Genomic DNA, 68,705 nt, shown 5'->3' on the forward strand with positions numbered 1-68,705 from the left:
TGGCCTGATCTGCCCTCAGTCTCGGCCTCTGCATGTGCTGGAGATGCTGAAGCCTAACCCTGCCGGGTCTACCCCCAGCTCCAGCTCTTACAAGTGTCAGGTGCGTTGTGTGGTCCAGCCTGGTTCAGCCACTCACACCCCCCCAGCTCTGCACCCAAACCGGCAGGGGCTACAGTTCCGTGTCACAGAGGCAAGCCCAAAAGTCTCCTATAGAATCTGCTCCCCGAGCCAGTAAGAGGAAGGATAGGTGACATCATGAATATGTCATAATGAATGTATCATGACTAGGTCAGACCAGACCTCCTCTAGACATATGGCTAATTGATTTATTGTTACCCTAAGAAAAATGCCAATATGGGCCCGGCACAGTGGCCTAGCAGCTAAAATCCTTGCCTTGAATGCGCCGGGGATCCCATATGGGCGCCGGTTCTAATCCCAGCAGCTCCACTTCCCATCCAGCTCCCTGCTTGTGGCCTGGGAAAGCAGTCGAGGACGACCCAAAGCTTTGGGACCCTGCACCCGCGTGGGAGACCTAGAGGAAGTTCCTGGCTCCTGGCTTCAGCTTGGCTCAACTCCGGCCGTTGCGCTCACTTGGGGAGTGAATCATGGGATGGAAGATCTTCCTCTCTGTCTCTCCTCTCTGTATATCAGACTTTCCAATAAAGATAAATAATTTGGGCCAAGCATGACAGAGTAGCAATTGAAGTCCTCGCCTTGAACGCACCAGGATCCCATATGGGCACCGGTTCTAATTCTGGCAGTTCTACTTCTCATCCAACTTTCCTGCTTGTGGCCTGGGAAAGCAGTCGAGGTCCCAAAGCCATGGGACCCTGTGCCCATGTGGGAGACCAGGAAGAGCTCCTGGCTTCGGATTGGTTCAGCTCTGGCCGTTGTGGTCACTTGGGGAGTGAATCCTCGGATGAAATATCTTCTCTGTTTCTTCTCTCTGTATATCTGCCTTTCCAATAAAAATAAATAAATCTTTAAAAATAATAATAAATAAATCTTGGGAAAAAAGAAAAATGCCAATATTTTGATGGGAATAATCTACTGAAAACATGCAAAAAAGCAGACTACACTATGCATAGCACATATTTTAGCTGTTTTTTTTTTTAAAGATTTATTTTTATTTTTATTTATTTATTTTTTTTATTGGAAAGGCAGATATACAGAGAGGAGAGACAGGGAGGAAGATCTTCCGTCCGATGATTCACTCCCTAAGTGAGCGCAACAGGCCGATGCTATGCTAGTCCGAAGCCAGGAGCCTCTTCCGGGTCTCCCACACAGGTGCAGGGTCCCAAAGCTTTGGGCCATCCTCGACTGCTTTCCCGGGCCACAGGCAGGGAGCTGGAAGGGAAGCGGGGCTGCTGGGATTAGAACCAGCGCCCATATGGGATCCCGGGCGTGCAAGGTGAGGACCTTAACCACTTGCGCCACCGCGCCGGGCCCTAGCTGTTTTTTTTTTTTAATTTAATTATTTTTTTTTATTGGAAAGTCAGATATACAGAGAGGAGAGACAGAGGGCCATCCTCGACTGCTTTCCCAGGTCACAAGCAGGGAGCTGGATGGGAAGTGGAGCTGCTGGGATTAGAACCGGCATCCATATGGGATCCTGGCACATTTAAGGTGAGGACTTTAGCCACTAGGCCACCGCGCCGGGCTCTGTTTTTTCTTTTCTTAAGGATTTACTTATTTATTTGAAAAAGTTACAGAGACAGAGAGAGACCTTCCATCTGTGGTTTGATTCCCCAAATGGCTGCAACTGCCAGGACTGGGCGAGGCTCAAGCCAGGAGCCAGGCACGTCTTACAGGTCTCCCACGTGGGTTGCAGGGGCCCATGTACTTGTACCACCTTCAGTAGCCTTTCCCACACCATTAGCAGGGAGCCGGCCTGGAAGCGGAGCCTGCGGCACATGCAGTGGCACCTGTTGGGATGCTGGTGTCACTGGCACAGCCGCCACGGCGCTGACCCCTAGTCCTTCATCACTTTGGTTGGAGCATTTGAAAGCAGCTTCTTGGGAAAGAGCACCTTAGTTCTGGCTTCAAGTTTGGGGATTCACAGTGCGAGATCAGACGGCCCCACTGGGCTGACAAACAGGAGCACGGGTGAAGGGCCAAGCGCTCTGGCCATCTGCTGCTGCTTCCGCACGTGCAGTAGCAGGGAGCTACCAAGCAAGTGGAGGAGCTGGGACTGGCACTTGCAGGCAGTGGCTTAATTACTGGGCTACAATGCTGGAACCTGCAATGTCCTTAAGGCTCCTCTCAGCCCACATGTTAACATGCATTTGCACAAAGCACCATTCAACATTGCAGCTATTTTCTTTTTTAAGATTTATTTATTTTTATTACAAGGTCAGATATACAGAGGAGGAGAGACAGAGAGGAAGATCTTCCATCCCATGATTCACTCCCCAAGTGAGCGCAATGGCCGGTGCTGCGCCGATCTGAAGCCAGGAGCCAAGAACTTCCTCTAGGTCTCCCACACGGGTGCAGTATCCCAAGGCACTGGGCCATCCTCAACTGCTTTCCCAGTCCACAAGCAGGGAGCTGGATGGGAAGCGGAGCTGCTGGGATTAGAACCGGCGCCCATATGGGATCCCCGGCGCATTCAAGGTGAGAGCTTTAGCCGCTAGGCCACGCAGCCGGGCACTCAACATTGCAGTTTAATCCTTTGCTAACCAAACTCTTGCTAGACATTAACTTAAAAATGCTGTTTCCCAGCGTCTAAATTCTTGCCTTGCATGGGCCCGGATCCAATATGGGCACCGGTTCTAATCCCGGCAGCCCCAATTCCCATCCAGCTCCCTGCTTGTGGCCTGGGAAAGCAATAGTAGATGGCCCAAGCCTTGGGAGCCTGCACCTGTGTGGGAGACAGGAAGAGGCTCCTGGCTTTTGATGGGCTCTGTCGACTGGGGCCACTTGGTGAGTAAACCAGCAGATGGAAAATCTTTCTCTGTCTCCTCTTCTCTCTGCAGTCTGGACTCTCCAATTAAAAATAAATAAACCTTTTTTTAAAATTTGATTTTTTTTTAAAAAAAGATGCTGCTTCTCCTTATTTAAAAGGCAATTGAACAGGCCATTGGCATGCTGTAGCAGGCAATTGTTGCCAACTGAAATGCCAGGATCTCATATGGGCGCTGGTTTGTGTCCCCAGCGCACCACTTGTAAGCAAGCTCCAGCTGTTGGCTTGGGAGCAGGTGAACTCTGGGCCTCGCAGCCGTCTGCAGAATGAACCAAGAGATGCATACTCGCAAACTCTCCTTTCCTCACTTCTCCCTCTCTTTCTTTTTTTAAAGATTTATTTTTATTATTTCTCTCATTGGAAAGGCGGATATACAGAGAGGAGAGACAGAGAGGAAGATCTTCCGTCCGATGATTCACTCCCCAAGTGAGCGCAACGGCCGATGCTATGCCGATCCGAAGCCAGGAGCCTCTTCCGGGTCTCCCACGCGGGTGCAGGGTCCCAAAGCTTTGGGCCGTCCTGGACTGCTTTCCCAGGCCACAGGCAGGGAGCTGGAAGGGAAGCGGGGCTGCCAGGATTAGAACCGGCGCCCATATGGGATCCCGGGCGTGCAAGGCGAGGACCTTAAACCACTTGCGCCACCGCGCCGGGCCCCTCCCTCTCTTTCTTAACCCTAAGTATGAATGAATATTTTTTGTAAAGGTATATGAACATAACAGAGAGCTTTGAAAGCTTCAAAGATTTTGACCTCTTTCTCTCCCGGGCTCTGTGCTGCACGCCGAAGCCGGTTTATCTCCAAAGCCGTGTGAAGCAGACGACGGCAAGGTGGAGATGAGGGCACGCCATCACCACCGCCATCCAAATCAGAGGTCAGTTGTAGCGTGGAGCCCAAGCCAGCTGCCTGAGGCCCATGGCAATGCTTACCCTAAGAGCTGAGCCAAATCCCGGGCACAGAGCCTACAACATCTACTACCTTCAAGTATTCACCCACAGAAAACATCTGCGGAGCTTTGCCCTAAAGCAGCAGACTTGGTGGAAAAGGCCTCGCAGGGGTGAGGATGCTTCTTGGGGTGCCCGCACCTCACCTTGGAGTGCTTGGATGGGGTCCCGGCTCCACTTGGCAGCAGAGAATGCAAGGGCTTGCGGTTCCTGCCACCCAGATGGGAGACCCCCGACTGGCGTCAGCCCGCTCCAGCCCAGCTGTTGCAGACATCTGGGGAATGAGCCAGCAAATGCAAGATCATTCTGCCTCTGCCTCTTTTAGATAAGTTTAAGTGAAAGTCAGAGTTTCATAGAAAGGGGGAGGTCTTCCACCTGCCGGCTCACGCCCCAGATGGCTACAAAGGCCAGAACTGGGCCAGGGTGAAGCTAGGAGCCAGAAGCTTCTTCCAGATCTCCCACACGGGTAACAGGGGCCCACGCACTTGGGCCATCTTCTGCTGCTTTCCCAGGAGCATTAAGCAGGGCGCTGGATTGGAAGCGGAGCACAACTCTGGATGCCGGTGTCATAGGTGGCAGCTTAACCCAATATGCCACAATACCGGCCTTCATTGAAATGAAAATAAATACATATATTTTAAGTTGAATCAAATGGACTCCGGTGCGCATGAACTTTCCCTAAAAAGTTGCAAGCACCCTCATGCCAGCTGCCTTCCCCTAAGCCTCCACCTGGGCCTACACTTCTCTTGCTCCCACTGGAGACGTGTAGCAGGCCTGAGGCAGGGCCAGGCAGAGCCTGGTTCATACTCCATGGCGGACACGGGGCCAGGGAGCTCCGATCATGGCTCCCGGCCAGCCCTCATCCCTTGCCTCCAGCTAGGGCACTGGACACAGGCAGGGGTAAGGAATTGCAAGGGCAGGCAGGGCCTGGGCTCTCTCTCCCTGATCTGCTGGCCCTTGGGGCAAATCTTTGCCCCTCCAAACCTTATCACACTGCTCTGTGATAGCAAGGTCAGCAGATGGGCCCTAAAGACGCTCTTGGTTCTCACGTTCAGGGCAGAGCCAAGGGCCCAGCTGCACTGGACAGCACAGGGGATGCTCAGGGCTTGGTGGATCTGTCCTCAGGTCACAGATCCAGGACCAAGGACTGTTGAGAATTTGTTGGGGATGCTGTATACAACAGCATCTGAGCACCACTGAGAGAGCAACGACAATCACAAAACAGAACATACAGTGATATGAGTTACATAAAATTTATAAATTGCTCATTTCTGGAATTTTCCATATCATATTTTGGCCCATGGCAGACTGAGGTAAACTGAAATTCCAGTGTGAAACCCTGGATAAGAGGCTACACAGAAGACCCGGCATAGTGGCTCAATGATCGAATCCTCACCTAGCATACCCAGGATCCCACATGGGCACCGGTTCTAATCCCGGCAGCTCCACTTCCCATCCCGCTCCCTGCCTGTGGCCTGGGAAAGCAGTCGAGGACGGCCCAAAGCCTTGGGACCCTGCACCCGTGTGGGAGACCCGGAAGAAGTTCCTCACTCCTGGCTTCGGATTGGCATAGCATCGGCCATTGCGCTCACTTGGGGAATGAATCATCGGATGGAAGATCTTCCTCTCTGTCTCTCCTCTCTGTATATCTGACTTTCCAAGAAATGAATAAATCTTTAAAAAATAATAATAATAATCGTAAAGAGGCTAGACACGAGCAGAACCGCGGAAGCCACAGCCGGCTGCCAGGAACTGTTGGTAATTCCACACTACTCCACAGGGTGGGGTACGCTAGCAGAGGCAGCACTCTGTGGACACAGCCAGCACGGGAGCTCGGCAGCACAGCTGCCACTTGCTCTCTGGGCCCCACAGCCCCCTCTGGAATTTGATTCCAAGGTGAGGGCACCTCGGAAGGCGGAGTCCTGCCCACAGTGACTCCCAGGTCTTCAAACTGCCTTTCCTCCCCAATTCCATACTCACCCACACTTCCTCAACAGGCATTCTGTCTGCCTGCTGCCAGCTAAGCAGGCATTAGGGTGATCAACTACAAGTCCACTGGAGACCTGTGGCTCTGCCAGTCTGTCCTGCTCTCAATTCAGCAGGTGCATCTGGCAACCCAGAACTTAGCGTTCCACTGTTGCTGAAAGTGGTACCAGTTGGGGCCCGGTGCGATAGCGTAGTGATTAAAGTCCTCACCTTGCACTTTCAGGATCCCATATGGGCGCTGGTTCTAATCCCGGTGGCTCCGCTTGCCATCCCCCTCCCTGCTTGTTGCCTGGGAAAGCAGTCGAGGACGGCCCAAAGCCTTGGGACCCTGCACCTGCGTAGGAGACCTGGAGGAAGTTCCTGGCTCCTGGCTTCAGAATGGCGCAGCACCGGCCATTGCGCTCACTTGGGGAGTGAATCATTGGACGGAAGATCTTCCTCTCTATCTCTCCTCCTCTCTGTATATCTGACTTTGCAATAAAAATAAATAAATCTTTAAAAAAAAATAAGAAAATGGTCCCGGTGCACTAGCTCTTACGAATGTGGTGGTCAGAAGTCCAGCACACAGCCTCGCTCCCTGCTGCCAGACCTTTCTAGGCCCAAGCCCGGGTCGGGTCCTACTGTCTGGTGCTTCCTGCGTGTTCCTGCCTGATAGGAGCGGATTTGGTTCCCTGGGGGTCACGCTCAGCTCTGGAGCTGCTCTGCGGCCCGTGGGCCTGGGCCCCTCCACCATCACAGCCGGCAGAGACACCGGATCCTCAGATGCTCTGAGAAAGGTCCCTGGGGAAGTGGCCGGCTGCGTCCACCTGCTTCCAGGTCAGTGTCGCTCCACACCCCAGGCTCTCGGAAATGCTTCCCGCCCCACCTTAACCCACATCCCAAACTCCTGTCACGTCCCCTCTATCATTCACCCTGGGAGCAGCTACTGTGGACAGGGGCCACTTCCATAGCTCTCCTGCGTCTCATTGCCCTTGTCACTGTCCCTTTGCCCAGACACATCACATACCCTTGTCCCCCCAGATGCGCTTCTAACACACCAGCCAGGTATGTTGGCTCGTGGCCTCTGGAGGCAAACACATCTCCACTAGTTGCATTTCTTCAAATGTTCTCTGAGCTCTGGCCAGGATCCCATGGGGCTTTGTTACACTCCAGGAGCCTTCAGTGCTGTGGGACAGCTGTGCTTGGCACCCCGTGGCGATCAGCCCCTCTGCCACCTGCCACCTTCCTCTAACGCATCTCCGCGGGAGCCGCGTTCCCAGGCTCCATGTCCATGAACTTGCAGCGCTGACCCCTGCACTCTCTGAGTGGAGCCCCAGTAGGGAGCATGCCAGGGGTCATGGGCCACAGCCCCGAGACAATTCATTGATGACGAGCATGGAAATTTCCTACGCACGGTTCTGGAAGCTGAGAAGCGGGAGAACACAGCGCCAGCTTCCAGCGGACCTCTGTGCAGCGCCATCTCACGGCGGAACGAAAGTGAGAGGAAACAGAACCGAACTCCTTTCTCTCTCTCTCTCTCTCTCCTTTAAGATTTCTTTATTTTTCACTGGAAAGTCAGATTGACAGAGAGAAGGAGTTGCAGAGAGAAAGATCTTCCATCTACTGGTTCACTTCCCAAGTGTTCACAGCAGTCAGATCTGAACCGAGCCGAAGCCAGGAGCTTCCTCTGGGTCTCTCCCGCAGGTGCAGGGTCCCAAGGCTTTGGGCCGTCCTCCACTGCTTTCCCAGACCACAAGCAGGGAGCTGGATGGGAAGCAGAGCAGCTGGAGCATGAAATGGCACCCATATCACACCCCGGCGCATGCAAGGCAAGGACTTCAGCCACCAGCCTACCGCGCCAGGCTCAGAACTTCCTTTTCCAACAACCCATACCTACGTTAACCAGCCCCTTGCCATATTAACCTGCCCACTCCCACACTAACTAGCACACTCCCACATTAGCCAACCCACTTCTACGTTAACCCATTCCTGCCCGCCACCCCACACCGTCCGGCTAGGGATGAGGCCACCAAGCACGTGAACTTCAGGGACACAGTCAAACCCCAGCAGGCAGCCAAGGGGGACTCGGGGAAATTTCTTAGAATGAAAGGAAGGCCCAACACAGCACAGCGCAGGCCCAAACCTCAGCTGTCCCTCTGCACCAATCCTGAAGCACCAGCTCCAGCCGCCCAGCCTCCTCCTGGCCAAGGCTGCCATGCCAACTCCTATCCCGCCCCCACAAGCCCTGCAAACCACACATCCAGGGGCCCAGGATGCTGCTACTGCTGGGGACTGGCTGTGGAAGCAACAGAGCAAGTTCTGGAAGGGCCTGTGACTGGAAGGAACCCCACTGTTGATTCCGGAAGCTGGGAAAACCAGCACATCTTTGCTGGTCCCAAGAACAGAAAACGCGGCTAAGGAGAGCTGGCTCAGGAATGCTTGCAGGCAGCGTAGCGCAATGGAGAGGGCAGTTCCAGCCCCACACACCAGGGACCCCCGACCTTTACCAAAACAACAAGGAAAGTGGGAGGAGGCGTCACCGACAGAGAAAAGCAGCTCTGAGTTTAGAGACCATGAGCAAGCCAGGGAAGCCAACGGAAGAGGGTAACAGAAAATGGGGTGGAGAGAGCTGCATGGGAGGACCCCAGAACCAGAAGGCGCGCAGGAGGGTCAGGCCTTTGCCACTGTTCAGATGCTACTCTGGGGGCGGGAACCAGCACGGTGGCACACATCTGCCGCCTGCGATGACAGTAGCATCCCGTGTGAGCACTGGTGGGAGTGCCGGCTGCCTCACTTCCCACCCAGCTCCCTGCTCACACACCTGGGAAAGCAGCAGCAGATGGCCCAAGCCCTCGGGCTTCTGCACCCATGTGAGGCCCTGGGTTACTGCAAGCCCCTCCAGAGGCCCTGAGTTAGAGTCCCAGCTCTGCTTTCCAATCGCACATTCCTCCTGGGGCACCTGGGCGGCAGCAGGTGACGTGTCAAAGGGCTCGGGTCCCACATGGGAGACCCCAAGGAGTTCCTGGCTCCTGCGTCAGCCTCGCTCAGCCCTGGGTGCTCTGAGAAGCAAACCAGCAAGTGAACATCTCTCTTTCAAATAATTTTTTTTAAAGCGTTAGGAGTTTGACACTGTATTGTAGCAGGTAAAGCTGCTGCCTGAAGCAGTGACATCCCTTATGGCCCAGCTGTTTCACTTCTGCCCCACTGCCTGCTAATGCGCCTGGGAAAGCAGCTGGAGGATGGCCTGAGTATGGGGATCCCTGCACCCACACGGGAGGCCCAGAAGACGCTCCCAGCTGTTGGTTCACCTACTTATTTATTTGAAAGGCAGAGCTACAGAGATAGACAAGCGACAGATCTCCCATCTGCTGTTTCACTTCTGAAATGGTCACAGCTCAGGGGTAGGCCAGGCTTAAGACCAGGAGCCAAGAGTCTCCTCTGGGTCTCCCATGTGGGTGCAGAGGCCCATGCGCTTGGGCCATCCTCCACTGCTTTCCCAGGTGCCTTGGCAGGTAGCTGGCTCAGAAACAGAGCAGCCAGGACTCAAATTGCCATTAATATGGAATGCCAGTGTCCCAAGTAGCTTAACTGACTACACTTGGAAGTCCAGAGGGCTCTTTCTGCTTTTTAAAAATTAATGTATTTTGGGCCTAGCATGGTAGCCTAGTGGCTAAAGTCCTTGCCTTGCATGTGCCAGGATCCCATATGGGTGCCAGTTTGTATTGCAGCTGCTCCATTTCCCATTCAGCTCCCTGTTTATGGCCTGGGAAAGCAGGCTAGGACGGCCCAAAGCCTTGGGACCCTGCGCCTGTGTGGGAGAGCCAGAAGAAGCTCCTGGCTCCTGGCTTCAGATTGGCTCAGCTCCAGCCATTGCAGCCACTTGGGGAGTGAACCAGCAGATGGAAGATCTCTCTGTCTCTCCCTTTCGCTACAATTCTGACTTTCCAATTTAAAAAATCACTTATTTTAACTTTATTCCTTCTAGATATCTGAGCCCAGGGTCACTGGCTAAGAGGGTCAGGTCCTGAAGTATCAGATTAGACATTGCCTAGCGACACAGCTGCTCTGGGCCCGCCCCCAGCCCTATCATTCCTCCTCCCAGGTCCATGGGTTGACTGCAAACACTTGTTGGAGTACCAACTGCTGATACGTGTGAATATGATCTCATTATAAAGTGGAGTCCTTGCAGATACAATCCGGTTAAGACGGGGTCACCAGGGTGGGCCCTAAGCCAACATACCTGGTCTCCTTAAAAGAGGAGGAAGTGCCAGGGGGATACAGAGGTGCTAGAGAAAACTGCACATGGCTGTGGTGGCAGTTGGTGCTCTGTCCATAACACAAGGTGCAGCCAGAAGTGCTGGCAAAGGCAGAGGCCAGGAAGGGCCTGTGCCTTCAGAGACAGCAGGCCGGGGCCTTGCTAATGCCTTTGGCCTTCTAACTGCGGCAAAACAAATCTCTGTCTTGATTTTTTGTTTAAGATTTCTTTATTTTGGGACCTGTGCCCCAGCAGAGGATGCTAAGACTTTTCCTGAAAACACTCGCATCCTGAATGAGGAACAGTTCGAGTTCCGGCTGCTCCATTGCCAAGCCAGCTCTCCGCTTGTGGCCTGGGGAAGTGGCAGAGGACAGCCCAAGTCTGAGACGCTGGGCCAGGCTGCTCATCACCGTCCCGGGGCCAAAGACAGAAATGAGATCGCACATCCCTGTTCCCAGAGAAGCCACAGCGACTCACAGCCCTCTGCCAGAGCCTGGCAGACCACAGCGCACAGGTCCCAGGCCAGCTCTCCTCTGGAAGCCCCTCCCAGACACACCAGCAAATGGCGTTGTGCCCAGGCCACAGGTATTCCTTACTGCAGCATCTGATCCCTGAACAACCATCACGGAATGGGGTCCTATAGGGTGCGGGCTGCTTTCTTCTCTTTTCTTCCTCGGTAATATTTTATTTCGGTAATCTTTACATAGTTGACTAGGGCACAAAGGGTCAAGGGCTAGAGGAAAGTGGGTAAGACCATTGTTTCCACATTATTATTATTATTATCATTATTATTATTTTATGTATCTGGGGTAAGGGAGAGATAAAGCGAGAAGCCCCACTCAGCCTCCCACCATCCCAGGTGCTCCGAGAGTCCTGCTCAAGTGGTTTCATTAGTTTAACTGTCCTGATTTGCTGCCGATCTCACAATTCCAAGCAGTTCAGTCGGAGGAATCCCCAAAGAAACTTCGTCTGAGGTGATCCCAGTCCTGATTCTTGTGTGTGCTTACCAGTACAAGGTCCGGCACAGTCCATCGCCCCAATCAGCTTATGCACATGCTGGTGGTTGCAATTGCTGGGTCAGTTCTGTTTACAGACCTGTCTTCCATATGAACCAATATGTGCTACAGTCCAGCCTGGTTCTACCCAGCACACACTTGGCCCTCACATAAACCAGTGGAAGCTGCAGCCTAGTCGGAGCAACTTGTAATAACCCCCACAGGCCTGCCCCCTGCCCTGGCTTCCGTTCTTGCCAGGATGTACAGCAGACTGACCCAGTCTGTCCCACATCCCATTCAGCTCTCATACATGTCAATGGGCATTGAAGCCTAGTTCAACCCAACCAGCCCTACCATCCAGCCCACGCAGATGCTGTTGGTTGCTGTTCTGTCTAGCAACCCCTGCCCCTGTCCTGGTTTTCATGCTCTCCAGTGGGAGTGGTAACCCAAGAGGGAGGAGCCCACTATTTCCCTTCTGGGCCACTCCCATTCCCAGAACATGCACTCTCCAGGTGATTCTGCAGTTTAACTTGACAGAATTAGCCCCCAGTGCCAGCCTCTGCCAGCTGATGCTGCGACAGAGCCCCACCAACCATCACCCACTCTGATTTATACTTGCCCCAGTAGGAACAGTCAGCCCAGCCTGGCTTTTCCCCGATCTAGCTCACATGAGGCCCACAGGTGTTGTAGCCCTGCCTGGTCTGGTCTGCCCCCATCCCAGCTTACACTCTCCAGTGGCAGTGGCGATCCAGCAGGGGAGCCCTCCACATTCCCCATACCTACTTTGCCCCTTCTTCTGCTGTTTCTCACGTGTGCTATTTGGGTGCTGCGGCACAGTCTGGCATGGCTCCCCTCATCTCAGCATTTGCCAGTGGCTGCTGTAGCCTGGCCGGGTCCACCCCGATTCCTGCTGACACTGGTGGGGGTAACAGCCTAGGCGGGCAGGTTTGAAAATGATGACTGGGCCCTACAATTGATCATGGTCACACAGCTCTGAACACACCAACAGCCATTAAAATATACATTTAGGGCCCGGCGCGGTGGCGCAAGTGGTTAAAGGTCCTCGCCTTGCACGCCCGGGATCCCATATGGGCGCCGGTTCTAATCCCGGCAGCCCCGCTTCCCTTCCAGCTCCCTGCCTGTGGCCTGGGAAAGCAGTCGAGGACAGCCCAAAAGCTTTGGGACTCTGCACCCACGTGGGAGACCCGGAAGAGGCTCCTGGCTTCGGATCGGCATAGCATCGGCCCGTTGCGGCTCACTTGGGGAGTGAATCATCAGACGGAAGATCTTCCTCTCTGTCTCTCCTCTCTGTATATCCGCCTTTCCAATGAAAAAATAATAAAAATAAATCTTAAAAAAATATATACATTTAAATATGTGAGATAATCACATGAATCATACGAGCATGTATACATTTTTAATAATATTCCTCAATTTTTTAAAAAAGAGGAGTTCATCATTTGAAAATCAGAATTACAGAGAGGAAAGGAGGCACGGAGTCATCAACCGGTTGAATCCCCAGATGGCTGCAAATGCCAGGCCGGGCCAGGCCAGTGCCAGGGCCGGGCCAGGCCAGTGCCAGAAGGCAGGAGCTTCATCCGGGTCTCCCGTGTGGGCGGTAAGGGCCCGAACACTGGAGCTGTCTTCTGCTGACCAGCAGGGCGATGTGTCAGACTAGAGCAGCTGGGACATGAACCAGTGCCCATATGAGATGCCAACATTATAGGCAATGGCTTTATTTGCTACGGCACGATGCTGGCTCCAATCTTAGACCACAGGGATGGTGTCCTGGCACCACACAGGATGAGCCCCTGCCCCTCCGCATTCCTACACTGCTTCTTGCTAATGAACACCCTGGGAGGCAGGAGGAGAGGGCTCAAGATCCTGGGTCCCTGCATTCACATAGGAGGAGACCCACAGATTTGGATTCCTCGGTCTAGCTGTTCTAGCCATCGGGAAGTGAATCAGCGAACTAAAGTAGATAAAAACAAATACTTTTTTTAAAGTCTATTTTTAAAATTTTTTAATTTATTTCTTTATTTTTATGATAGTTCCATAGGTTCAGGGATTTTCCCTCCCCTCCCCACTGATTTTCCCTATATTATTACATTAGCATAGTTCTTCAAAAACAGTTCTAAGTCCATCTTGCTCCTATTCAAGTGTATCCTGATGTTGGTATAGACAATGGCGGAAAGTCTAGCATCCTATTGGTCAGGATATATTTAATAGTTTCTTTGGGGATCCAGCTTTGATTTGAGAATAGACATCTTTTTGTTTATTTGTTTGTTTTTGTTTTTTTCTCTGCTAACGCTCCTTGGGAGGCAGTGGATAATGGCCCAGTACTTGGGCATCTGTTGCCACAGGAGACCCACATGGAGTTCCCCCGCTCCTGAGGGTCGGTCTGGAAGGAAACCAATGGCTGGAAGCAAGCTTGCTATAATGTTTTCAAACTAACCTTTCTTTCTTTTTTTTTTTTTTTTTTTTAAGATTTGTTTCTTTTTAGTGGAAAGTCAGATATACAGATGAGAGACAGAGAGGATGATCTTCTGTCTGGTGATTCAATCCCCAAGTGACCACAACGGCTGGAGCTGAGCCGATCTAGAGCCAGGAGTGTCCTGGTCTCCCATGCGAGTGCAGGCCCTTCGACTGCTTTCCCAGGCCACAAGCAGGGAGTAGGTTGGGAAGCAAGGGCTGCCGGGATTAGCAGGGCGCCCATAAGGGATCCTGGTGTGTGCAAGGCGAGGACTTCAGTCGCTAGGCAACTGTGCCAGGCTTCAAACTAATCATTTTTGTAAAAGTCCATTTTCGTTATTTGAACTGACCTGTGCTCCCTCAGCCACTGAACTTGTTAATTTCCACACATCCGCCGGTCTACCACAAAGCACAGGCCTTTCACTATATAACGAAAGCAACTTGTTTGTAGCAATGATCAAATTAATAACCATGCAGCAATCCAAAGCAACGCAAGAAATCACTGACATCCAGCGGGCCCGGAATCCAGCCCTGCTCAGCTCCCTGGCCGCCCCTCCTCACTGCTCAGCCCAAGCACTCCTCCACCCCGCCTGGTCACCCCAGAGGCCTTTCAGGTCGCGCCCGAGCCCGGTCCAGCTCGGGCGGACTTCCTGTGCACCCCGCCAGCAGGGCTAAGGACTAGGAGGAAAAGCAGGAGGGTTTGGGGAAACTGGCCGGAGGCGGGAGAGGCTCTAGTCATCAGGAAAAGCCCGTCACAGCCAGCAGAGCCCTGCGGGGGCAGAGGGGGCGAGCCTTGGGCTATGCCAGGGAAAGGGGTGCTCAGGATGGGGGTCTTCCCTTGCAGAGCCGTGCAGCGCCGTCCAGGAAAGAGATGGCAAAGCTTGAGGGACTAGGAGGGAGCACACCTAACCTTCAGCACGTGACCCTCCAGCAGCTGCGCCCTCAGCCCAGGCCCGCCGCCTCGGGGAGGAGGTGTCAGGGCGGGCAGGAATCCGGCGGATCAGCCATTCTCGAACGCGCGCCGCACCCCGTCCGGCCCGCGTGGACCAGGCTCCTCCCAGCCCCCGCCCCCGGCGAGGCTGAGCGCGAGGCCCCGCCCCTCCGACGCGTCTATCAAGAGATAACCGCCAGCGATTGGGCTGAGTCGGACACCTCGCTCTCTGATTGGCTTGTCGCTGGGCGGGGCGACTGGCGGAAACGGTTCCGGAAGCGGTCGGCCACGCGGGCTCGCCGCTGGAGGACGGAGCTGCAGCTGCTGCTGCCATGACCAAAATAAAGGCCGATGCGGACGGGCCGGAGGCCCAGGGCGAGGCGTGCTGCGGGGAGCGCACGTACCAGGAGCTGCTGGTTAACCTGAACCCCATCGCGCAGCCCCTGGCTTCCCGCCGCCTCACGCGGAAGCTGTACAAGTGCATCAAGAAAGGTGGGGCCGGGGCTGCCGGGATGGACGGGGCCGGGATGGACGGGGGGCTGCCGGGCGGGCCGGGGCTGACAGGGGGCTGCCGGGGAGCTACGGGGGCCTGATGGGGTGTTACCGGGGAGAGGGCTGACGGGGCTCCGCAGCCGGCGCGCTCAGCCCTCTGTTGTTGCAGCCGTGAAGCAGAAGCAGATCCGGCGCGGGGTGAAGGAGGTGCAGAAGTTTGTCAACAAAGGCGAGAAGGGGTAAGAAGCTGCCGGAGTTGCGGACCCCGTGGGCGAGGACGTGGTGGCGCTGATGGGGTCCCCGCACGCGAGGTCGGCCAGCAGCCGTTGGAGACAGGCCGGGGTCGGGCAGGGTCGCCCATGCAGGCCAGGCCAGCCGTAATCCCCTGAGCACACAGCTCTCTCCTGCCCCGGCCCTCTCCTGCCCCGTGTCCGGCACGCTGGGTGCTCGAGGGATCCCTGTCGGTAGGAGCTGGGGGTGGCTCAGAGTCAGGGGTGCTGCTCGCCTGGGGCCACCAGGGCTTTTTCCTGAGCTGTTCTAGGAGGTTCTGCACAAGAAAGTGGGCCCTGGGGCAGGACAGAAGTGCTGTGTCTCAGGAGTCTTATGAGCTGTAACTTGGGTTTTGTGCGGAGGCCGTGGAGGCTGAAAGTGACCTTGAGGTTTGGGGACAGGCCTAGGGTTAACATACTCACACCCCAGTCGCCCCACCCAGGTTGAATTCCAGTACCAGTATGCTGCTAGCGCTGACCCCAGGTGGCAGCCTGGGTGGCTTGTCACTGGGTGCTTGCCGCCCACCTGGGAACCTGCATTGCATTTGCCCCCAGGCCTTGCACGCCTCTGGGGGAGTGAACCAGATGAGTTCTCTATAAAGGCCTACATTTTCATTTGAAAGGTGAGATACAGCAAGAGGGAGGGGAAGAGAATACCTTCCACTCTTAGTTTACTCCCCAAGAGATGGGCTCATCAGGAACCAGGAGCTGTTTCTGGGTCTCCCAGGTGCGCAGGGGCCCCTGCACTGGGGCCATGCCCTGCTGCTCTCCCCTGTGCGTTGGCAGTGGAGCAGCTGGGACTTGGCCTGGCACCCGTATGGGATGCTGGCATGGCAGGCAGTGGTTTTACTCCTATACCACAATGCTGGCCCCAGTACTTCTAATCCAGCCCTCTGCCATGTGCCTAAGAAAGCATCAGAGGATGGCCCAAGTACCTGCACCCCTGCCACCCATGTGGGAGACCAGATGGAGTTCCTGGCTCCTGGCTTCTGTCTGGCCCAGCAGTTAGATCTCTGTCTCTCCTTCTGCCTGTCGAATCCCTAAGAATTCTATATAAGAAAATGTGTGGACCTGAGGGGACTTTCATCAGATTGGATGGTTGGGGGTGTGTATATGGTTTCTGGATTTGGGCAGAATGTTCTTAGAGGACAGAGGGCCTTTTTGCCTGGTCTGTGTGAAAGGTTTGGATCTAGCAGCCAGCTCTCAGGGCTGGGGACAGGCTGGGAGGTTGACCAGTCACAGCACATGGGTGGCCCCTGCCATCAGCCGGTGGGGAGGAGCAGGCTGGGTAAGCCGCCAGCAGGTGTGCGGCTGCACCGCGCTACAGCAAGCCTCTGCCTGTGGGGCTGGAATCCCGAAAAGGTGTGTTTTGGCTGTTCCACTTCCCATCCAGTTCCCTACTGATGACTTGAGAAAAGTAGCGGAAGGCGCCCCATTGTTTGGGCCCCTGGACCCAGGTGGAAGAAACGCCTGGCTGTTCACTGGCCCGGCCTGAGCATTTGTAGCCATTTGGGGAGTGAACCAGAGGATGCAAGATTGCCATCTCCCCTCTGCAATTCTGCCTCTTGTGTTTTGTTGTTGTAGTTGTTAAGATACCAGCAGTTAAAGGCTGCTGACAGAGGCCTGCAGGGCAGCACCGAAGCAAAAGCCAAGCAGGAGAGTAAAGGCAGTGTTTTAAACCACCCCGTGCCGGGAAACGCATGACCTTGCTGGCCGAGGACTGTGGCGGGTTGTGGCTACTCCTGGCCACTCTTGGGACACAGCCAAGGTTTTAGCAGGGCCCTTGGGTATGTCCTGTGCCACTCTTCCCAGCCTTGCTCCCTCCCCCATTCTGACGCCCAGCGCCATCCAGTCCTGTGGAGCTGGTGCCATTGGAATGTCAGCCTCCTACTTTCCCCATCCTTGCCCGTCTAGGGGCAGTGTAGCACACAGGTGGCATTCAGCTTCCCACCCAAGTGTCTGTAGGAGCAGATGGATAAATCTGAAAGAACACCTGGATAAGATGGAGAGCACCTCCCTAATAAAGTTTGTGTCCCCTCAGGCTGATAAACCATCTCTGCAGCCCCACGGCCCAGCCCAGAAGTTAAGGTGGCACTTGACTTACGGAGTGGGGACAAGCTAGAAATGACAGTGGATGCTCTCATTTCAGGATCATGGTTTTGGCAGGAGACACACTGCCCATTGAGGTATACTGCCACCTCCCAGTTATGTGTGAGGACCGGAATCTCCCTTACGTGTACATCCCCTCGAAGACGGTAAGGGGCACAGCCTTGGGGAGAGGGCTCAGGGGACGGGGGCCCGCAGCGGCACAGAGTGGGAAGAACTCGAGGAAAGCCGGGCTGTGGAGATGGATGGCACTGGTGCCACTGCTCCCAAGCTCTGGGACTGTAGACTGCGGTCCAGTTCCTGTCTTACGAGGATCCTCTCCCGTGGACTATGAGAAAGAAAACAGACGTACGTGAACCTGCTAGCCCGGCTCTGCATTCATGCTCAGAGGGACTGTTCGCGGGCACAGGGAGTCAGGGATGGCCGGGAGCAGCTCCCGCTGCACTGGAGCCGTCACAGTGGCATTGTGGGGCTGTAGGCCCAGTGTCACTGGACCGTGGCTTGAGTATTTACTGGTTTAAATGATGGCAACCAAACGATTACATATGAAGCACACCCAAGGGAACAAACTGTGGGGCCAGGTTAAGCTGGTGAATCATTACCAGTTTGCGATTCCCTGTAGTTTGTGTGGCTTTCCCTGCGCCCCCCAGACGGTCCTTCTCTTCCTTCCTTGTAGGACCTGGGTGCAGCTGCAGGTTCCAAGCGCCCCACCTGTGTGATCATGGTGAAGCCCCACGAGGAATACCAAGAAGCCTACGACGAGTGCCTGGAGGAGGTGCAGGCCCTGCCCTCCCCCCTCTGAAGGACTCAGCAACCTGGGACTGTACCTTCCTGCTGCCCACTGGCCTAGCATGGCCCCGGCTCCCGGGCGATGGGATCCTCCGAGGCAGCACCTACCTGCCAGCTGTGTGTGAAGGTGGGGCTGGTACCTTTGCCATCAGGGCTGCGTCCTGCTGAGCTTAAATGGATACAGCTCCAAGAGCGTGGGCTGGGGGAGTAAATGCCAAGACTAGTGTGGTGAGTCCGTGGGTGTTGTATGAAGCAGCAGCTACTGGTGCGGCCAAGGAGTTGCCGGGCGGGAAAGAGGGGAAACAGACTTCTCACCTAAGACCCAAAAGACCTGCAGCGCCCAGGGCCGGAGCAGTGCTCCAGCCGACAGCCAGCTGTGCCCACGTCAGAACCTTTCAGCAGTGACTTTCAGGGTAGGTGGAGGCACAGTGCAACCCCCATCCCACCTGCAGCTTCTTTCCCGGGTGTCCTCATTCCTCTTTGTTCCGCCCCAGGAGATTTCGGTGCCACATGGAAACTAGGGAAGCAATTTGTCCACCCACTCACTAAATTTTAAATAGGAAACCACAGCTAAATACAAATCCTCATGCCGCTGGCCTTGAAAACCCAGTCCCTCCCAGCACTTTAGCCTTTAGTTCCCTTTCTGATGCCAGAGACCCCTTAAGACTTCCTACTCACTGCACCTGGGGTGGTGGTCACGGCCAGCTTCCAGATTTCCCCTAAAGTGGATGCAAATTGGGTGCTTTCAGCCTGGGCGGTGACCGGCTGTGCCCACACCATGCCCAGTACCTGTCTGTAGTAGACATGGCAATCCCTGCTGCAAAAATCTAGACAGGCAGAAGGAAGGAGGGCTGGGAATATATTTGGTCAAAGTTATAAAACAACGGCATTCAGTGCTAACTTGGACTATGTACAGTGGAGGCTGAGGAGGAACAGGAAGCTGGCCGCAGCTGGATGCCCCTGGGCTGAGCAGCTCAAGGGACAGAGGCTTGGCCTGGCTGAGACAGCTGCTGGCTAGGTCCTGTGCTACTAAATCAAAGACGTATAAACAGCAGGTGTATACAGTCCAGCATCTCCCTCATGGCCAAGGGCCAACTGGCCCACGTGGGTGGGTTCCCTCTTCCGTGACCCCGGCAGGCTGCACATCCACCGCTCACGGAAAGCCAGTTCCGCCCACCGAGTTCGCCCGTGGCTCCTGGGAGAAAACCACCTCCAACAAGTTCCGGGCAGGAATCAGAATATGATGCGTTTCCCGTCAGCTGGATTCTGCTCCATGGGACAGTAGGGACACTTGAGCCTGTCAAGGGAGGAGAACCAGGAACACCTCAGGGATGGCCAGCAGGAACACCAGGCCAAGAGGGAGGTGCCACAGGGAACTTACTTTCCTCCGTTAATGAGCTTGTTGAGGGCATCTCGGGAGATCACGTGACCACAGATGAGCTTGATGGGAGGGTTGGAATCCGAGGTCTGCTGGCGGAGGATGGGGCAGGCAAACACCGAGTGGTACCAGCACTTCATGCCTAATTCAATCTCAATCTAGGGAGGCCAGCGGAGAGGTGAGTCCACCCCCCCGTCCAGGCTGTCCTCCGTGGTGCTGCCTTCTGCCTGTCCCCACCCCCGCCTCACCGGCAACTCATCCTTGTGGCTCCAGACCCCGCTGCACTGCCTCTGCTCGATCACAGCCTTGATGTTCATCAGCACGGGTAGCGCCACGCAGCCAGAGGCAAAGCTGCAATGGAGCAGGGGTGGGACGAGTCAGACCGCAGGACCCAGCACACAGCAGCAGCACTGGGCGCTCAGGCCTGGAGTCAGTCCCCAAGTGCCTCAGACTGCGCGCCAAGTGCCACAGATGTAGTCGGCTATGGCCAACACAAGAGCCATTCTGACATGTTTCTAGACTTGAGAATCCCTGGGAAAGACAAACTGAAGCTCCAGGGGTGGATACCTGCTTGGGCAGCCATGCTAAGTCACCTGTGGGCCTAGGAGTGCAGCCCCCTGCAGGAGTTCCTGGTCTGTCGTAACACACACCTTGACCTGCGGCTGTCGGGCCAGGAAAAGCCACTGCGTGGGGGTATCTGCACGCCTCACTGAATCACACCTGCCCCACATTTTGGTCCAGCTTCCCACCAACATACTCGGGAGGTAGCAGGGAACAGCCTAGGTACTTGTTTGTCCCTCGCAGCAAACCCAATGCGGTTTCTGGCTGCTGGTTCTAGACTGGCTTAGTCCTGGCTGGCTGGAGGCATTCAGTAGGACAGAGACCATGACACCTCAAAAATAAGAAGACCAACTAGGACACTTCAAATGGTGGAGGGGAGAGGGTGGGCGCTTGACAGAAGTTATGATGCTACTTGGGGTTGATTCTGGTGTAGTGGGTAAAGCCGCTGCTGTGGGCACTGGTCAAATACCAGCTCCCTGCTGATGCGCCCTACACCCACACAGGCGGCCCTGAGGAAGCTCCTGGCTTTGGAATGGCCCAGCTCTGGCTGTTGCAGTTATTTGGGGAATGAACCAGTGGATAGAAATTTTCTGTTTTTCTCTCTAGCTGCCTTTCGAATAAATACATCTTAAAAACACAAAACAGCGCTGTAGAATGCTTGCATCCTGGGTTCCTGTGCTGGCCGTGCTGACTCCAGCTTCCTGCTGCTCATACCCTGAGGCAGCAGGTAGACGGCTCAGGCGACTGGGCCTGCCAAGCACAGGGGAGTTCTGGCTCCTGACCCAGCCTGAGTCTGGGCTGTTGGCAGGCATGTGCAGGAATGCCACTTGGGTAGAGTTCTGCCTTGAAGTTAGAAACTAAACACAAAAAAAGCCAGTCCGAGTGCATTACAGGGCGAGGGCTGCTGTTGTGCAGCCCGAGATCCTGCGTCAGAGTAACGATTAAAGTCCTGGCTGTGCTGCTCCAGATCCCTGCTCATACGCCTGGGAAACAGCAGAAGGTAGCCTGCGTGCTCGGCCCTCCCCACCCATGGTGGAGTTCCTGGCAGCTGGCTTTGGCACGGCCCAGGCCTGGTTACTGTGATCCTTTAGAGAGAGAGAGCCAATGGACTGAAGATCTGTCGTTCCTCTGTCACTAACTTTCAAATAAATCTTAAAAAAAGAAAAAAAGGTAGAATTCAGTTGCTCAGACACGAGGCACAGAGTACAGTAGGATCTGTGTCCCACAATAATGCCATCCAGAGAAGCAGCGGTGCTCCTGCTGGGAAGTCCTACAGCTGAATGCACGGCCAGAGTCCGCGGGTAACGGCTGACAGCCCACAGGCGGTGGACCACTGTGGCAGTGTGAGGTTCTGGGGTCGGTTCAAGTGCCTCTCCATGAGGCCCCGGGTAAGTTCATCTCATGAACTTCCCGCCACCGTCTGTGAGATGAGGAGGAGGATACTGCCCAGCTCCTAACAGGAGATTTGCATACTGCTCAGGGACTCCCTGGGGCAGGGGGAGGGTCTGACAAGGCCCTGAGGACAGTGGCTGCAGGGAAGCGCTGGCTGTAATCTAGGGGCGCACACAGGCAGAGGCTTCAGGGCTTCAGTCCAGAGACCTTATACAATGGGAACCCTGACTTCGGGGTGAAATCGGGCTTTAACTTAACCATCTTGGTTTTCCTAACAATAAAAACAGGCTATTCGTATCTCAGAGTGCTAAGGGTTCAGTCCATCAAAGCATCCAGCAGCGTTTCTGACCCATGACAGGACCCTGGAAAGCTATCCTGTGCTCCCTGCCCTCCCGGGGCCAGGTGTACCTGACACTGAGTGGGGACTCCACAGAAAGCCCCAGCAGTGAGCATGCGTCCCGCGTGAAGGTCTCGCAGATCTCCGCCCAGTGGCTGTTGTCCAGGAGGTGGCAGTAGGGTGACTTCTCCAAGCCCAGCCTCAGATACACAAGACTGCCCATCATCACCTGGATCTCTGCAAGGCAAGGAGTATAGCACAGCTCAGCAGGTGCTGGGCTCCGGGTGCAGCCCTCAAAGGGGATGGCACAGCACAGCTCAGCAGGTGCCGGGCTCCGGCGCAGCCCCAAAAGGGGATGGCACGGCACAGCTCAGCAGGTGCTGGGCTCCAGGCGCAGCCCCCAAAGGGGATGGTATGGCACAGCTCAGCAGGTGCCAAGGCTCCAGGTGCAGCCCCCAAAGGGGATGGTATGGCACAGTTCAGCAGGTGCCAGGGCCCCAGGTGCAGCTCCCTAGGATGGCACAGCACAGCAGGCGCCAGGGCTCTAGGCGCATCTAAGGGGATGGCACAAACTGTCTCTGTGGGTGGTAGACAGGCAGGGGAGTCCCCTGACAACTCTATGCTTTCGGTTGTATGGCCGAGCCAGTCTCAGGTTAGTACTGATGTCTGTTCACCAACTCGGGCTTACTGCCCTCCAACATGGCAGATTCTGGGAGGCGGCAGCACCTAGCTAAAATCTGCCATCACTGCCTGTTTTTCCACATTTATTTTTTAAATAAAACTGGATAGTGCTAAGGATGTGTGGAGCTGAGACAGTCAGGCAGTAACACTGGTAAGTATCCAACAGCAGCTCGAAATCCTGCTGGGAAGGAAGGGGCCCCCAGGGGAAGCGCTCCGAGTTTCAAAGGAGCTGGGCTCTTCCTGGTAGGGAGATGATGGGGCGCATGATAGAGATCTGGGGGGACCGGAGGTGGTCTGAGATGAAGGGCTTTTGTTCTGGAGCTCACCTTGGAGATAAGAAGGGCTCAAAGCCGTTCTATCAGGGAATGGAGGAAAGATCAGAGACAGCTGGTTAACACACAGCCCCACCGAGATGCAGAGACTGCGCTGCCGTGACTGCCGCGCACCCACCTGCGGCAGCCTGGCACTCACCGCTCTGGTGCAGGTGTGCGAAGGGCTGGAAGTGCCGGGCATAGCTGAGCGCCTCAAGCTGCTTCTCGGGGCCACCTGCCAGGAGGCAGATGAAGTGCAGGCGGTGCAGCTTGAACTCCAGGGAGCTGTTGAGCTCTAGCAGGCGCTGCCTGTGGGACGCGGCCCATCTGGGAAGAGAGGGGCGTGGTTCAGCATGGCACTGCTAGAGGCCAGAAAAGCGAGGCAGCCCCTGAGCCAAGACAGGAGACGGATCAGGGACGTCTGGGTGAAATGAAGACCACAGATAAGCCTGTGCCCTGGCAAGTGGGGACAGAACGGCTCCTGGTCCACCCACAGAGCTCCTTACTCTAGCGCAGGCCCCAGGTCTTGCTCGTGCAGAGCTTCCAGGATTCGATTCAGCTCCAGGAAAGGCTTCTTGAAACCCAAGTCCACATTCAGGGTCGATTCCTGGTGGAGGGAGAGAGAGGCCCCTGTTGGAAGATAATGTTCCCACGATTCTGTCGTGCACACAATGAAGCTGCGTCTACCAAAGACAGGCACAAGCAGACACGGTGCCCTGCTGGCTGCCTGGGCCCTCCTGTTCCCCTTTCGTTTCGGAGAGGCCAGTGGGACTGACCAGCTGACCTCCCAGAGTGGACTGGCAACCCCCACCTCCCGACCACAGCACCAGAGACTGTCCCTGGGTCTGACATCAGGCCAAGTCTGGTTTTTCCTGACACTATTCTTCCTCTAAAAGATGTATGTATTTCCTCCGAATGTAAGTGACACAGAGAGAGAGAGAGATCTGCCATCCGCTGGTTCTCTCCCCAGATGGAAGGGCTGAAGCCAGGAGCCTGGAATTCCATCCAGGTTTCTCCCACTGGATGGCAGGATCCCAAGTCCTTAGGCCATGGCCCACTGCCTTCCCTGGTGCAACAGAGAGGCAGGGTGCCAGGCAAGGAATGTGGCTTAACCAGCTCCACAACACGTGACCCGGTGAGGCAAGAGCCTTGGCAAACTCCATGGCTCTTTTTCAATAAACACATGTTAGGGCTCAGCTCAAACTGTGGCTGGCAACCAACTCTAACTAGACATTAGTTTGCTTTACTTTTCATTATATTTTAATAAAGATTTCATTTATTTGAAAGGCAGAGTTGCAGAGTGAGGCAGAGGTGGAGAGAGACCTTCCAACCCACCCCTCAAACAGCTGCATCTGCCAGGGCAAAGCCAGCAGCCAGGAGCTTCATCCAGGTTTCCTGTGTGGGTGCAGGGTTCCAGGCACCTGGGCGATCGTCCACTGCCTTCCCAGGCACAGTAGCAGGGAGCTGGATGGGAAGTGGGGCAGCTGGGACCCAAGCCCTTGCCCATATGAGATGCTGGCGCTTCAGGCAGCAGTTTAAGCTGCTGTACCACACTGTGGGCCCCTCGTAACGTATTTTTATAGCGTATTTTTATAACGTATTTTTATATCTTCTATTTATGGTTTCCCTACTAAAGCAAGTGTATTTAAAGAGAAAAAGGGATTTAATGTCAAGAAAACTAACAGGTAAAGAGCAGAGGGTCTGGCACTGCAACCTAGTGGTTAAGAGTCCTTGCCTTGCATGCGCCAGGATCCCATTATGGGCACTGGTTTGTATCCTGGCTGTTCCACTTCCTACACAGCTCCCTGCCTGTGGCCTGGAAGAGCAGTGGAGGACGGCCCAAAGCCTTGGAACCCTGCACCTGCGTGGGAGACCCGGAAGAAGCTCCTGATTCCTAGCTTGGAATTGGCTGAGCTCCAGCCATTGTGGCCACCTGCTGAGTGAACCAGCGGATGGAGGATCTTCCTCTCTGTCTCTCCTGTCTGTAAATCTGCCTTTCTAATATAAATAAATCTTAAGCAAACACACAAAAGAACAGAACAGGCAGGTTCTCCCAGCCTGGACTGCCCCATCGGGCCCACTGGGTGGTGTCACTGTTACCTGGCACAGCTCCTCGGCCACGCTGAGCATGCCCTGCTGGTACAGGTGCTCCACAATGGCCATCTGCAGGATCTGCTGCTGCTGCTCCCGCGAGTCCCACACTGCGTCGGAGACGACACCGCAGATCTCTGAGTCAAAGTTCTGGCAAGGAGGAGAGACAGGGTCCTGTGATGGGGGCACCCACGAGCTGCCCTGCCACACTAGCCCGGGAGTATCCCCAGCCCAGGCCTGGGGCCACGCAGCACTCACCCTGTCGATGGCTTTACCCACTCGGGACACGCTGCTGTGAATGTCCTTGTGGTCTGAAGCCAGTTTTTGCACGGTGTCTTTGATCTTGCGGCAGCACTGGGACATCACGAGGGAGAGGGTGGCCGAGAGAGGGCTGCCCTGAAGGGCTGCGGGAACAGTGGTGAGATGGTCAGACGCGGGCAGGCAGTGCTGAGCGTGTCTCCCCAGCAGCCCTTTGTCGGCAGGAGCGGGGCAGGCAGGGCGTGGAGAGACCCTCCAGGGGCTGTGTGAGCCCTCAGATGTCCACAACAGCCAGGATCAGGCCAAGCTACAGCCGGGAAGCAGGACCAGGGGCTGCACCCGGGCCACCCAAGTGGGCGACAGGACCACCATCTGCTGCCTTCTCAGGTGCATCCGCAGGAAGCGAAGCGACGAATATGCAAACAGACCCTCTGCTTCGGAAGGCGGGCCTCCCAAGTAGCAGCTTAACCTGCTGTACCACAACTTCTACCCTGGCTCCACCCCCCCTCTTTTTTTAAGAGTTTATTTATTAGAAAGGCAGAATTATAGACAGTGTGGGTGAGAAAGAGAGAAAGAGACATGGAGAGACACCTTCCGTTCCGCAAATGGTTTCAAGAGTTAGGGCTGGGTGAGACTAAGGCTGGGAGACAGGAGCTTCATCCAAATGTCCCACGTGGGTGCAGGGACCCAAGCTCTTAGGGCATCTCCCATCATTCCAGGACACACCAGCAGGGAGCTAGGGCAAAGACAGAGCGGCTGGGACTTGACTGGTGCCCAGTTGGAGAGTGGCACTGCAGGCAGCAGTCTAACCAACAACATCATAACACTGACCGCCCCCTGCCAGCCAGCCCATTTTCCATATGATTTATAGCTGATCAAGTGAGGAAAGTCAGCTATCTTCATTTCCTGGTTTATATATATATATAATTTTTATAAAATACATAATACATATATTTATAAGGTTTATACATATTTAGATATATTATATATAATTATACATATATAAAATATATATGTGGCAAGCACGGTAGTGAAGCACACTTAACCTTCACTTGTGGTGTCAGCATCTGCCACACTGGCACCAGTTCTAATCCCAGCAGTTGCACTTCCAACCCAGCTCCCCGCTACAGGCCTGGGCTTTCCTGGACCCAAAAATAAATACATTTTAAAAAGCTTCAAGTTGGGCCTGGCACTATGGTTCAGTACCTAAGTCCTCATCTTTCATGTACATACTGGGATCCCGTACAGGTGCCAGTTCGTTTGTGTCCCGGCTGCTCCACTTCCGATCCAGCTCCCTGCCTGTGGCCTGGAAAGGCAATGGAGGACGGCCCAAAGCCTTGGGACCCTGCACCCGCGTGGAAGACCCGGAGGAGGCTCCTGGCTCAAGGCTTTAGATTGCGTCAGCACTGGCCATTGCGCTCACTTGAGAAGTGAATCAGCAGATGGAAGATCTTCCTCTCTGTCTCTCCTCCTGTGTGTATGTGACTTTCCAATGAAAAATAAAATACATAAATCTTAAAAACAAATCCAACATCAGAGCTGAGATAATTAAAGCCAGGAGCTTCTTACATGCCTGTCATGTGTGTGCAGGGACCCGGGGCCTTGGACCGTCCTCCACTGTTTTCCAAGGCCACAAGCAGGGAGCTGGGTGGGAAGTGCAGCAGCTGGACACAAACTGGTGCCCGTAAAGGATCCCAGCACATGGAAAGAGAGGATTTAGCCACTAGGCTAACATGCTGGGCCCCACAAATAAACAAACATTATAAAAAGTCTGAAGTTTTTTTTTTTTTAAAGATTTTATTTGAAACTCAGAGTTACAGAGATAAGGACAGAGAACCCTTCAAGTCAATGGATTGTTCAAGTGGCCACAATGGGCCAGAACTGGGCCAGTCTGAAGCCAGGAGCTGGGAACTTTCCAGCTGGGGACAAGGGCCTAAAGACTAAGTCTATCTGCTGCTGCTTTCCCAGGCGCATCAGCAGGGAACCAGCCTGGAAGTGGAACAGCTGGGCCTCGAACCGATTGCCCATATGGGCACATGCAGAGGTTAACATACTATGCCGCAGCACCAGCCCCAAACTACTGATTTTAAGATTTCTTTTAGTGGCCAGCATTGTGGCATATGGAGTTAAGCCGCTGCCTGTAATGTTAGCACCAGCTGCTCCTCTTGCAATCTGGCTCCCTGCTGATATGCCTGGGAAGGCAGCAGAAGATGGCCCGAGTGCTTGAGCCCTTGCTACGCATGTGGGCGCCCTGGACGAAGCTCCTGCCTTCACCTTGGCACAGCCTCAGCCATGGTGGCCATCTGATGGGACAGCCTCTGTTTCTCCTTGTCCGTTAAGTCTTTCCAATTTGACAGTCAAGTTAGTAAAGTGTTCATACAGGGGCTGATGTGGTAGTACAGCACGCTAAGCTTCCGTATGCAGCACCAGCAGCTCATAGGGGGGCCGGCTTGAGTCTCAGTTGCTCCACTTCCCGTCCATCTCCCTGGTAATTAATGCAAATGGGAAAGCAGTGGGGGGTGACCCAAGTTTCTTGGGTCGCTGCACCCACATGGGAGACCCAGAAGCTCCTGGCTTCATATTGGCTCAGCTCTAGCTGTTGTGGGCATTTAGGGAGTGAGCAGGATGGAAGATCTCCCTCTTTCTGTTTCTCCTTCACCGTAAATCTGCCTTTCCAATCAATACATTTTTTTAAAAGATTTATTTATTTATTGGAAAGTCAGATATACAGACAGGAGGAGAGACAGAGAGGAAGATCTTCTGTCCAATGGTTCACTCCCCAAGTGAGCACAACGGCCGATGCTATGCTGATCCGAAGCCAGGAGCCAGGAACTTCCTCCGGGTCTCCCACACGGGTGCAGGGTTCCAAAGCTTTAGGCTGTTCTCGACTGCTTTCCCAGGCCACAGGCAGGGAGCTGGATGGGAAGCAGGGCTGCCGAGATTAGAACCAGTGCCCATATGGGATCCCGGGCGCATTCAAGGCGAGGACTTTAGCCACTAGGCCACGCCGCCAGGCCCTGCAATCAATACATCTTATAACATAGACATTCCCAAAAGCTTACAGGTGAGGCAGCATTACTGGTGATCATAGAACCCAGTTGTTAGATTCCCCAACCACCAGGGAGGGACACATCAGCCACGTACAGAAAAGAATGGAGATGGCCTTTATTCCAGGGCCCCGCGGTCACGGGCTGCCCTTCCCCGCGCAGCAGGGACAGTTGTGAAGGAAGGAACTACAGAGGAGGAAGAGCCAGGAAGAGTCGTGCAAGGGAGTTTCACACCCCCCCCCCCCACAAGGGAGCTGAAGTGGGGGTTGCTTCGGCCCTTATTTGGTGGGGAATACTGGTTTGTGTCCGTAACTGGTGCGCGGTGACCCCGCTGCCTGAGGAACATGCCAGAATTGCGCTGGCCCTTCTGGGCTGTGGCCAGAGACCGGCTGGAAGCAGACTCTGCCCTCCTCCGGTCACCGTGGCAACCATCACCAATGTCTGTCCACTCACGGATTAACAACAGGTGGTACATCTACACGCTGGGATAGTGTCAAATCATAAAAGAGAAACGAAGTTTTGACACAGTCTACAACAGGAATGAACCTTAAAATATCAAGCTAGGACCTGGCACGGTAGCCTAGCGGCTAAGGTCCTTGTCTTAAATGCTCTGGGATCCCATACGAGCACCAATTCTAATCTCGGCAGCCCCGCTTCCCACCGAGCTCCCTGCTTGTGGCCTGGGAAAGCAGTCGAGGACGGCCCAAAGCCTCGGGACCCTGCACCCGTGTGGAAGACCCGGAAGAGGTTCCAGGAACACTAGCTTCAGATCAGACCAGCTCGGGCTATTTTAGCCACTTGGGGAGTGAATCAATGGATGGAAGATCTTCCTCTCTGTCTCTCCTCCTGTCTGTATATCTGACTTTCCAATAAATAATAAATAAATCTTTAAAAAAAGAAACCCATCATGCTAGTGAAGGAAACCCAACACAAGGCCACGGCCAAGTACTCTATCAGCCGGCCTGTGTGAAGTGCCCAGAGGATTAAATTAGCTGACAGAAAGTGGATTAGCGGCTGCCAGGGGCTGGGCAGACGGGCAGGCAGCAACTGTCCACGGGCTGGGTCTCTTGAAGGATGATGCAATGTTTTATAATTAGGCAGCGGCAATGATTATACAACTGTACGTATGCTACAAACCAGAGCTGTACATGTTATTTTTTTTTAATATTTTTTTTTATTAGACAGGCAGATCAGATTTACAGAAAGAAGGTGAGACAGACAAAGATCTTCACTTCTCATATGACCACAGTGGCCAGAGCTGAGCTGATCAAAAGAAAGAAGCTTCTTCCAGGTCTCCCACACGTGCGCAGGGTCCCGAGGCTTTGGGCCGTCCTCCAAAGCTTTCCCCGGTCACAGGCTGGGAGCTGGATGAGAAGTGGACAGGAACCGACACTCATATGGGAGGATTAGCCAACTGAGCCATTGTGCTGGGCCCAAGAGCTGTACGCTTTAAAAGGGCAAGGTTAATGCTGGCTCAAAAAGAAAAAGAGACAAAAGAACCTGAGTTTCCTGGTTCAAATCCAAGACAATCAGAAACTGCACCTGCCTAGGAGACGTGGAAGAAGTTCCTGGCTCCTGGCTTCAGATCAGCTCAGCTCTAGTCATTGGAAGCGTTTGGGGAGTGAGCTAATGGCTGGAAGTTCTTTCTGCCTCTACTGTCTCTCTAAAAGCTGTTATAGTGAATTATGAACTATTGAGTAAGGACCTATGAGACTGAAGTGATGGCAGATGAAGCAGAGGAAAGCATCTTTGTTACAACTGAAGGCCGACTTACACACGCTCAGGGCATCGGGGGGCAGGAAGTCTGCCAGGCGATCACTGAGGCAGGCACCCATCACTGGGTGCTGCCACTCAGGGACCTGCAGTGAAGCACCTGGCTACCTCACCTTAGCCAAAAGGATCAAATAAGCACAAGCAACAACGCAACTCGCTGATATCACACACCTCCCGGCATGACGCACGGACAGGCATACTACCTCCTAAACGCGCCGGGCAAGGAGTGACCACATGAATGCCGAGGGGACATTCAAATCCAAATGGAGATGGCCACAAAACAGCTGGCCGTGCTTCTACAAGAACACCAACATCACGAAAGATGAAAGAAGGTGGGTTTAAAAATTGAGGCTTAGATGGGAGCAACTCAATGTGCACGGCCTGGGGCTGGATCCTGTACTGTAAAATACGGTGTTTGAAAATCTGTATACATAGCTGAGTGGCTAAATCCTCACCTTGCATGTGCCCGGGATCCCATATCAGTGCCCGTTTGTGTCCCGGCTGCTCCACTTCTCATCCAGCTCCCTGCCTATGGCCTGGGAAAGCAGTCGAGGACGGCCCAGAGCCTTGGGACCCTGCACCCGCGTGGGAGACCTGGAGGAGGATCCTAGCTCCTGGCTTTGGATCAGTGCAGAACCGGCCGTTGCAGTCACTTGGGGAGTGAATCAGTGGTAGGAAGATCTTCCTCTCTGTCTCCCCTCCTGTCTTTATATCTGACTTTGCAATAAAAATAAAATAAATCTAGAAAGAAAAAAAGAAAATTCTTAGGGCCTGGCGCTGTGGGATAACATGCTACAGCTCTACCTCTGGCAGCACCAGCATCCCAGATGGCTGCTGGTTCAAGTTCAACTGCTCCACTTCCAACCCAGTTCCCTGCTAATGTGCCAGGGGAAGTAGCAGAAGATGGTCCAAGTGGAGCCCTGGAAGAGGCGTCTGGCTTCAAACTTGCCCAGCTCCAGCTGCTATGACCAATCGGGGAGTGACCCAGTGGCTAGAAGATCTTTCTGTCTTTATCTTTCCTTCTCTCTCCGTAACTCTGCATTTCAAATAAATAATTAAACAAATATATATATATATAAAGATTTATTTTATTTTTTATTGCAAAATCAGATATACAGACAGGAGGCGAGAAAGTGAGAAAGATCTTCCATCTGATAATTCACTCCTCAAGTGACCACAATGGTCCGAGCTGAGCCGACCCAAAGCCAGGAGCCAGGAGCTTCATCTGGGTCTCCCATGAGGGTGCAGGAACCCAATGCCCTGGGCCGTCCTCAACTGCTCCCCCAGGCCAGGCCCTCCAGAAATTTGCTTTTAAAAATATATATATTTAGGGCTCAGTGTGGTGCCTTGAGGCTAAAGTCCTCGCCTTGAATGCGCCAGGATCCCATTGCGTGCTGGTTCTAATCCCGGCAGCCCAGCTTCCCATCCAGCTCCCTGCCTGTGGCCTAGGAAAGCACCCTGCACCCGCATGGGAGACCCGGAAGAAGCTCCTGGCTCCTGGCTTTGGATTGGCTCAGCTCCGGCCATTGCGGTCACTTGGAAAGTGAATCATTGGACAAAAGATTTTCCTCTCTGTCTTTCCTCTGTATATCTGACTTCCAGTAAGAATTCTCAAATAAATAAATAAAAGCAATTTCTGGAGCATAAATGAAATATAAACTGTAGTCATCAGGTGCAATTATGTCACTGTTTCACTTCCTGTTTTTTGCTTCATTTTTTGCTTTTATTGGAAAGACAAATTTAGAGAGAGGAAAAAGGTCTTCCATCTGCTGGTTCACTGCCTGAGTGTCTGTAACAGCCAGAGCTGAGCCGAGCCGAAGCCAGGAGCTTCTTCCGGGTCTCCCATGCAGGTGCAGGGTCGCAAGGCTTTGGGCCATCCTCGACTGCTTTCCCAGGTAGTGGAGCAGCCAGGACATGAACCGGCACCTGAGGTAGGGATTACCCAGTTGGGCCAGCGTGCTAGCCCCCGCTTCCTGGCGTTCTCATGATTCTGTACCTGTGTGACAGAATGCCCTGCCCCCTGCAAACATACACTACAGCTGTAACGTAGGAGTTCAGTAGCTGCAGCTCACTCTCAAATGCTTACAGAGCAGCACACGAGAAAACGATACAGCAAGCACAGTAACTTTTTAGCATCTGGTGGGCCTGGCTGCAGGGCATGCTATTCTTAGAAGCTTTTCATCAATTTGAAATTAGCTTAAAACATCTTCTAAGTTAAAAACAGAAATGCAAATTGAAGACAGAATGTGAAAGGAAGAAATCTGCGGGAAATTAATGTTCTGTCGGGATTCTGGAAAGGGCAGAGTCGGTGTTGTCACCATTGCCAGCCATCCTGCTTGCTCGGCTTTGTCACGGTAGCCCCGGGTCTCCCATGGGTGGGCAGACACCCACCTGCGTTGGCCAGCTCCGCCCGCAGCTGGCTCACGTAGTGCAGCAGCTCTTCCAGGCTCTGCTCGCAGTGCTGTCCATAGGTCAGGAACTTCTGCAGGACCCTGTCCAGCTCTCGCTCCACGCACGCACACTGCTCCATGGTGGCCTGTCTGGGGAAGGTCAAGTGTCAGGCCCCAGCAAGGACAGGGTGGAACAGTTCTGGGGGGGGGGTCCCCAGATCATGCTTCATATCCCTCTCTCCCCACTGCTTTATCAAATACAAAACTCAGAAATGCCCAGCTTAACCGATCTGTCCCTTCTCCCCTCCCTCTCACCACGGTAGGCAGCAGCTGGCGCAGCTGGCGTGAGGACAAGGGTTTTGTGAACGGGGCAGGACAGCAGGCCTCGCAGGGCTCCCAGGCAGCAGTAGGATCTGTCTAGACACCGTCACATGGCCACTGTCCTTATTTCAGATGTTGTGGTGTGTTCATGTCAGCCATATTCTCACAGTGGGATTGCTTTCCCATGTATTACCTTGAGACAGGCCCTGAAGGCAGCCCTCGAATGGCTTGCCCCTTGGAAAGGCAGCTCCGGGAATAACTGCCAATCATGTGGGCCTGAGGGACCCTGCCCACCAGTCCAAATGGAACCACCTCTCTGCTGCGCAGGGATGGGCACCGGCTGTGCACCAGCCAGAGCCGTAGCTTGCTCACAGCTGTGCCCAGGGCAATGTGCCTTCCTTTCCTTCGTGTGCTCTGCGCCCCCTCACCTTCTCCACTGTTCACGAAGCTGGCACTCAGCTCACACGTGGCCTCCTTCAGCAGCTGGCTCCCCAGCTCTCACACTGCCTGCCTCCACACAGGCCATTCCATGCCCGTCCTCCCTTGGCACCACTCCCCATCCTTCCTGGGTACCACTCCCCATCCTCCCTGGGCACTGCTCCCCGTCCTCCCTGGGTGCCACTCCCCGTCCTCCCTGGGTACCACTCCCCATCCTCCCTGGGCACCTCTCCCTGTCCTCCCTGGGTGCCACTCCCCGTCCTCCCTGGGTACCACTCCCCGTCCTCCCTGGGTGCCACTCCCCGTCCTTCCTGGGCACTGCTCGCCCTCCATGTCAAAGAAACCTCTGACACTGAACACCTGGACAATCCTTGAAATGTAGAGAGTCCATTTCTGTCCCCTTCCATTTGAAATGAGCAGTCTCTCACCTGGCCCCAAGTGTTCATTCTTCCCCAGAGTCTAAGGTACCAACACAGAGTCCTGCGTCCCCACTGACCGCTGGGGTCCTCCTGCTGCCAGCAGACCCTTCCTCACTCCTGCCAGCCCTGCCGGTCTTTGCCTCACTGCCATAGCCTGCCAGTCCCTGGGCCTTGGCATGGTTCACATGCCCTATCTTACAGCTGATGCCGTGACACTGGGTGTCCACGCAGCACCCCTGGACGTGACGTTATGGGCAAAATCTAACAGGGGCTCCTCTGCCTGAGTGATGTGCAATTCATTAGTTACTGTTAAGAGCTAGGCATCTTGTGAGGGCTTATTAAGTGCCGGGCACGGTTCTACCAACTTTGCATTAACTCATTTAATTCTCACAAACACACAAGAGGCAAGTGTGATTAGTAGACGAGAACGTGAGACAGAAAGATTCAGTTGCCCAAGGACACGCGGTGGCAACTGAGGCCAGGCCGCCAGGCTGCAGTGGCCTCCTTGGGAGTATCCAGCATTACAGGGTTCTCACGCCCAGGTCTCAGGCCAGACCACCACTGCGCCGCGAGAGGAAGGCAGCAAATATTTGTCGTTGGGGTGAGTGTACACCAACCATGAATGACGACAGGAACAGGAACTTCAGCACGGAGCCAGTGAGAATGATCAACTGGGGAAGATGCAGAACAAAAGAATGTTTGCCAAGCGTCTGGGAACCAGAGTCAGAAATTTCACAAAAGCACGCACAGGCCAAGAGAGGGCAGGATGACCCCACCGAGGCTGAACGGGCTGGGTCAGGGCGTGCTGTGGCACACAGGGTGCAGCCCCCACCTGCAGCGCTGACATCCTGTGAGTGCCGGCTGGCATCCTGGCTGCTCCACTTCCGGTCCATCTGTGCTGACGGCCTGGGAAAGCAGCCGCGAATGGCTCAAGTCTTTGGGCTCCTATATCCACTTGGGAGATCCAGGAGAAGTTCCTGGCTCCGGGCACCGCTGCCATTTGGGGAGTACATCAGCAGATGAAAGCTTTCCTCTGTCAACTGCGTCTCAAGTAGATAAATACACAGACACACAAAAAAGGCTGGGGCCTTTCTGAGACTATCTGCTAACCACAATTATCAAACAAACTCCAGTCAACTTGCAACAGTGTTACAAAGCCGAGGAAGCAGCTGGGTACAGGCACCTCTTCCCAGCTTTGCCATGGCAAGGGGCAGGAGACACTCCAAAGGCCTCATCATGGAGGAGGCATCTATGGCAATCCATGTGGCACTTAAAAACTGTGTCGCAGGCGCTGGCGTGGCAGCTAATCCTCCCCCTGCAAAGCCGGCATCCCACGCGGGGCGTTGGTTTGTGTCCCAGCTGCTCTACTTCTGATCCAGCTTCCTGGCTTACAGCCTGGGAATGCAGCAGAGAACGGCCCAAGCCCGTGGGACCCTGTACCCACGTGGAGGCCTGGAGGAAGCTCCTGGCTCCTCGCTTTGAATCAGCGCAGATCTGGCCATGGCAGTCTTTTGGGTTGTGAACTAACAGATGGAAGATCTGTCTCCTTTCTCTGCAAATCTGCCTTTCCATTAAAAATTCTTTTTTTTTTTTTTTTTAAAGAAACTACGTCCCGGTTACACACAGCAACATCTGTAACGTCCTACAATATTGGCATACTGAAGGAAAAGAAAGGAAGTAGTAAAATGAGGTATAGGCAGAATACCATTTATGAAAAATTAAAAGGAAGCAAAGAATAGACATGTAAGACTAGTTAAGGACACCTATGGCCCCCATGGCAGTGATGGGATGTGACACCCAGCTCTGGCCCGACCTTACTTAGGACACCCGTGGCTCCCTCTGCAGTGACAGGGCCTGACACCCAGCTCTGGCCCCTGACCCCAGCCACCCAGGTGACAGATCTGCGTTGTGTTCCCAGCTCTTGACCCCAGCCCAGCCCAGCCCAACCCCCGTCACTGGCGCACATCTGGAAGAGTGAACTAGCAGATGAGAGAGCAGTCTCTTTGCCTCTCAAAAAATAAAAAACGAATGCACACAACGAGGCATAAAGTATGCACATCGGATACAAAGGATGCACAGTTGTCCCTCAGTAGCCGTGGGGGACTGCTTCCACGACCTCCCCCACGGAGACCACACCGTGTGACTGTTCAAGTCCCTTACATAAACCATGCGGCGCTGCACGGAACCCACACACCGTCCGTGTATTTTGAGTCATCTCCTAGCAGGGTCTGCTGCCAAGGTTTTCACTACAGATGTTATACAAGGTGTCCTTGCACTGTCTGTGGCAGCCAGGACTCCCTGGAAGCATACGGGGCGGGGAGGGGATGAGCCCCAGCGTCCACACAGAACACGGCGTCGAGGGCAGCAAAACAGTTGATTGTGTTTTTTAGGCAACAGTGATTTTAAAAAAAACTCTACACAGGTTCAATTTTTGCACAAATATGTTTGACCCACACAGTTGGTTCAATCTACAGAAGCTGGGGCACAGCGGGTGGCTTGGCATGGTGGGGAAAGGAAGAACGGGCATAGTAAGGAACTAGGTAGCTAAGGTCAAAAGAGAAGGCCCTGCCTGGAGTGATGGAATGTTGAAGTTAGTAGAATTAACCTGAATTCGCAGTGTTGTGACAAAGTGTGTTAAGCAGCCACTGCCTGTGATGTCAGCATCACATAAGGGCACAGGTTCAAGTCCCAAGCTACTGAACTTCAAATCCAGCTCCATGCAATTATGCCTGGGAAGGTGGTGGAAGATGTGGGTCCCTGTGCCCCACGGAAGACTCAGAGTTCCCAGCTCCTGGCTTCAGCCCAGCCATTCTGGTCATTTATGGAACGAACCACTGAAGAAAAGCGTACCTGCTCACTCTCTCCCTACCCCTCCAAGTGTGCCTTTCCAATAAGTAAATCTTTAAAAAAAAAAAAAAAAAAAAACCGCGTGTGGGTTTTTGCAGAGCCCAGGTTAATTCGGTGTGTCAGAGAAAGCCAGCTGCAGGAGCCACAGCCAACCGTCCTCACCTGGCACAGCGATGAGTCAGTGTGCACCGGTGCCAGTGATGGGAAGGAATGTCATGTCCACTCACCCTAAGCCTCCTCCTCAAGGCCCAGGATGCTCTGAGACACACTTCAGAGCCTATCCCCCACCGGCCGCTTCGCAGCCCCCACCCCGCACCCTTCCCTGCCCCACACTGTCACCCTATCGAACCCCGACTGCTTTCTCTGAACTCCACGGAACAAGCCACCGACCCTGCAGGCTCGCCTGCAGCTCAGCCACATCAGCTCCAGCCACACCAGCCTCCATTCTGGTCCTTGAGTATTGCACGACCCATTTCTGCCCCCAAGGCCTTTGCACTGCTGGGTCGTCTCAGCTCCTCAGCCTCCCCTGTCCGGTCGGTCATACAAACGTCCCGGCTCCAGCCGCCCCGGCAGATCGCCCTCCGCCCCAGCTGCCCCGGCATATCGGCATGCCCTCTTCTTCACTGCACATCCTAAGTTCCCCGTCTTTATTTTCTCATTAACCAGACGGGAGGCAGGGAAAAGGACACCATTCCCTGCCGCCTCCCCATCCCTATTGGGTGTTGCACCTGCATTCATATACGCATGACCGGCCAACTCCTCAGTCATCCTCCAACGTCCCCCAGGGCTCCCGCTCCGCAGCTGCTCACCTGCCGACGGCCCGGGCCCGGGGAGGCCGCGGGGTCCCGGCCGGCCACTGCCGAGAGGACAAGCCCGGGGCCGGAGCGGCCGGAGCGGCCGGAGCGGCGAGCCCAGGCGAGCCTGTCCGCGGTCCGGCTGCCGGAAGCGGAAGCGGAAGCGGCGGCGCCGGCTGGGCGGGCCTGGGCGCTGCCACGCGCGGCTGCACTGAGGGTGGCCGTGTCGCAGGCACACGGCCGGGCCGGACGGCCCCGGGAGCCGGGAGGCCGCGGAGACGAGCGCACTGTCCGCAGCCGGCCGCCCGCGCCCAGCCCGTCCCTCTCAAGCCCGTCGCTCCAGAGACTCGGGGCGGAACCCTTTGCTCGCTGTCCGGGGACCGCGCGTGCCCTACCCGGAAGAGACGGCCGCGGCACCCGCCCCACCCGGTCCCGCCGCGGTTTCCTGTCCCCGCCGACCGGCGCGGTGGCCTGGCGCAGTCAAGTCCTCTCCTCGCACGCCCGAGATCCCTCATGGGCGCCGGTTCGTGTCCCGGCTGCTCCACTTCCCAACCAGCTCCCTGCCCGGGAAAGGCAGTCGAGGACGGCCCAAGGACTTGACCCTGCACCCGCGTGGGAGACCCGGAGGACACCCCAGCCTCCTGTCTTTGGATCGACTGAGCTCTGACCATTGAACCAGCGGATGAAACATCTTTCTCTCTTGGCTCTCCCTCACTGCCTAAATCTGACTTTCCAATAAACAATACATAAATCTTAAAAAGCGGCCCGAGCGGCGCCGTGCGTCCACGGATCCCCCTCCTGGCCCTTGTGAAACATCAAGTGACTCTTGAGATGGGAAGTCTTTTTTTTTTTTTCTGCCCCAGCCTTGGGGAGTCCTTGAACCCCCGACTTAGGTGCTCGCTGGGCTATGAACGAGGTTGTGTCCCTGCCCTGGGTTGGGAGAGAGGAGGCAGGAAACCAACCCAGGCCAGGTGGAGAAGCCCACCTCCCCTCCACGAGCTGAGCCTGACAAAGAGAAGGGCTCCCCGCTGCCTCTTCGGGCCGGTCTCCAGCCTTCCTCCCCTGCATACCCCCCACCCCCAAGCTTGCACAATCTTATTTTCTTTACACCACTTGCACAATCCGTCCTTGTTTTCTACATAGCATTTGAGATTATCTGATGTGTTTATTTGTTGGTCCTCCCATCTAGCCCTTAACCTCGCCTCCGCCTCCTTTAGGACAAAAAGCTCCGGGAGTGGGCAGGACCGCCACACCTGCACGCTGCACCTCGGGGCGCGGGGGCGTCAGGATCCTGGGTGGTCCTGCGGAAGCCGAGCCAGCCTGGCCTGAGGCGAAGGGGCCTGGGAGCCCGGCCGGGCTGGACAGGACTGCACAGGCCTTGGCGCACGCCCCCGGCGCCCCCACTTCCTCTCCGCCAGCGCGCACAGCCGCGCCTCTTGGAGAGCTTAGATTGGACCGTGGCATTCTGTGCAGGCGCATGGCTGTGCCGTTTGAGGGCGCACGACGTTCTCAGCCTCGGTAGATGTTGCAGAGGTCCTGTTTGGGATTCTCGGGGTGGGATTGCATCGTGTTGTCTTCTGTATGAACTCAGGCTGCTGAGCTGAGCTTCTTGCTTTTCAGGCCTTTCAAATCGCACCTCGGTGAATGTTTTTATTTCACTAAGGGTGAGGGCCCTTTCCTTACCCATTCCTTTAGAAGTCCTTCATCTGGCCTGGCGCTGTGGCCTAGTGGCTAAAGTCCTCGCCTTGACTGTGCCAAGATCCCATATGAACACTGGCTCTAATCCTGGCGGCCCCGCTTCCCATCCAGCTCCCTGCTTGTGGCCTGGGAAAGCAGTTGAGGACGGCCCAAAGCCTTGGGAGCCTGCAGCTGTGTGGGAGACCTGGAGGAGGTTCCTGGCTCCTGACTCCGCGTTGGCGCAGCGCAGCACCGGCTGTTGCACTCACTTGGGAAGTGAATCATTGGATGGAAGATCTTCCTCTCTGTCTCTCCTCCTGTCTGTATATCTGACCTTGCAATTAAAAATAAAATAGATCAGGAACTCTACTCAGGTACCAGGGTAAGCCCACACCCATCGCCCCCTTAGACAGGCATGCTGGCAGCCCTGGGGCTGGCTTACCGGCTGCACCACTGTGACTGTCTCTTGTGTGTCCCACAGCATGGAACTTTCCATGCTGACATAATACTGGTTTTTTCTTGTGCCTTTGTGATACACTTTAATAAAGAAGTAGAATTAAACACTTCTCACAAAGAGAAAAAAAAAAAAACCAGGAAGGTTATGAGGGAGGCAGAATAGTGGTTGCTGTGGTCTGGGAGTGGGAAATTTGGGGAGTGATAGACAATATTTTAAAATATGTCTCTCCCTGACAGGCACACGGAAGGCATCCATCCATAGGGTCACTCCCCAGTGTCCGTAGCTGCTGGGACTGGGCCAGGCAGAAGGCAGGAGCCTAGAACTCGCCGAGACTCCTCCATGGCTGGCAGGGATCCGAGCACTAAGCCATCTGCCGCCTCCCGGGGTTTCCATCCGCACAAAGCTGGAGCCAGAGTACCAAATGCTCACCCTCTGCTGTTATTATTCCATGTGCGTTTGCCAACATTCTACAAACTACCTAGGGAGGGCATTGGGGTACATCAGGTTGAGCTGAAGTGCGCAGGACCCTGTACCCGGGTGGGAGTCCCGGAAGGAAGCCCCTGGCTCCAGACCTGCCCAGCACCTACAGTCATGGCATTGGGGAGTGAAATGGGGGGAGATCTTTCTCTGTCTCTCCGGCTAACTGCCTCTCAACGTAAATAGTAAATACAAAAAATAATGAAAGTAAGTGTACTTTAAAAGGGTGAGTGTTCCTGTAAGTTATACTTTAAAATGGCAACAGGTGACAGGGGGTAAGAAACACACCATCTAAGTTCTTCAACAGAAAGGTCAAGTGCCCCTCCACTCCCCAGAGTCAAGGGCTCAGAAATCCCACCTTTCTTGCCCCGCAGAGTAAGTCCGGGAAGAGATGAGCCACATCTGACAGCCAGAGGAGGCGAGGGCTGCAGGGTGATGCAGCACTGAGAGTCTCCCCAACATTTGCTCCGGGTACTCCACCTTCCTGTCCACCCTCCAAAGACACCCCCAAAAATCCTTGGTCCCTTCTTCCTGCCACTCTTGATGTCTTTCACTCAGGCAGCATCTGCTTCTATAATTTGCAGAACACATTGAAAATGTGAGGCTGTTGTTGTTGAGACCCCCTGAGCAGCTCAAGATGGCAGTCGTGCCATGGAGCAGGGGCCTTTCTGAGTGTGTGGCCCTGCGTGATGGCACACGCACGCAAAGCTGGTCCCACTCCCAGCCCTTCCTTAACTGCTCCAGCGACTCCCGAGCTCCCGTGGTCCTCCCCAGACTGCCCACCACCCTCTCCCCGGGGTCCGAGTCCAGATGCACCTGGCATGCCCTCAGCCTGTGCTATTCCCAGCCTCAGCCCACGGGAGACGCTCAGGACAGTTGTATGGAATGAATGGCAAAATGACTGAGGAGGACCCCAGCTCGAGTCCATGAGCTTCGAACGTTGCAGCCTTTCCCAGCCGCTGCCAGCTGAGATCCGCTATAATCAAGGGAGACATCCGTCTGATCACCCTTGACCCACTGTCCCCTCCGTGCCCCTTGGGCTGGTTGGAAGTGAGCTTTGGCATAAAAACAGAAGCCAGCAGGCTGGAGTGGCCCATTGGCATCCTGCGTCAGAGCAGCAGTGAGTTCAGGCTGCTTCGCTTCCCGTCCAGCTAACCAGCTGCTAATGTGCCTGGGGAAAGCATCTGAGCCCTTACCACCCATGTGGGAGATCCAGATGGAACTCCAGGCTCCTGGCTTCAGTGTGGCCCAGTCCTGTCCACTGTGGCTATTTGGGGGAGTGAACCAGCAAATGGAAGATTTCTCTCTCTTTCAAATAAAGCCCAAATCTTAACCAAAAAAAATAAAAGGGGGGGGGGGGAATGGAGCAGCATGGTGGCATAGTTGTCTAATCCTCTGCCTGCAGCTCTGACATACCATATGGGCATCAGTTCATATCCTGCCTGCTCCACTTCGAATCCCGTTCCCTGCTATTATACTTGGGAAAGTAGCATAAGATGACTCAAGTGTTTGAGCTCCTGCACCTACATGGGAGACCCAGAAGTGCCTGGCTCCAAGCTTTGGACTAGCTCAGCTCTGGCCTTTGCAGCCATTGGAGGAATGAAGCAGTGTCTCTCCTTCTCTCTCTTCCTTTAAACTAAAAAATAAATAAGTCTTCAAAAGAAAAAAAAGTACCCCACAGCCCAACGGAAACAGAAGCAAGCCAACAATGCCCACAGCCCAGAAGCAGCTGACGGAGAAGTGCACAGGCGTGTGGGCTCCCGAAAGGAGGCAGGGTCTGAGCTCAGAAGCACGCAGGCACAGAGGCCTTGTGAGGGCTGCTGAGGTTTGCAAGGGTACCATTCACGGTGATGGTGGAGGCCTCAGAGACCATCTAAGTGACACCAAGAGCCCGGTAGGGAGGTTCTGGCACCTTCCTGGACCCAGCTGGCTGCCTGAGGGCAGCCGGGGAGCTGAACCCCCCTCTGAGGGGCGGGGAAAGCAGCTACTGCAAAAGGGACACATGGGATCAGCTGCACCCAGAGCCACCAAGCCGGCTTGGGGACTGGGAACAGGTTTGCCTGGCCCAGGATGAGCTAGCAAAGATCTGGTTCCGTGTGACACCCCAGCTTCAGCTCTCCGCGCCCTCCCCCGTACCTTGGGGCCTGGCCTTGGTTTCTGGCACAGCTGCCAAGTTTTGGTACCGCCCACCCACTCCCCACTGGCTGCACTGGCTGGCCCAGCTCCCTAATTGCTGGGTGGGGAATTGTTCTGTTCTGAAAGGTGGGCACCTGGCCTGACGAGCTCCTGGCCAGAATTCTGGAAAAGATCCGGTTGCCTTGGTAGCAGCTTGCTGGCCAGAGGAGCACGGGGAGAGGGGTCTGGAGGAACCCCCGGCTCAGACCTTGGTTTCCAGCGACCTCTTCCATGAAAATGAGCATCAGGGTACGGGGATTCTTCTTGACCTCCCTCAGGTACAGGACTCAGACTCAAGTTCGGGTCGCACAGGCTCCACCCACACCTGGCCAGTGCTGCAGGGGGCTGGGGTTGGTTGGCAGGAAAGGGGCCTCCCAGGCCTCCAACCCGGAAGCCAGCTCCTGGAGGCTGGGTGCCCCAAACACACCCACCCCCGGCCCCGACACACCCCTCTGCACACACCTATCACTCACTGGGTCATAAACACAGCATCCCCACGCAGACAGCTCACACACCCCTCTCCGCCCTGAACAGGCTGGGTCACAACTCACACCCTCACCCATATCCCCAAACACTGGCTCCACTCCACCGCAGGGACCCACCCATGGAGGACACAAAGATCTTCTCAGATGTTCCCAGAGCTGCCCCGTTACAGAAGGAACTAGAAAGCCCAGCTGGAATGCCACCCCCATACCACCAAACCCACAAAGCCTCAACACAGCAGCAGGCAGAAGGAAGTGTTCGGTGAACCCATAAGGAACCTGAGCATCCCCAGGGGTGTAGGAAGACGCCACCTGTGCAGCCAGCCTGGGGCTGTGCCCCACCTACTTCCCTCCAGGAGAGGCTATAGTGTCAGAGCACCTAGGGGCAGTGTTGGCTGAGAGCAGGGATCTCGGAAGACTGACACGGGGGATGCCCAGCAAGGACACGGGTGGGAGATGGGGGACTGCTTCCTGCAAGGCAACAAGCCCCCCACCCTGCTGAGCCATCCATGGGGCCCAGGGAAGCATGTCCACACTTGCTGGGTTGAGGGCTAAGGGTTCTGTCCCCACCCTGGAGGGACCCAACCCCCACCACAGCAGCCGTCCTGCGCTAGCCCCAAGCCCAGCAGGGCTGCCACCCGGGTCCCAGACTTGCCACTGGGACAGCATCTCCTGTTCTGGAGATGTTCCTGGTGGCTCGCTTACTGTTTTCCTGGAGTTCCCTGGAACTGTTTATTTTTAAAAATGCATGGTAAGGGCATGGTATGGTAACCTAGTGACCAAAGTCCTCGACTTGCATGCGCGCCCGGGACCCCATATGGGCGCCGGTTCTAATCCCGGCAGCCCCGCTTCCCATCCAGCTCCCTGCTTGTGGCCTGGGAAAGCAGTCAAGGACGACCCAAGGCCTTAGGACCCTGCACCTGCATGGGAGACCCGGAAGAGGCTTCTGGCTCCTGGCTTCGGATCAGCGCAGTTTGGGCCATTGTGGCCATTTGGGGAGTGAATCACGAGATGGAATATCTTTCTATCTCTCCTCCTCTCTGCATATCTGACTTTCCAATAAAAATTTTTAAAAACCTTAAAAAAAAAAAAAGCATGGCAATCTCTGGTCGCATGGCAGCGAAGGCACTGAAGGCTCAATCAGACATGATGCCCGTCCTCTGAGCACACAGTTGTGGGGCACACCTGGCCTCAAGCCCATCCACCACCCAGCAGCTGGGTCAGGCAGCACCCCGGACCTCCTGATAGCAAACACGATTTTTATTCCGTGGGAGGCCAATGGTCCCATTCCAGCTTCCTTCCCTCTAAACTCAGCCCCGGTCTTGCAGCCTTCCTCTCGCCTGCCCTTTGGGACCATGGGGCTCTGGATTCTCCTGGCCTCCTTCCCTGGGTCACACCCACTCCAGGGAGCAGGGCTGAGCCCTATCCCAGTGCTACTCTGCTAGGAGGGGCGTTGCCCCAGCCCATGCCACCGCCGGCACCCTGTCAGCCCACCGGCCCTACGGGATCCTTCCTCCCAGTGGGGTCTCTCTCCGCAGCTTCTGCCCCTGACCAAGTGCAAGAGAGGAGCCAGTTGCCTCGGGCGCCTTCTGACGGTCCCCCGGTTGCTGTCAGCCCACTCTGCTGGCCTCAGATCTTGGAGGACTCCAGCCGAGGACTCCAGGGCGCAGGGGGCTCCCGTAGCGCCCGCAGCTCCTGTTCCAGGGCCTGGTTGCGGCGGTACATATCCATATAGCCTCCCTGGATCTCCCGCTGGTAGCGCAGCACCCGCTCCTTCTCCTCCTGCCAAGTCCGCCGCTCCTGCTCGAAGCGCAGTGCCTGCTCCTGGCCCCGCAGACGCTCCTGCAGCAGCTCAGCCCGCAGCTGCTCAGCCCCTTCCGCAGCCTCACCGCCCCCAGCGTCCCCCAGCAGCCCTCTACTCTTGCAGTCATCGGTCTCACAGCTGCCCGGGGCCTCCTCCCGCGGGGCTTGCTCCTGCAGGCTGCGCACGGCCTCACGCAGCCGCTCCAGCTCTGCGTCCTGAGCCTGCGCCTGGGCCCGACTGCCCCGAAGCTGCGTCTTCAGGTTGAAGATCTCCGCCAGCTTCTGCGCCAGCTCCGCTTGCGCCTCCCGCAGCTGCTGCTTCAAGAGGCTGATCTCGGCTGTCTTCTGGCACACCTGGGGCGGAGAAGAGCAAGGTATGGGGAGACACTGAGAAAATGTCGGGCAGAAATGGTGCCATGACCACGGTTATGGGAGCACCAGACTGTCACTCACCTCCCAACGGGCTTCCTCCTCTGGCCGGACACCGGGATCTGCTTCGGCGTGTGTGCTGCTGGCAGTTCGAGGCTCCGGGCCGAGGCCCTGCTGAGCCTGCAGCTCCTTGCGCAGGCGCCGCTGCTCCTGCTGGGCCATGAACAGCTGCAGCTGGAGGTTGCGCTCACTGCGCTCCGCTTTCTGAGCCACCTCATGCAGCCGTTCCACGTACAAGCGCTTCAGCTCAGACAACCACAGCCGCTGACGCTCCTCCATCACCTGCCACGAGAGAGGCACCTGCCAGGACCGGCACAGCCACGCCCCCTGGACACGGATTGCCACGCCCCCTGGACACGACGCCCCTGCGCCCTGTAAGCCTGTGCTCTCACAACTCCCCACCCTAACACTACAGTCAACTCTGACATCCTGGGCATCAAGGTCCGGGGCTCTACCCCAAACACGTACCTGCGCCCAGGCTGCCTTCCAGAGGTGAAATGTGCCCAGCACATGGTCCTCCTGGAGGGAGGGGTCCCCTTTCCTTTCTTTCCACCTAGTTCCCAGGCAAGGACCTCCCAACGGACATGACATCCCTGACACATGGGATCCAGGGGACGGTAGCCCAGACATTTTCCTTTTCTTACTGCCTTGTCCCCAGAGCCATGTGGGTGAGCTGGTGGCTTGGAGACCCTGTACTGGACCCACACCCCAATGCCCAGGGATAGAACGGAACCCGGGCACAGCGGCTCCCTTACCTGAGTGAAGGGGTTGGAGCCGTCCTGCTCACCGAGGTCCCTCTTCAGCTGCTCACACGTGTCAGGCAGCACAGCCACCACTTCATCAGCGCTAGAGCAGGAGAACTCATAGGGGGGTGGTGGGTCAGGCAGGCAGCTCAGCATGGACAGTGGTCCGGCCTCCTTGGGGCTCCTCGACGCCCGGTCCAGGGAGCCCCCGATATGGTTAAGATGGCCCAGCGAGGAGCTGAAGGTGCTGGGACCATTGCCAGGACTGCGGCCAAAACTGCCCCCGCTGGAGGAGTCAGACAGACTGGGCTCGGGTTCGGGGCCCGCCTCGTCCAGGCTGAGGGCGTGCAGCAGCTGCGCTCGAGCCTGGCTGACCCGGGGCCCTGGACTCAGGGGCGGGTGGCAGGCCAGCGTGTGCAGGCTGCCGTTGCTACGCCACAGCTTTTGGCCCTTGTGGGCTGCCAGACTCTGCATGGACAGGAAGCCTTTTCCGGTGCCTGAAGCAGGCTTGAACACTGATGGGCGGATGCGACACTGCCAGAAAGAGGAGAGTGCTGTGAGGCCTTGGGGACCACTCTGCCCTGCCCTCCCACGATTCCTGCAGGAGCTCCTCTTGGAGATCAGGGGATGACGACCCCAGCAGGCAGAGACCCAGCCCCAGGACAGCCCTCCCCATCTCAGCTGCCCCATCCCCCTGTCCTAGCCGCCCCCATCCCAGTCTCGGGTCTCCAAGACCTGACCTCGGGCCAGAGACACACCTTGTCAAAGCGCCCCCGCTCGGGCAGTGAGGTCTTGCTGAAATCGCCAGCCCGAGGGTGCTCCCGGTAGTAGAGGGTGGCGTAGTCGGTAGGATCATTCCGAGGGGCTCGCTTGGTGGTCTTGCCATCCTTCTTGGGGAGGTGCAGGTAGCTGAAGAGCTCACGCTGCCCCAAGCCCTTCCGGAGGAGTCCATCAGGCTGGCGGGAGCCCCGCGACCCTGCCAGCGCTGCCCGTAGCTCCTCGGGGGAGAAGTCCTGCCGCTCCAGTAGGCTGCCCACGCTGCCCATGGCAATGCCAGCAGGGCCTGGGGCTGTGGCCATGAAGTTTCAACAGGGCACATGCAGCTGCTTCTGGAAACCAAGAGACTCCATTATAGGGGCAGGTGGGCACTCACTTATCCAACTCCCTGATGCTCCTGGCCTTCTGTGCTTCCTGCCTCATGGGGGCCAGACCCGGGCAAAGCAGAGGTAGGTCCCAGAGGGAATTGCAGGTGAGAGAAAGGGATTCTTGGATTCTAATTCAGACTGCTCCAGTGTTGGGAGTGGAAGGTCAGCCCAGCTGGAGGCCACTATGTGACATGGAGGCATGGGGGTAGGGAAGGGGGCAGGAGACCCTGCCACTGCAGACAGGGTCACCGGGCCAGCAAAAGAGCAAAGCAGGCTCACTCCCCTCCAGGCTCCCCGTGTTATGTGTGGGGTGGGACGGGGACAGGGTCCACGAGGGACTTTTCTACTCTCCTTCCCACAAAGGGTCATGGTTCCCCAAGGGAAACATCTGGGATGGGTGGGGCTGGGGGCTACAGGCAAGGGATGCAAACAGGAAGGGCCCGAGGAGAGGAAGGATGGTGTGAACAATGGCCTCGGTTTCCGGAACAGGTGTTCCCCTCTAGACAGTAACGCAAGGCAGAGGGAAGGGGCAGCCAGACCCCTGCCAGCCCTCATCTGGGCAGCTGCTGTGAGCCCGCCACCCAGGAGACCCAGGGTGGAGCCAGTCAACCAGCCAGCGTGCAAGCTTGGCCAAGCCACCAACTGCTGGAAGCTGTGGCTGCCTCATGCATACGGCGATAATCCTATTTATCACTCAGGGATGCTGGAGCCAGGCGTGTGATAACAGGACCAGACCTGGTCCAAATCCAGACCAGGCTCACAGCCAGGGCCAGTGCAGGCTGGCCAGACAACCAGATGCCCCCGAAGGCCTCCCATTTGGGCTGGCCCCATGCTCTGGACTTGACCTTCATTTCCTTGGATTCCACGCCCAGCCCAGAGCCCAGCATACAGTAGGACCTCAGAAAGGTTCTACAGGATGAATGAACGAATGCAAGCTTGTCCACCTCCCATCCAAGCTCCCCGCCTCCTGCCCTGCTGGACAGACGCCCTGCAGGCAGGCTGCAGCTGCAAGGCCCCCGCCACCCCCGCCACCCACACAGCATGCTTCCGGGACACCCACTCCCGCCCCAAACAATGACTATTCCGAAGCTCCATCTTCCTCAGTCATTTCCAGGTTTTGTGTTAATGGAAGACAAAGCTCCCAGGGAGTAGGCAGGAGGGTGGGGCCCCCAACTCCCACCACTACCCCATAGCACTCAACAAAAATAATATTCCTGGCCCTTCCTTCCATCACCCCCAGGCCCCCAGCCCTGAGATGGGGGTGTCAGTCTGCACATCCCCCAGCCTGGTCCTGGAGAGGGGGAGAGAACCGGCATCTTGGTCTGCAGGTGTCACAGGCCAGGCAGACACAGGGAACTGGTACAGGTGCTGGGTTCTCACTGAGTCCTGTGACACAGCTACTGTCCCTCTTTAAAGGTCAGCTCATTGGGGCTCAGGAAGACGAAGTGACTTGCCCAAGGTCACAGGCTGTGATTCCCAAGTCTCCTCTGTCAGGGTCCTGTGGGGACCCAGGAGGATGGTCACAGCCAGAACTGACACTGGTAGGCATCCTGCTCTCCCAGCAAGGGACACCAGCACCCCGGTCTCTGTGCCAAAGAGTTCAGAAACCTGTCCAAGGGGAGGACAGCAAGGAACCTGGGCTCTAGCCATCCCCTGCACACTGGGGCTCAGGAGATCCCTGGGTTCGTATACCCCTCTCTTTGCCACAGCTCAGTTTGCACGTCTGGGTAGCGGGTGAGATGGCCTGCCTGCCCTCTTTACGGAGTTGCTACGACCAACCGAGGGGGAAGCAAGGCTTGTGAACTGCAGGCCCTGTGTGGCCAGCCTGCAGGTTCACTTCCTGTGTCAGGGAGAGATGACTGGACCCCCCTGGACCCCAGGAAGAGTCCTGGATGCATATGCAGCCCCAGGCCATGACCACATGCACTTGGGCATCTACTGGAGAACAGCGAGGACATGTCCAGCTGCCACGCCCAAGGCCACCCACTCAGCCCTGGGCCTCTTCCAGACACAGACATGACAGGAGACCAGGACACGCATGCCCAGCGGTAGGCTATGCACCTGTGTGAGATGAGAGGAGTGTGTGGCCAGCTACCAAAAACAGCCACGCAGCCCCACTAAGGGGGCAGACAGCCCATTCCCTTCTTTTGCCCTTAAGGTGCCTGCCCCCCGCTGCTCCCAGCTAGCTCTCCCAGCATGGCTGGGGCCCTCAGTTCTCAGCAGGCTGCTGCAGGCTCAATCACAGACCGGCAGACTGGCGTCAGTCCCTTTTCCTAAAGGGTCCCGTTCCACCCCTCCTCCCTCCCCCAACGCACACATTCCTTCTTTCCGTTGCTTGGAAGCCCAGGACAGCATGCTCAGGCCAGGGCAGCTGTGCAGGAGGGCTGGAGGAGGTTTGGGGAGGTTGGAGGGGTGGCCAGCAAGCACGTTGCAATCTTGCTAGGCTGTTGGGGTAGTGAGAGCAGAAAGCAGGGGTTTCTTCCAGGTTCCCAGGCTTCTCTGGACTGCAGGGTACATGCTTGGGACCCAGCACTACCCAGAGCCCCAGAGTGCCCACTATGCACACCCCAGCCTTCTCCCCACGTCCTTCTTCCAAGATTAGCCAGCAGCACTGAGGTCTGAACGCAGAGGGACGCACATCTGTTGTCCTCTTGTAAGGCTGGGACAGTGGCCACAGGACAGAGAGCCCTGGGTGCCCTGTTGAGTTAGGCCAGGCCTTGGGCACTACAACATTGCCCAACACACACACAGGAGGTGGCTACTGTCGCCTCACACCGGCACAGGAAACGGAGGTAAAGAAAGTACTTGAGTCACGTTCAAGGGCACTCCCACCAAGCTGAGAAGCCTCTCCCACCCCCACCTAGCATTTCCCCCCTGGTGGGACACCCCCATCCCTCCCCCCATGGAGGCCTGGCTGGCCCCAGGGGAGGGTCCCCACCTGCTAGGGGATCACTGTTGCAAAGGGTGTGTCTGCAGCTGCCCCAAAGGAATGAGACTGGAATGTCCCAGTTCCAAAGAGAGTGCAGCGGCAAGGGGGGCCCAAGGAGGGGATGCGCTACCCCCACTGAGGCACCAGAGGCTGAGTCCAGCACTGACCCTTGCTGGGGTGGGTCTAATGATCACACGCCACAGCGAGTCGCAGTGGCACAGCACTCCACAGTGTGTCTCAGCTCTTCCATTTTATCATCTCCCCTCCTCTCCACCACAGTCTATGGAGGCAGGTGGGACAGCACTTCGGGAAACAGGGACCTAGAATAGAGGAAGGGAATTCTTCCCGTGGTCAGGAGCCACGTCAACATCGTGGGGAAGGCCTTTGCCTCCGGGTCCCCAAGGTCCCTCCGCAGGCACAGGTGCAGGGAGTGTCGACTGCCCAGCCTTCCCCCACCCCTTGCCTGTTTTCTCCCAAGGGCATCCGCAAGCACAACGACCGGTCTGGAATCCTTCCTGCCTGCCCCAGGTTCGGAAGAAACAGTGGACGCTGCTGGCAGCTGGACTCCATGCCCTTGGAAACTGCTAGTTTCACAGGCGGCGGGGAAGCAGCTTGGCCGCATTCACTCGCAGCGCAGTCTCGCACATACACACCCACACGTGCAACCCGCAGGCAGAGGAGCCCTGCCCCCTAGGACAGCCAGGACCAGTGCGTCCCTAGGGGCTGGGGGATGGGAGCTGCCTGGTGGAAGGTCTGTCTAGGTCCTCGCTTTGGCGAACATGGAAAGGGGGTTCCTTTCCATGTCCGCTGTCAGTGGAGGCAGTGCAGACGACCGAGGATCCCCAGAACTACAGGCAGGAGATCCTCGGGCTACCTGGAGGTGGGGTGGGGTGGGGGGCGTCTCCTCCTGGCCCCTCCCAGGGCCTGCCCCGGGCAGCAGGGCAGAGAGCGGAGGCCGAGGTCACACTCCCGCGCCAAGGACGGATGCCCCACCCAGCGGTGGCGCAGGGGTCCCGGGCGCTGCTTCAAGGGAGGCGCGTTCATAGAGCTTACGGAGCGCAGCCTGCCGTCTGTCCCTCCAGCCGTGCGGCGGACTCGCTCCCTTCATCCGGCGCCTCCGTGCTCCAGGCAGGGGACACCTGGGCGCACACCGCACCCGCCACCCCCGCCCACTTCTCGGACTACAGTCTTGGCCAGCTCGGGGCTACGACTTAGCCAAGGACATCCAGACGTCGACATCCCAGCGACCCGCCCCGGACCCCGATCTAGCGGCCCCTCGAGCGCCGGGCTTACCATGCTGGCGCCGCGCTCACCGGACACCGCTCCGCACCTCGGCGCGCCGCAGTTCCCCCGCGCGGACTCGAACCCTCCTTCTGGGCGCCGGCTCTGGCTGGCACTGAGAGCGTAGCCTGAGCGGCGAGCGACAGGCGCCGAGGAAACGCGGGCTGGCAGGCGGGCGGGCGGGCGCCGGAGCCGGATTGGCGAGGTGGGGACGCGCGCGCGGCGGCACTCGCTTGCCTGCCCTAGAGGCGGACGGAAAACCCGGCCTGACTCACCCGCGCTCTGCCAGCCCAGAGCCCGGCCCGGCCCCCGGATGTGGAGGGCGGGGACAGGGGGGCAACCCCCGCCCACCCGCGAGCCAACCTGCACCACGCCCAGCCTTCTTGGGCACCGGAGCCCCCGGGCTGCACCCCCGTGCGTCTGGCTGGGCTCCCGGCCGGCCTGAGCTCAGCGGAGGCCCCCAGGGGATGGCCAGGGTCGCCTCTCGCCCCTCCACCGCCACCCCGGTGCAGGCGCCACCGCCGCCTCCCCTTTATCCTGGCCTCCCCTACCTCGGAGAGGCGCGAGCGGTGGGTCCGTCGTGCGCCGGGTCCTCGCCGCCCCCTCTCGGGTGAACATTCTCAACCCTGCTACACGTGAGAGCTCTGCCCTGTGTGCCCAGCGGTTTGGCCGCGCGCGAGCTTTGTAGGGGCGGCGTATCCAGGTGCCTGCAGGGGCCAGACCTGGAATGCGAATGAGTCAGACGGGACTTCTTGGAAGACAATGGGGAGCTACGGAAAAGGAGACGGAAGAGGACCGGAAAGCGGAAAGTTGAGCATAGAGTCAACTTAAGTGTCACTTCCAGGTGGTACACCGAGATCCTTAAAAGCAGGGTGTCAGAGGAGTGCTTGTACCAGATGTATACAGCAGTCCTGCACGGAAACCCAAGCCAGCCTACACTGCCCAACAACTGGGAAGACAGACTGTGTTGTGCCCGGACTACTGAGTGGCAACCAGCCGCGAAAAGCAACCATCCAGCTCCCTGCCTGTGGCCTAGGAAAGCAGTCGAGGACAGTCCAAAGCCTTGGGACCCTGCACCCGCGTGGGAGACCTGGAGGAAGTTCCTGTGATCGGCCGTTGCGACCACTTGGGGCGTGAATTATCGGAAGGAAGATTTTCCTCTCTGTCTCTCCTCCTCTCCGTATATTTGACTTTGCAATAAAAATAAATAAATCCTTTTTTTTAAAAAAAAAAAAAGGTAGAGAGAGTGGGGGCCATTCCTGCTAGACTTGGGGAGACAGGCCAAGGTCCAGCGTGGGCCTGCTGAGGACTCGGGTTCACGGAAGCCCACGCCTCCCTGGCTCCCTTCCCCGCCCCCTTCTGTGCTTATATTTTCTTTCTTTTTTTTTTTAAAGATTTATTTATTTTTATTACAAAGTCAGATATACAGAGAGGAGGAGAGACAGAGAGGAAGATCTTCTGTCCAATGATTCACTCCCCAAGTGAGCACAATGGCCGGTACTGCGTCGATCCAAAGCCAGGAGCCAGGAACCTCTTCCGGGTCTCCCACGCAGGTGCAGGGTCCCAAGGCTTTGGGCCGTCCTTGACTGCTTTCCCAGGCCACAAGCAGGGAGCTGGATGGGAAGTGGAGCTGCCGGGATTAAAACCGGCACCCATATGGGATCCCGGGGCGTTCAAGGCGAGGACTTTAGCCGCTAGGCCACTGTGCCAGGCCTGTGTTTATATTTTCATATTCTCTACCTGCACCATGCTGCCGGTGGGAAGGGTATGGGAAAGGTGTCCACTATTCTGGAACATTTCAGCAGGATGGAAAGCAGGTGGAAGGTCCTCTGGGACCCAAGACATCAAGGACATAGCAGGAGGGGAGAGGGGCCTGAGGTTTTCCACCAACCGGAAGAGCATGAAAGCCAGGGGAGAGCAATTTTGGGTGGAGACCTGACCAACCCATCCTCTCCTCACACCTGTCATTTTTGGAAGCTGAGTCCCCCCAAACCCCCCTCCAGTCCTACACAGGCTTCTGGACTCCACCTCAGGCGCAGGCTCTGGGCTCCAGGCTGCTGGGAGCGCCCTCCCTCAGCGTGGGGAGCTGGCATGGCAAACTCTGAGCTCTTAGAGATGGCCTGGGTCACTGGGATGGGGGATGGCAAGGCCAGCGGAAGCCGGCTTGTATTTAGTGAGCTTCATTCAGCTTGCAAAGCAGATGCCTCCTGACCAAGGGGCCGCTGGCCCCCAGACTTGACTGACATTCCTGTGGAGCCACTGCCCAGCTGCCAAGGGGCGAGGCCAGGGCAGGTAAAACCAGGCTCTCTGGATGTGCTCCCTCCTCTTGACCTTGACCCTTCACTTTCTCTGAGCTTTGATTTTCTGCCATGCAGGAGGTGGATCACAATGTGGTTTGGCTGGTACTGTGTGTAGATGTTGGTTGGTCCCTTCCCATCTTGAGGGAAGCAGGGAGTCTGTCCTAAAGTGGCATGTGCTGCCAGGTTGCACTGAAGGTCCGCACCGCCCAGGGTGGGTGGGGCAGAGTGTGGACTGTCTCCTGGTCGGCTTGTTTGGGCATCCGTGCTGCCTGCCTGCAAATGGCCCTGTGCTACTGGGGGGTGAGTAGGAGCTGACCCGTCTCTTAGCCACCACCTGTGGCCTCATCACCTTCTTCTTGTTATTGCAACAGTCTGCTTGGCTCCTGGTGCAGCCGCCCCTGATCCACGCGGTGGCCCAGAAGGGACCTTCCAGGTCTGCACTTTGGTCCCTCTGCCCGGCTTCAAGACTGGTCCTGTCACTCCTTCAGAGTCAGCCGCACAGCACTCTCTCCGGGGACTTCCTGTGTCCCCCCCCCCCATTGAAAATGGCTGGTTGTGGGACAGCCCAATAAAAACACCCATTGCCCTCCAGCTCCGCCTCCCCACTGCATTAATCACCCCACACACTCAGGCCTTTTGCCTAGGCATCTGCGGGTCACCGGTTTGTCACCCCTCCCCTCCCCCGGGGACACAGCCGGTGCAGTCCACATGCAGAGTCCCACAGTGCCTTGAAGGAATTCAGGAAATGCCGCCCCCAAGTAAGCTGCTTTGGCTGACGGAGTCCTTGGGGGAACAGCAGGTGCCGGCACCAGCTCGCTCTGAGCTTCCTTTCTCTGCCTAAGCAGAGAAAAATCAGCTTGAAAAAATGAGCTCAACCTTCCCGGACCACCCTGGGACTCACCCCACCGGGGCGACAGACTTCCGGGGATCCCAACAGAGGAGTCTGGAGGTTGGCGCTGTTCCAGACAACAGTCGCCAATTCTGAGGGCTGTAGACCACTGGGCACCGTCTTTTTTCACTGTTCAGTCAGTCCCTCCCCTTCCCTCCTGTGGTGTGTAGATACTGTGACTCCCCCTCCACGCACCCCCCCCCCCCAGAAGCCCAAGACAGTAAATAGGAGACTTTCAAAAGTGCATGAAAAAGAGACAGAATGAAAAGCTGTTTGAGTGCAAGCAATTTTGAAATCCATGCCTAGTGTCTTTTTTCTCCATGAACCTTGCAAAGACCCCCCATCAAACGCCTATTACTGTCCGACTCTTCCCTTGGGGGCTCAGCCTGGGCTGTCTGCTGGCAGGCTTCGGTGCCAGCCCAGCCAAACGCCTTTGCCCTCCTGTCTTAAGGGCCTGACTCTTGCGAAAAGGCAGCTTCGTGGCTGTTTTCTAACTGGGAGGAGAATAATGGAACAGGACTGGGTGGCTCTCAACCTTGCCCGTGACCTGTGGCAGTCTTAGAGTCTTAATTTGTAAAACCGGACAAATCGTTAGGGAGAATTACACGTGGCATAATCAGGTCGCGAGGGCTGGACGCCAGTGTGTCCCCTACCCCTTGCTGGAGCTGAGCCAGGCCCCGTCTGCAGCATTAGAGGATTCTAGAACTCGAGCCGGCTGCCAGAAAGTCTCCAGCCCTCCTCGCTCCTGGCTGCACCTCCTTCTTTACAGAGCGCTGTGTCACAGAGGACTGTCGGGTCGCGGTGGTAGCCTCACGCCTCGGCGTGAAAGTGGACTTGTTCAGGTGCCTGCCCCAGGGTGGGTGGGAGAGCTCAGACCTGCAGGAGCCGGCCTGGACGTCAGGATGAAGGCCCATCCCAGAAGTCCAGGCAGCTGAGCAGGCCTGTTCCTGTGTCCCCAGAAACCTGGGCGACTCCTTTCTCCTTTCTCTGCCTCCACTGCCGCCAAATCTCAGGTGTGGCCTCCCCGGAGGGTAGCAGGGTAGCTGGCCCTGGGACTTGGAAGCCCTGCGCTTCCATCCTTCAGGAATGCATGGAGAGGGGTTGAGTGGAAGGAATAGGGGGAGGCTGGGGGCACCGCTGCCAAACTGTTCCCCCTGTAAGACGGGGGGATGTGCTTAACGCCTCTACAAGGCACACATGGTCATGAAGGAAGATGTTATTGTTGCAGAACAAACTCCCAAACTAGGGGAGGTGTTACTGGAGAACTTCCAAATCTGGTCCATTCACACAACACGCAGAAAGCCCTCACTGACACTGGGAAGGCGGAAGACAGCAGGTGTCTGTTGCAAAGCACAAGGAGCCAGGCAGCCGTCACTCAGCAGAGAACCTTGTCACAGAGCAAGGAGCCAGGCAGCTGTCACTCGATTCCTGGCTCCCTGCAGAACAGTGGCCCATCCTGGAAGACCCCGGAAGTCATTCCTTCCCCTGTCCAACATGCCCTCAGCTCTTTCTGCTCCAGTGTGTCCCCAGACTCCCTTTTCCCAGGTGATCTGCAGCCCCTCGCCTGAGGGCAGGATGGCATGTCTCGGCCCAGCATTCCCCAATTCTCCTCTTCTTCTTCTTCTCCCCCCGACCCTTTTTTTAATTAAAAAAAAAAATTTTTTTTAAATTTTTTTAGGCCCACCACGGTAGCTTAGTGGCTAAATATTCACCTTGCATGTGCCGGGATCCCATATGGACACCGGTTCTAATCCCGGCGGCTCCACTTCCCATCCAGCTCCCTGTTTGTGGCCTAGGAAAGCAGTCGAGGACGGCCCAAAGCCTTGGGACCCTGCACCTGCGTGGGAAACCTGGAAGAGGCTCCTGACTCCTGGCTTCAGATTGGCTCAGTACCAGCCATTGTGGCCACTTGAGGAGTGAATCATCGGACAGAAGATCTTTTTCTCTATCTCTATTCTGTAAATGTGCCTTTCCAATAAAAATATATAAATCTTGAAAAATTTTTTTTAACTTTTATTTTTTATGGGATTTTCCCTTTCTTACCCAGCCACCCCACTGATTTCCCCCGTATTATGATAAGAGTATATAATCCTTCAACAACGGTCATAAGGCCATCATTTTGATATGTAATGTATTCTGACAATATACAATTGTAGCAAGTCCACCATCTTATTGTCAAGAAATCTGTAACGGTTCCAATAAGAATCCATCATGTGTAAATTACTTGTTTTGGTCACTGCATCTTAATCACCATGGGAACTCTATTAGATATGCCCCATGCTTAGAGATTTCACTTTATTTTTTAATTTTTACGCTTTTATTTATTTTTTTAAATATTTATTTTTTTATTGAAAAATCATATTTACAGAAAGAAGAAGAAACAGGGAGAAAGATCTTCTATCCACTGGTTCACTGCCCAAGTAGTCGCAACAGCTGGAGCTGAGCTGAGCCAAAGCCAGGAGCCAGGAGCTTCTTCTGGGTCTCCCACACAGGAGAAGCATCCCAAGGTGTTGGGCCATCCTCGATTGCTTTGCCAGGTCACAAGCAGGAAGCTGGATGGGAAGTGGAGCAGCCAGGATACAAACCGGAGCCCATATGGAATCTGAGACGTGCAAGGTGAGGCCTTGAACCACAGGCTATCGTGTCGGGCCCCTACACTTTTATTTTTTACGAAATAAAAATGCCATACAGTTCCATAGACTCCATTTATCTTTTTTCAATTATTTTATTTTTGATGCTTACATAGTTGACAAGGATGCACCAGTGGTTAGGGTGGTGAGGGTCCCGGTGTGGGGGAAGGTGGGTGGGACAGATGCATCCAATTTTCCTTTTCTTTCCTTTTCTGCTGTGTCTGTTGGAGGGGGAGCCCTGCTTACCTTAAAAAAAGAATAGGCAGCTATGCTGGCACACTGGTATAGTTATCACAAACTTGGCATTAACCAGGCCCAGGATGCCCACCTGCTACTGGCTGCTTTTCTCCCAGCAGTGTGACACTTGCCTAGCTACAGGACAACTGTGGGTTGTTGCCCACAGTTGGGGAGGGGTGAAGGTTCTTACGGACTGAATTTGGAGCTGAGAAGCACACGTTCAGCTTAGCTCATTTCCAAGTTCTCGGTCGCTCAGTGGTGTTCATGATGTTCCTTTGAATGGCATCAGTGCTGTAGCCTTGGGAACTTATGATGGCCAAGGCCTGAGGAGTTCCACACAAGTGGTAGTTAGCTTTCTGCCTCAGACCTGGAATTTTTCTTTCTGGACTTGGAAATTCCTCTATATAAGCCCCTGTGGATAACACTAGCCAACAAGGGTTTTATTAATTGGAGAAGAAAAGGCTTAAAATAAACAACAACAACAAAAAAATGAGCTTAGCATGATGGCTCAATTACCGGGTCCTCCCTCTTCAAGCACCGGCATCCCACTTGGGCCCTGTTTTGTGTCCTGGCTGTTCCACTTCTCCTCCAGCTCTGTGCTTGTGGCCTGAAAAGGCAGCAGAGGATGGTCTAAAGCCATGGGGCTCTGTATCCATGGAGGAGACCTGGAAGAGGCTCCTGGCTCCTGGCTTCGGATGAGCCATTTGAAGAGTAGACAAGTGGATGGAATGTGTTTCTCTGTCTCTGCTTCTCTCTATAAAGCTAGCTTCCTTCCTTCCTTCCTTCCTTCCTTCCTTCCTTCCTTTCTTTCTTTCTTTCTTTCTATATTTTTATTTTATTTTATTCTATTTGGGATTGCTTCTTCCCAAACCCTCCCCCCGCTAGGTTTGCCCCACATTGCTGCAACAGTATAGTCCTTCATAAGGAGTCATAATTTCATCAGTCTCTTATTTAAGTGTGTCCCGACATTGCTAGTACAGACAGTGTCAGACAGTCTTGCATCCCATTGTCTACACATGTCCAACAGTTTCATTGGGAATCCATCTTTTGTTTGGAAGTAGCAATGCATGTTGCGTTGTACCCCTACATCTGGATATGGCAGACCCCAGCCCTCCATCACGATACACTTCTATAATTGAGAAGCCATGAAACAAGGTCAACCACTGGTATGAGTTAGAACAGCCACAACAGCAGCAACAAATTACAGCACCCTGAAAAAAACACGACACTGGGTAAGCAACACATGGCTGACAAAAAGGAAACACAAAAGTCTCTTGGGAAAAATGATGCCACCGTGTAATCCATGAGCCTGCAATGAATCATAAGAGAAAAGAAAGTATTTGAAATAAATGAAACCAAAATAAAAAAAACATCAAAACACACAGGATGCAGCCAAAAAAAAAAAAAAAAAAAAGCCCAGTATGGATCGGGTTATTGAAGTTAGACTTTCTATGTTGGTTTCCTTATATAAGAGAGAATATACAGTATTTGTTCTTTTGAGATCGACTCATTTCACTGAGCATAATGGTCTCTAGTTGGGATCACCTAGTAGTAAATGATAGAATTTCATTCTTCTTGATAGCTTTTTTTTTTTTAAAGATTTATTTTTATTATTTTTTTATTGGAAAGGCGGATATACAGAGAGGAGAGACAGAGAGGAAGATCTTCCATCCGATGATTCACTCCCCAAGTGAGCGCAACGGTTGATGCTATGCTGATCCGAAGCCAGGAGCCTCTTCCGGGTCTCCCACGCAGGTGCAGGGTCCCAAAGCTTTGGGCCGTCCTCGACTGCTTTCCTGGGCCACAGGCAGGGAGCTGGAAGGGAAGCGGGGCTGCCGGGATTAGAACCGGCGCCCATATGGGATCCCGGGCGTGCAAGGCGAGGACCTTTAACCACTTGTGCCACCGCGCTGGGCCCTTGATAGCTTTTTGATAATATTCCATCCTTGATAATAATCCATGGAGGGGATGTACCACAGTTTCTTTAACCACTCTTCTTTGGACACACATCTGGATTATCTCCATGTCTTTGCTATTGTAGATTGTGCTGCTGCAAATATAGGATTACAGATCCCCTCTCATATGCAGTAAATCTGCCTTTCTAATAAAACAAATTTTTTATAAACAGCAACGCTAACCAAAAAACCACACACAAACAACAAAAACCTGTTTCTTTTTAACATGTTGAAAGGTACAGTTACAGAGTCACTGAAGGTGAGATCTTTCACCCACTGGTTTACCTCCCAAATGGCTGAAATGCCCAGACAGAAGGCAGGAGTTACTGAAACCCACTTGGGTGCAGGGACCCAAGCATTTAGGTCTCGTCTGCTGCTTTCCCAGGCCATGAGCGGGAAGCTGGGTCAGAGTATTGCAGACAGTGGCTTTATCTGCTACGCCACAACACCAGTGCTGCACGTGCCTTCTGGGGTTCTCTGAACCTCGAGGGCCCACGGGACGTTCCCTCAATTCAGGGAATTCCTTGGGTAAAGGACAGGCCTTGATGATACCTTCATAGAGGATACCTTGAGCTTAGGAAGGGTGCCAGGTGGTTCCTGCCTTTGCATCATAGGGGTTTGGTCTGTATACTTCATCACATCTGAAAATGTCTGTAAAACAGAGAAAAATCTACGTATCAAAATGAGCTTGCGCAGTAACATCGAGCACCGTCCAAAGGGTGCTGGGAAGTAGCTCTGCGTAGCCGTGTTGATTGATTTATTTATTTATTAAAAGGATTGTGTCTTAATTGCTGTTGTTTATTTTCGTCTTAAAGATTTTTTTTTTCAGATTTATTTATTTTTATCTGAAAGGTAGATTTATGGAAGGAGAGACAGAGATCTCCCTCCATCCACTGACTCACTCTCTAAATGGCTACGAGGGCCAGAGCTGAGCCCCTTCAAAGCTGGCCGTCTGGAGCTTCTTTTGGGTTTCCCACATGGGTTACAAGTCCCAAGGACCTGGGCCACCCTGCACCGCTTTCCCAGGCCATATGCTGCTGAATCAGAAGTAGAGCAGCTGAAATATGAATCGGTGCCCATATGGGATGCCGGTGCCACTGGGCAGAGGATCAGTCTGCTGTGTGCTTTTAAGACTTTTTTTTTTCTTTTTCCAGGGCTGGCACGATGGCTCAACCAGCTAACCCTCTGCCTCGGCTATCCCATTTGGGCACTGGTTCATGTCCCAGCTGCTCCACTTCCCATCCAGCTCTTGTCTTTCTGTCTCTCCTTCCCTGTATAAAATCTGCCTTCCCAATAAAAATAAATACATCTTTTTTTTAAGATTTATTTATTTATTGGAAAGGCGGATATACAGAGAGGAGGAGAGACAGAGTGGAAGATCTTCCGTCCGATGATTCACTCCCAAGTGACCGCAACGACCAGTTCTGTGCCGATCCGAAGCCAGGAGCCAGGAATCTCTTCCGGGCATCCCATATGGATGCAGTGGGTGCAGGGGCCCGGCGCCCACTTGGGAGACCCGGAGGAAGTTTCTGGATCCTGGCTTTGGATCAGCGCAGCACCGACCATTGCGGTCACTTGAGGACTGAATGATCGGACAGAAGATCTTCCTCTCTGTCTCTCCTCTTCTCTGTATATCTGCCTTTCCAATCAAAATAAAATAAATCTAAAAAAAAAAAAAAAGAAATGTTGGAACTAGATATTTCCCTCCCACCTGTCTGACCACCTGGTCCTGCCTCGCTTACCCAGCCAGTGCACACACCATTCAGAGATATTTCAAGAGCACAGCCGTCAGGGCGCTCGTGGTACAGCGCTCCACCCGCTGCGACACAGACATCTCAACCAGAGCACCGCTAGGAATCACAGCTGATCTTCTGATTCGGAACCTGCTGATGTCCTTGGGAGAGCAGTGAGAGCTGGCCCCTGCCAGGGACGTGGGAAACGTGGGTGGAGTACCAGGCTCCTGACTTCGAACGTGGCTCAGCCCAGCCATTGCAACCATCTGCAGAGTGAACCAGCAGGTGGAAGCCTCCTGTTTTCTCTGGCACTTTTTGTTGACATAAATAAATAAATAAATATTTTTAAAATTTGGTTTTATTTTTTTTTAATGTTGTTTACATAGGTGGCGAATGCATACCCATGCGGACCACTGAATAGGGTATTGAGGTACGGGGAGATAAATCAATCATTTTTTTCAAAAGATTTATTGATTTTTATTGGAAAGTCAGGTATACAGAGAGGAGGAGAGACAGAGAGGAAGATATTCCATCCGCCGCAACGGCCGGAGTTGAGCTGATCCAAAGCCAGGAGCCAGGAGTTGCTTCTGGGTATCCCATGTGGGTGCAGGGTCCCAAGGCTTTGGGCCGTCCTCTCCTCGACTGCTTTTCCAGGCCACAAGCAGGGAGCTGGATGGGAAGTGGGGGCCAGGACATAAACCAGCACCCATATGGGATCCCGGCGCATGCAAGATGAGGACTTTAGCCAAAAAGCTACTCTGCTGGGACTCTGAATAAATATTTTCTTTTTTGAAGATTTATATTTTTTTATCGGAAAGTCAGATGTACAGAGAAGAGGACAGAGAGGAAGATCTTCCGTCCACTGAAATGCACTTAGGCACACACACAACCAAGCTGGTGTGACCGGTAACCCGGTGCAGTGGGTTAAGCTGCCGCTTTAGACATAAGCATTTCATATGTGGGTGAGAGTTCCAGTCCCAGCTGCTCCACTTCCGACCCACATTCCCATTAACGCACACGGGAAGGCAGCAGAAGACGGTTGAAGTACATGGGCCCTACCACCGACTTGGGAGATTAAGATGGCTTTGGCTTGGCCCAGTCCTGGCTGCTGTGGTCATTTGGAGAGTGAACCAGGAGATACAAGAACTCTCTCTCTCTCTCTCTCTGTCTCTCTCTTTCCGATGCTCTGCCATTCTGAACCAAAAAGCAAAACAAGCTGCAGGCTGTCTCCGTCGTGGCTCGTGCAGCATGAAGCACCAGTAATACACGACTTCCACATGTGCCCTCTATTTTCTTTCCCCACCACCTGGATTCTAGGCTTTCACAGCATCAACCTCCCACCCTGTGCAGGCCTGCACACAGACCTCAGGCCCTTCCTCTTCTTTCTGGGTTGTAAGAAAGCAAAGTCCAGACAGGATTTTTCGCCCATAAGCATCTCGAGGCAGACAGACCTTTTAAATGATAATCATTGTACATTCATGATAGACTGCGTGGTTTCATAGATGTGGTTACCTAAAAGCTGGCCAGGGTCTGCTGGGTGGGGCCTCTGGCAGCACTGGGCTGTTCTGATCCTTTAAGAGAAGCAGGAAGCTTGCCCCTGTTGGGCTCAAGGGTGGACCAGTGTGTTACCTGGTCTGTGCTCCCGCTGAAGCAGTGGCAGGATGCCCGAGCACCTCCCACAGGGCCCACAGGTAGATGCTTTCACAGATCTGCTCTTGGGACCAGTGACTCTCTCGGGGGGGGGGGGGGGCCTACCCAGCCAGCCCTCCCTCTCCCCCAACCCTTCCTTGCATGTGTCCAGGGAGCTGAGCCAGGGGGCCTGGCCCTCTCTGATCTTGGTCCTTGCTCTGGCTCTCAGAGGTCCTCTGAAAATCAGCCCTCCGTCCTGTGTACCTGCAGGCACGGCCCTGTTCCATCTCCCTAGCTGGCCAGTAGATGACCCAGGCTGCTTAACCTGGCCATGTCACAAAGCTCAACCAGGCAGCATGAGAGCCACCGCCTATACCTAAACATCTACCCAGCCCCACCCAGGAGAGCCAGACAGACACACACACACGCCCTCACCCTCACACACCCTCACCCTCACCGCTTGGCCCTGCCACACCCCTGCTCCTCCCCGCCTCCAGACCCACCGCACCCTCAACCTGCTCCACCTTCTCCAAGGACCCTGCCACCCGTGGGTCCTCATGTGGCACACGAAACTTTGCCAGGTCTGAGAGTGGCAGGGTGGGCACAGGCTGTGGGTGAGGGCAGAGCTGTCAGTGTAGGGCCTGGCAGCAGCCTCTCCTCTGCCTGGGAAGCTCACGGACGCCTGCTGATCGCCTCGCTTAGCTAGTGGCTGTAGTTAGCCCCTCTGAGACGCAGATGCCCAGCCGGGGTTAGGAGAGCCGGATGAGAGGAGGCGGGACTGTGAAGTCGGCTGAACACCTGCCTAGCCAGTAGCTCTGGAGCTCACCAGCTGTGCAGCCAGCACCCTCCTCACCCCACCCTGGGCAGACGAGTCACTGGTCGTGGAAGTGTGCCATTGGGCTCTATAGTCCAAGATGGATCCCCCAGGACCCTGCAGCTGGGCAGTGAGGGCTCTGCTGAAAGGCACTTCATCTGGTCCACCCAGTCAGGCGGATCAGGCTGCAAACCTGAAACCTTGATTGCAGGTGCTGGCTGTTGGCAAGGCCATGGCCATTGTAAGGGTCCCAGCAGGTGCTCTTCTCATGCAAGACAGGATGCCAAGTGCTGTGGTTTGGCTATGGTTTTGGAGTCCCTTCCCAGGGCTTCCTATGTTGAAACATTATCTCCCTGGGGAGGGGGAAGAGTGTAAATTTCATGTGACTCTGGTGCTTACAGGTAGGGTTTCTGGGAGGAGATTAGGAAAGGGTTAGGGGGCCGGCACATTGACTGGCTAATCCTCAGCCTCTAAAGACCAGAATCTCATATGGGCACCACTTCGCATCCCAGTTGCTCCATTTCCCATCCAGCTCCCTGCTTGTGGCCTGGGAAAGCAACGGAGGATAATGACTTGATGCCTTGGGCCCCTGCACCCACACGGGAGACTCAGAAGAGGCTCCTCGCTTCAGACCAACTCAGCTCCAGGCACTGTGGTTATTTGGGGAGACCCAGCACATGGAAGATCTTTCTCCTCTCTGTAAATTTTCCTTTCAAATTAAAAAAAAAAACAAAACTTTTTTTTTTAAGATTTATTTCTTTTCATTGGAAAGTCAGATATACAGAGAGGAAGAGAGACAGAAAGAAAGATCTTTCGTCCGCTGATTCACTCCCCAAGTGGCCACAATGGCTGGTACTAAGCTTATCCGAAGCCAGGAGCCAGGAGCTTCTTCTGGGTCTCCCATACAGGTACAGGGTCCCAAGGCTTTGGATCATACTCAACTACTTTTCCAGGCCACATACAGGAAGCTGGGTGGGAATTAGGACCACTGGGACATGAACCGGCCCCATATGGGATCCCGGCGCAAGCAAGGTGAAGATTTTAGCCACTAGGCTACTGTGCTGGGCTGAAAAATAAACAAATCTTAAAAAAAAATAAGATTAGGCTAGATCATCAGATGAAGGCCCGGTGATTGAATAAGAGGAGAGGTGAGGAGGGCGAGGCAGAGGGACCATGATGGCCACCGGCTACCTCCAGGGAGGCGATCCCAGCCGAGAGCTTGACCTTGGGCTCTGGTGCTTCCCTGGCCCTGAGCTCCGGCAGGTGTGAGCAGTTAGGGAATGAAGCAGCAGCTGGGAGCTCTCCCTTTCTCTCTTACATCTTTCTGTCTCTCAAATAATAAAGAAGTGAGAAGATGAGAGCAGTGCTATGGTTTAAGAGGCTCAGTCGGTGCGTGCAGAGTCAACATCCCCTGTGGGTGCTGGTCTGTGTCCCAGCTGCTCCACTTCCTATTCCAACCCACCTGGGAAAGCAGCAGAGGATGGCCCAAGGACCTGGGTCCCTGCACCCATGCGGGTGACCCCCATATAGCCATCTAGAGAGTAAATCGGTAAGTAGAGCTCTCTCTGCTGCTGCTTCTCTTTGTAACTCTGCCTTTCAAATAAAGAAATAAATCGAAAACAAAATCTAAAAAAAATCAAAGGAAAAGAAAGACCTCTCCACTCAGGCCATCTGGCACCAACTCCGGGAGGAGCCGATAAGAACAAGGTCTTCCAGTTTGGAAGAGCGGAGTGGGGCATGTGAGTTCAGGACAAGGACTCTGAGATTCAACACATCCTCAGACACGAGGCCCGTGGGCAGGGGAGGTGCAAGCGAGGCTGTTGGCGCAGGGCGGCAGCCCTCTGCCATCTTTAGACACATCGGATTCCGGGAGGCCCAGGATTTCACGAGCCATTTGGTGGGCCAGCAGGGGAGCAAGGCTGGGATATCTTTTTTCTCCTGGTTGTCCTGCTTGTTGTCTTTGACTCAGAGCTTTTCAGAGCGTTTAAGAGGTCCCAGGCATGGCAACCCATTGATCGCTTGGACAGGTCTGTTCGCGAGGGGCTGTTGTCCCAACATCCATCTCATTCATGGTTCAGACACACTTGTTGAGGGACTGACTGCCCAGTTCCAGGCACTTCCAGAGATGCCATGGGAGTAAGATGGATGTAGCTTCTGATTGCTTCTACAGCTGCAATCTAAACTGTGCAGTGCGGCTGCCTGTCAACCGATCCACAGATTAGCACAGATACTCCGGGAACAAAGCAGGGGGAGAGGAAGGCATATTTAACAATGACTCTCTTGCAATGGGTTAACCATTTGGAAAAGATTAAAGTTAGAGCCTCACTTTACAACGTAATCCAATAATTCTATTATTTAACCGAAACTAAATTGTAGGGGGTGGTGTGTTGGCGTGGCAGGTCAAGCCATCTCCTACAATGCCGGCAACCATCTGAGTGTCTGAGTTCCGGCTGCCCCATCCAGCTTCCTGCAAATGGCGCCTGGGAAAGCAGTGAAAGACGGCCCAAGTACTGCCACCCGTGTGAGAGACCCAAATGCAATGTCTGCCTCCTGGTTTCAGGCTGGCCCAGTCCCAGCCACTGCATGCATTAGAGCCAGTCGAGGTGTGAGCAGGCAGGTGAAAGATTAAGCTTTCTCTCCATCTCTCTCCGTAACTCTGCTTTTTCCGAGAAGTAAACAATTTTTTACAATGGAGCAAATGGTAAGGATGAATTTCTGCCTTGAGTGCTTAGGAACGCCGGTCGTGCTGCACACGCCCAGAGCACGTGGCAGCTGCCCAGGACTGGGGAGGAAGCTACTAGATGAGAATTTCTGTCTTGCCCACCCTCTCAAACAGGTAGTTATCTAAAAACGATGTTGAATTATCAAAAGTAAAGCACAAAACAGCCGAGGAGCCAAGTGACGGCCTAGGGGCCGGCTTTGTGGAGCAAGAGGTTAAACCAGCTGTTTGGGAGACCCATGGCCCAAACGGAAGTGCTGGTTTGAGTTGTACTGACTCTATTTCTGGTCCAGTTCCTTGCTTGATGTGCCTGGAAAGCAGCAGATGAAAGCTCAGGCCCTGAGTCCCTGCCGCCCAGGTGGCTTACAGAGCTCCTGGCTCCTGGCTTCAGCATGTCCGAGCTCCGGCTAACGCAACCGTGTGTTTCTAGAGAGTGAACCAGTAAACAGACAATCTTCCCTTTTTGTCAGTCTTTCAAACGAATCAGGGTGTGTGTGTGTGTGTGTGTGTGTGTTTTAAGTGATAAGCTACCAAAAAAGGAAACAGAGGAAGTGAGCTCAGACAGGTCCATTTGCAGACACACACCCTTCCTGGCTCTCACTAGGTGATATTCTCCGGCACCCCAAGACTCTACCATCAGAAACACAGCACCCCCAGAGCCACGAGCTAACAAAGATCCCGTTTCTTCTGTAATTCATGCAGTCAGTGCTGTTGTGTTATCAGCAGCAACAAACAGACCAACACGGGAGCCTTCCAAACACCCAGGGGGACCAGCCATCGCTCTGCTCCGGTCTGACAGCTGTGTGTAGACATGACGGGAACAGAGGCTCTCATCCTCTGGGACAGACGGAAGGGGAGCCCAGCCAGGTTTGTCTGGTTCAACTTCTTCTCAACACTGGGTGTCACTTCCAAGGCAGGACACTTTTTGGAGCAAGGATCTTCAATGTGGGAGGTCAGAGAATGTCTGCTGTGCTGCCTCGTAGGCAGAAAGGCAGGGCAAGTTAGAGAACTAACGCTGGGTCTATGGCTGGGTTTTAGGCTGGTAGATGGGTTGCAGTTTTAAGGATCCATCTTAAGAGAGAAGAACTCTATTTTTTTTTAAAGATTATTTATTTTTATTGCAAAGTCAGATATACAGACAGGAGGAAAGACAGGAAGATCTTTCAGCTGGAGCTGATCCGAAGCCAGGAGCCAGGAGCATCTTCTGGGTCTCCCATGAGGATGCAGGGTCCAAAGGCTTTGGGTCGTCCCTAACTGCTTTCCCAGGCCACAAGCAGGGAGCTGGATAGGAAGGGGGACTGCCAGGATTAGAATCGGTGCCCATATGGGATCCCAAAGCATTTAAGGTGAAGACTTTAGCCGCTAGGCCACCGCACCGGGCCCAAGAAATTCTGTTTTAGTGACCAGCTTTGGGCAAGAGAAAGTCAGAGAGAGACACCTGCCCAGCTGCTTTTGTTCCAAGCCCACAGCAGGCCAGGATGCCAGCCTCTGGGCGTTGTGTTCTGAGTCCAGCAGTGCCTGTCACGGCATTTAGATGCAATGACAGAGGTGTGGACATGCAGTGCTGTGGTCCCAGTGCCCTGGGATGCCTGCCTCCGTATCTGAGTACTTGGGTATAGACCCTGGGAGGTAGCGGTGATGGCTCAAGGAGCTGGGCCTCTGTCACAGGTGTGGGAGGACTGGACAGAGTGCTGGGCTGCTGGCGCTGGCTCGACCACGGACTGAGCAGCGGGCCAGTGAGTGGGGGCTCTGTGAGTCTCTGTTGGCCTTTCAAATACAAAGAAAACCCGCTGTCTTAGCTGATACCTAGAATGCCTCCTAGGAATGCTGATGTTTCTATAAAAAAGTCCAAGGGCATCCTAGAAGCCACAAGACTCTTTCACCTGCGTAATCCTTGTGGCCTTGGTTTACAGCCCATGACCCCACAGACCCAAGCCCCACTGCACATCGCATTTTGTTTTTCCTTTGGTCTCAAAGTGCCACCTGCCTTTTGCGGTGGTTGCTCACACACAATTCTCTACCTCCACCTCTCCCCTCTGCCCTCCCCTCGGCTTCCCCCACTCCGCCCAGAACAGAAGTTTTAGCGGTCTCAAAGGCAAATGCACGTAAAGGATACACGCAAAGGGACGGAGTGGGATAGGGTGAGATGGAGTCGGATGGTCAGGGACTCTGAAGTGAGTGTACTCTGGGCCCATCTCCCAGCTGTGGAATTTACAGCTCTGTTTACTCACCTCTAAAATGGGAGTTTGCCTTCTTCACCGGATTCTGATGAAGAATCTGTGAAGTGGTGTATATACACTCGGAGGGTCAGCATCCAACTGGGTGGGGGTCACTGATGGCCAGGGTGCAGCTGTACTTACTGTTGAAGCCACTCAGGTTAGCAAGGTGGTGGGAAGAGATCCAGGTGTTTGTCGCTTGGGCATGCTGGTTCCCTGAATGTCCATGTGGAGCCCCAGAGTCTTCTGGCTCCAGTCTTCAGACTGGAAGAGGCTCTGGAAGGGAGTGAAGAGGCGCCTGTGGGGAAGTGAAGGGGAGTAGATGACAGACACCCCAGAACCTCCTCTCACGGATCATCAGCGTAGCACTGCTCTCCTAGGGTATCTGCTCCCATTCCTTCCATCAACAAACAGCCTGCTGGCCATCCCCACTCGGTTGGACCTGAACAGGACACTCAGATCGCATCCCTCCTCCCCCCGGCCCCAGCCCTGTCTCCCCTCTGATTCTCCTCATTAGGATGCACACGCCAATCTTCTGTCCCTCGGCTAAAACTCAGACCTCACTGTCTTCCCCGCCCTCATCTCACACCCATCAACAGATTCCGCAGCTTGTGGAGGACACCCCACCTGCACCCACTTCTTCCTACTCACTGTGTCCTAAGCAGGTGTTCCATCGCACCTGGCCTTCTGCACCCATCACCTACTTGCCCCACTGCTTCCTGCCTCACCCCTGCCTGGTCCCTTCTCTGCATTGCAGCCCAGGTGGTTCCAG

General features: G+C 55.0%; 3 protein-coding genes across 5 annotated transcripts; 1 reads left to right on the forward strand and 2 right to left on the reverse strand.

Annotated features, from left to right (window-relative positions):
* Positions 1 to 14,795: 14,795 nt before the first annotated feature.
* NHP2 (NHP2 ribonucleoprotein) lies at positions 14,796 to 18,741 on the forward strand. Of its 2 annotated transcripts, XM_040978359.1 has the most exons (4): positions 14,796 to 15,011; positions 15,181 to 15,250; positions 17,430 to 17,535; positions 18,063 to 18,741. In XM_040978359.1, exons 1-4 carry the CDS (start codon positions 14,852 to 14,854, stop codon positions 18,186 to 18,188), a joined length of 462 nt encoding a protein of 153 aa, XP_040834293.1. In that variant the 5' UTR covers positions 14,796 to 14,851; the 3' UTR covers positions 18,189 to 18,741. The 2 variants fall into 2 exon arrangements, with proteins under 2 accessions (XP_040834293.1, XP_040835053.1); XM_040979119.1 differs by lacking the exon at positions 17,430 to 17,535 and having other exon boundaries at positions 18,063 to 18,206.
* A 276-nt stretch (positions 18,742 to 19,017) lies between these two features.
* RMND5B (required for meiotic nuclear division 5 homolog B) lies at positions 19,018 to 37,368 on the reverse strand. 2 transcript variants are annotated; one of them, XM_040977284.1, is made up of 10 exons: positions 37,229 to 37,368; positions 32,396 to 32,540; positions 25,185 to 25,330; positions 24,936 to 25,076; positions 23,342 to 23,442; positions 22,996 to 23,162; positions 21,915 to 22,080; positions 19,802 to 19,904; positions 19,557 to 19,711; positions 19,018 to 19,472 (listed from the first exon to the last, which is right to left on the reverse strand). In XM_040977284.1, the coding sequence occupies exons 2-10, from the start codon at positions 32,532 to 32,534 to the stop codon at positions 19,409 to 19,411; spliced, it is 1,182 nt and encodes a 393-aa protein (XP_040833218.1). In that variant the 5' UTR covers positions 32,535 to 32,540; positions 37,229 to 37,368; the 3' UTR covers positions 19,018 to 19,408. The 2 variants fall into 2 exon arrangements, with proteins under 2 accessions (XP_040833218.1, XP_040832449.1); XM_040976515.1 differs by having other exon boundaries at positions 32,396 to 32,544.
* A 6,352-nt stretch (positions 37,369 to 43,720) lies between these two features.
* On the reverse strand, positions 43,721 to 50,974 carry N4BP3 (NEDD4 binding protein 3). The gene is made up of 5 exons (XM_040975127.1): positions 50,824 to 50,974; positions 46,215 to 46,565; positions 45,469 to 45,990; positions 44,738 to 44,995; positions 43,721 to 44,638 (listed from the first exon to the last, which is right to left on the reverse strand). Exons 2-5 carry the CDS (start codon positions 46,533 to 46,535, stop codon positions 44,111 to 44,113), a joined length of 1,629 nt encoding a protein of 542 aa, XP_040831061.1. The 5' UTR covers positions 46,536 to 46,565; positions 50,824 to 50,974; the 3' UTR covers positions 43,721 to 44,110.
* Positions 50,975 to 68,705: the final 17,731 nt, after the last annotated feature.

Source organism: Ochotona curzoniae, unplaced genomic scaffold (assembly GCF_017591425.1).
Source record: "Ochotona curzoniae isolate NIBS_2020 unplaced genomic scaffold, NIBS_Ocur_1.0 contig_1, whole genome shotgun sequence".
NCBI classification, from domain to species: Eukaryota; Metazoa; Chordata; class Mammalia; order Lagomorpha; family Ochotonidae; genus Ochotona; species Ochotona curzoniae.

Coding starts and splice junctions, on each gene's coding strand:
- NHP2 (XM_040978359.1), top strand. CDS start 14,852: ATGACCAAAATAAAGGCCGATGCGGACGGGCCGGAGGCCCAGGGCGAG. Junction 15,251..17,429: donor GTCAACAAAGGCGAGAAGGG/GTAAGAAGCTGC, acceptor CTCTCATTTCAG/GATCATGGTTTTGGCAGGAG. Junction 17,536..18,062: donor TGTACATCCCCTCGAAGACG/GTAAGGGGCACA, acceptor CCTTCCTTGTAG/GACCTGGGTGCAGCTGCAGG.
- RMND5B (XM_040977284.1), bottom strand. CDS start 32,534: ATGGAGCAGTGTGCGTGCGTGGAGCGAGAGCTGGACAGGGTCCTGCAG. Junction 22,081..22,995: donor CGCACACCTGCACCAGAGCG/GTGAGTGCCAGG, acceptor CTTGCCTTGCAG/AGATCCAGGTGATGATGGGC. Junction 19,473..19,556: donor AAGCTCATTAACGGAGGAAA/GTAAGTTCCCTG, acceptor CTCCCTTGACAG/GCTCAAGTGTCCCTACTGTC.
- N4BP3 (XM_040975127.1), bottom strand. CDS start 46,535: ATGGCCACAGCCCCAGGCCCTGCTGGCATTGCCATGGGCAGCGTGGGC. Junction 44,996..45,468: donor GCTCCAACCCCTTCACTCAG/GTAAGGGAGCCG, acceptor CTCTCGTGGCAG/GTGATGGAGGAGCGTCAGCG. Junction 44,639..44,737: donor AGGAGGAAGCCCGTTGGGAG/GTGAGTGACAGT, acceptor TCTCCGCCCCAG/GTGTGCCAGAAGACAGCCGA.